General features: G+C 43.3%; 1 protein-coding gene across 9 annotated transcripts; it reads right to left on the bottom strand.

Moving 5' to 3' along the window:
- Positions 1-38689: 38689 nt before the first annotated feature.
- DMBT1 (deleted in malignant brain tumors 1) lies at positions 38690-62654 on the bottom strand. Of its 9 annotated transcripts, none has more exons than XM_030453053.1 (28): positions 62596-62654; positions 58739-59050; positions 57437-57682; positions 57046-57108; positions 55931-56242; positions 55637-55684; positions 54530-54841; positions 54222-54269; positions 53117-53428; positions 52808-52855; positions 51703-52014; positions 51395-51442; positions 50291-50602; positions 49981-50028; positions 48876-49187; positions 48566-48613; positions 47458-47769; positions 47150-47194; positions 46041-46352; positions 45731-45778; positions 44832-44876; positions 43771-44082; positions 43562-43591; positions 42721-42871; positions 42197-42408; positions 41765-41937; positions 40799-41187; positions 38690-39558 (listed from the first exon to the last, which is right to left on the bottom strand). In XM_030453053.1, the coding sequence occupies exons 1-28, from the start codon at positions 62648-62650 to the stop codon at positions 39273-39275; spliced, it is 5151 nt and encodes a 1716-aa protein (XP_030308913.1). In that variant the 5' UTR covers positions 62651-62654; the 3' UTR covers positions 38690-39272. The 9 variants fall into 9 exon arrangements, with proteins under 9 accessions (XP_030308913.1, XP_030308917.1, XP_030308918.1 ...); XM_030453057.1 differs by having other exon boundaries at positions 47150-47197; positions 48566-48610; XM_030453058.1 differs by having other exon boundaries at positions 47150-47197; positions 49981-50025.
- Positions 62655-72089: the final 9435 nt, after the last annotated feature.

Below are 72089 nucleotides of genomic sequence, written 5' to 3'. Positions count from 1 at the left end.
TCTTGACTGGCTCCCCATCTCCTAAATGGATATATCTTCATGGCTTTACCCATGAATTTCAGGGACCATTCCAGTCACCTGTCTCTTGGCTTTCATGCACAATAAAGTAGAAAAAGGGTCTTGGGTTTGGTGCAGGTGAAATTTTTGCACTGGGGCAGGCACACTACACGTGTGTGGATTCAGATTTGCTCTCCATCATCTCACTCCTAACAAGCCAGCCTCCCCGTAGCCTTCCCGGGTGCATCCCATCTTGAAGCTGAGTCAGTGGGGTTCGATTTGAAATTTTCTTACCTGTAACGTGTACCTCACACGTACCCTGTGCAGGGACAAGCACTAACCTGCAGCTTTGTTTTCTCTCCTGTCTCAACCAGCCCCTGCAGAAACCACAACCACGACGACAACGACGACTACAACAGAAGGTATGTGTGACCCTGGGGTGATCTGCTGGTTCCCTCCAAGAATTAATGGCTGAAATCTGGAAGAGGGAAGATTTAGATGAGAGATTAGGAAGGAAGCCTTTGCTCTGAGGGTGGTGGGACCCTGTCCCTCCTTGCCAGGGAAGCTCTCTCTTACCTATACCTAGAAATGTTGAAGCCCACATTGGCTGTGACTTGGGAGAACCTGGTCTGCTAGAAGGTGTCCCTGCCCATGGACCTGAATTATTTTAAACTCTTGTTTTCTCTCCTGTCTCATCCAGCCCCTGCAGAAACCACAACAACGACAACTACAACAGCAGGTGTGTGTGACACTGAGGTGATCTGCTGGTTACCTCCATGAATTAATGGCTGCAATCAGAGAGAGGGGAGATTTAGATGGGAGCTTAGGAAAGGATTCTCTTCTTTGAGGCTGCTGAGACCCTGAGGCCCATCTTTTCCAAAGATATTTCTTCCCTAGAGCTAGAAGTATTCATGCCTCAGTTGGAAGGGTCTTTGATCAGCCTGGTCACATGGATGTTACGATTGCTCATGGAACTAAATTATAGCTAAGTCCAACCAAACCCAATCCATTGCATGATACTAATAGGGATGTTACTGATAAGTCTTTGAACAATATTGCATGCAGCAGAGGATGCCTCGAAGGGACAGAGTGTAAAATCTCTTTTTAAAGAGAAGAAAACCTTTCATGTTATTTCAAGTTTTTCTCGCTATAGCGTCTACTACTTCTTAAGCAGAAGACACCACCACCTGTAATTAACACAGAGTGTCTCTGGCTTGCATGCTCAGGTGTCTGCCCAAGCAATGACCAGGTCTTGACTGGCTCCCCATCACACTGGGTATAACTTCATGGATTTAACCATGAGTTTCAGGGAGCATCCCAGTCATCTCTCGCTCGGCTTCCATGCTTAATCAAGCAGGAAAAGGGTCTTGGGGTTGACGCAGGAGAAATACTTGCACTGAAAAAAGCACAGGGACAGGCACTCTACACGTGCATTGATTCAAATTTGGTCTCCATCATTTCCCTCTGACCAAGTCAGGTTCCTGGTACCCTTCCTGAGGTTCATCCCAGTTCAAAGCTGACTCTGTGAGGGTTGGTTTGAAATTTTCCTATCTGTAATGGGTACCTCACATGTACCCTGTGCAGGGACCAGCACTAACCTGCAGGTTTGTTTTCTCTCCTGTCTCACCCAGCTCCTGCAGAAACCACAACGACGACAACGACGACTACAACAGAAGGTATGTGTGACCCTGGGGTTGATCTGCTGGATCCCTCCATGAATTAATGGCTGAAATCTGAGAGAGAGGAGATTTAGATGAGATATTAAGAGAGGTTTCTTTGCTCTGCGGGTGGTGAGACGCTGTCCCATGCTGACCAGGGAAGCTCTTTCTGACCTCTACCTAGAGATGTTCAAGGACAAGTTAGATGTGATTTGGGAGAACGTGATCTGCTAGAAGTTCTCCCTGTCCATGGACCTGAATTATTTTAAACTCTTGTTTTCTCTCCTGTCTCATCCAGCCCCTGCAGAAACCACAACAACAACGGCATCAACAACTACAACAGCAGGTGTGTGTGACCCTGGGGTGAACTGCTGGTTCCCTTGAAATGAAAACAGATTAAATCAGGGAGAGGGGAGATTTAGATGACAAATTAGGAAAAAATTCTTTGCTGTGATGGTCCTGGCCTGTTTCTCAGAGGCTGTGTCTGCCCCATCACGAGAATTGTTCCAGGGCTTGTTGGATGGGGTTTGGAGAAAGCTGGTCTGGTAGAAGATGTCCCTTCCCATGGACCTAGATTATATTTCTGCTTTCTTTCTAACTCACACCATTCCATAACAACGTTCTTTGATGTTGCTCAAAAATCTTCATGTACTATTGCAAGCAAGAAATGATTCTCCAAGAGTCTCAGATTAAAATCTCCGTTTAAATTAAAGAAAATATTTCATCTCTTCTATTTTTTCATAGCTTCAGAATCTACTACTACTAAAGCAGAAGACACTACCACCAGTAAGTAACACACAGTGTCTCTGGCTTGCATGCTCAGTTTTCTGCCCAAGCTCTGACCAGGTCTTGACTGGCTCCCCATCTCCTCACTGGGTATGGGTTGGGTTTCAACTTTTCTTATCTTCAATGGGTACCTCACACGTACCCTGTGCAGGGACCAGCACTAACCTGCAGGTTTGTTTTCTCTCCTGTCTCATCCAGCCCCTGCAGAAACGACGACAACAACAACTACAACAGCAGGTATGTGTGACCCTGGGGTGAACTGGTGGTTCCCTCCATAAATTAATGGCTGAAATCTGGAAGAGGGAAGATTTAGATGAGATATTAAGAGAGGATTCTTTGTTTTGATTGTGCTGAGACCCTGAGACCTTGGCCCAGCTTTTCCAAAGAAGATATTTACGCCCCATGCCTAAAGGAATTCTGGTCTCGGTTGGATTAGTATTGGATCATCCTGGTCATGTTGATCTTTTACTCTGGAATGAAATTCTATTTAAGGTCCAAGCAAACACAAAACATTCCACTGTACAGTTAGCTGGTCTTACAGAGAAGGCTTTGAGAAATATTGGAAGCAGCAGAGGATGCCCCTAGGGGTCAGGGTGTAAAATCTCCTTTTAAAGAGAAGAAAACCTTTTTCGGTTATCTTTTGTTTCTCTCAGCTATAGTGTCTACTACTTCTAAAGCAGAAGACACTGCCACCTGTAAGTAACACACAGTGTCTCTGGCTTGCATGCTCAGGTGTCTGGCCAAGCTCTGACCAGGTCTTGACTGACTCCCCATCTCCTCACTGGGTATAACTTCATGGATTTACCCATGAGTTTCAGGAAGCATGCCAGCCACCTCTCTCTTGGCTCCCATGCCAATTAAAGTATGAAAAGCATCCTTGGGTCGGTGCAGGAGAAATACTTGCACTGACAAAAGCACTGGGGCAGGCACACTACATTTGCATGGATTCGGATTTCCTCTTCGTTATCTCACACCTAACGAGCCAGGCTCCTTATCGCCTTCCCAGGGTGCATCCCAGCTGGGAGCTGACTCATTGGGGTTGGGTTTGAAATTTTCTTACCTGTAATGGGTACCTCACACGTACCCTGTGCAGGGACCAGCACTAACCTGCAGGTTTGTTTTCTCTCCTGTCTCATCCAGCCCCTGCAGAAACCACGACGACAACAACGACTACAACAGAAGGTATGTGTGACCCTGGGCTGATCTGCTGGTTCCTTCCATGAGGGAATGGCTGAAATCTGAGAGAGGATATTTAGATGAGATAGGAGGAAGGAAGTCATGCTTTGAGGGTGCTGAGACCTAGGACCCTGCCCAGCTTTTCCAAAGAAGATGCTTCTGTCCCATGCCTGGAAGTATTTAGGTCTCGGTTGGATGGGTATTTGATCAACCTGGTCATGTGGATGTTGTCTTTGCCCATGGAACTACACTATATTTATAGTCCAACCAAACCCAAAACATTCCACTGTAATATTAGTGGTATTACTGCTAAGGCTTTGAATAATATTGCAAGTAGCAGATGATGCACCTAAGGGTCAGAATGTAAAATCTCCTTTTAAAGAGACAAAAATATTTAATGTCATCTCTGCTGTCTCACAACTACATTCTTCTGCTCTCACAGTAGAAGACACTACCACCTATACTAAGACACAGTGTCTCCGGCTTCGATGCCAAGTTCTCAGCCCTAGCTGTGACCAGGTGTTGACTGGCTTCCCATCTCCTCACTGGGTATAACTTCATGGAAATATCCATGATCTTTAAGGCACATCCTAATACCCTCTTCCTTGGCATCCACGCATAATAAAGTAGAAAAAGGGTCTTGGGGTTGGTACAGGAGAAATACTTGCACTGACAGAAGCAGTGGGGCAGGCACACTACACGTGTGTAGATTCAGATTTGGTCTCCATCATCTCACTCCTAACAAGCCAGCCTTCTCATAGCCTTCCCAGGGTACATCCCAGCTGGAAGCTGACTCTGTGGGGATGGGTTTGAAATTTTCTTATTTGTAATGGGTACCTCACACGTACCCTGTGCAGGGACCAGCACTAACCTGCAGCTTTGTTTTCTCTCCTGTCTCATCCAGCCCCTGCAGAAACAACAACGACGACTACAACAGCAGGTATGTGTGACCCTGGGGTGAACTGCTGGTTCCCTCCAACAATTAATGGCTGAAATCTTTTAGAGGGAAGATTTAGATGAGAAAGGAGGAAGGAATTCTTTCCTTTGAGCATGCTGAGACCCTGAGACTCCAGCGCAGCTTTTCTAAAGAAGATGTTTCTGCCCCTGGTCTAAAAGTATTCATGTCTCAGTTGGAAGGGTCTTGGATCAGCTTGGTCATGTGGATGTTTTCTTTTCTTGTGGAACTAAAGAATATTTATGGCCAAGGAAACCCAAAACATTCCACAATACTATTAATGGGAGTTACTTAGAAGACTGTAGGAAAAGCGTCTTGGGGTTGGTGCAGGAGAAATACTCACACTGATAGAAGCACAGGGGCAGGCAATCTACACATGTGTGGATTCAGTTTTCCTGTCCATCATCACACTCCTAACAAGCCAAGCTCCCTGTAGCCTCCTTGGGTTGCATCCCAGCTGGAAGCTGACTTAGTAGGGTATGATTTGAACTTTCTTATATGTAAATCATACATCATATGTACTCTTTCTGGGACCAGAATTAACCTCCAGGTTTGTTCTCTATCCTGTCTCATCCAGCCCCTGCAGAAACCACAACGACAACGACGACAACAACAACTACTACAGCAGGTATGTGTGACCCTGGGGTGAAGTGCTGGTTCCCTCTCCATTAACAGTCTTTGCTTTGTGCATACCTGATGTAGGAAATACTCATGTGTGCCTTTTACTTTCTCTTTCACAGCCCCAACTGAATCCTCAATAGCAGAAAAGAAAGGTACTTTTCTTTTGTCCTCATTTCTTGACCAGTGTTAAGCAGTTGCGGTTTTTTTCATGTGAGTCACAAATGTATGTAAAACACAGACAATATCCAATTTCCTATTTTCTCTTCTCCCAGAAACAAGCTCAGCAGCTCCCACTTCTGCTGAAACAACCACTACCACTGGTAAGTTATGCTGTTGGGACTGACAGGGGAGAAATACCTACACTGATTGAAGTACTGGGGAAGGGGAAACCACTGGGGCAGACACCAGCAGCATTTCACATTTCTTGTCCCCATTAAGGCCAATAATGTCATCTTTAGTATTCAAGCCCCTACATTTTTCTTACTATGAGCTCTTTGTCCCTGTTCCTGAAATCTGTAGCTGCTAACATTTCCTAGTTTAAGTCATCCAGCTGATTGCAATATAGATATTAATTGATTCCATAAAAGCACACAGTTTCCTTATTCAATCTCACTTTTTCTGTTGTTGTTTGGCTTTTTCTTCTCCTCAGCAAAAGCCCGTTCCAAACCAAGCCCACGTCCTAGACCATCAGGTAACACATTTTAATGCTCAAATACTTCACAATTTGATAACAGTTATTAAATAGTAATTAACTGCTTGCATAACAGTCTTGATTACATACATTCTTTCTTAATGGACTGATTCCATAAGAGCACATAGTTTCCATTCTCAGTCTGACTTTTTGGATTTTTTGGGTTTTTCCCCCCAGTAAAACCCCGTCAGAAACCAAGTCCACGTCCGCGTCCTAAAAAGCCAGGTGAGGTGAACTGATTCTTAATTTATATTCAATTAATTACAAAAATAATTTATTGAATGACATTCTTGATTATCAAAGTCCTTAATTAAATATTCATTCCATACAAGCAGAAATTTTCCTTGTTCAGTCTCATGTTTACATTGTTGTTATTATTTGTTTCTGCTCAGTTAAACCCCGTCCAAAACCACGACCACGTCCAAAAAGGCCAGGTGAGGTGGTCTCATTCTTAATTTCTTTTTAATTACTAAATGATTAAAGAATCAGCAATTAAAAATTAAAAAACAGTAATTAATCAACTACATTTTATTCTTCATTACATATGTTCTTAATGAATTAATTAATGATATAAAAGCACAAATTTTCATTATTCAGGGTCAAATTTATTGTTGTTTGGATTTTTTTTCTATTTAGGAAAACCTCGTCGCAAAAAACAACCACGTCCTGTAACATCAGGTAATATATTCTGATCCTTAATTGCTTACTAATCTACAAAAAATTAATAAATATTACTAGATTTCATAACATTCTTGATTGCATACATTCAGAATTATTTATTTGAGAAATAGATCTGCATTAATTCAGATTGATCTCTAGCATCTCGATCCTAATAAGTCAGGTTCCCTGCAACCTTCCCGGGGTACACTCCAGCTGGAAGCTGACTCAGTGGGGTTGGGTTTGAAATTTTCTTATCTGTAATGGGTACCTCACACGTACCCTGTGCAGGGACCAGCACTAACCTGCAGCTTTGTTTTCTCTCCTGTCTCATCCAGCCCCTGCAGAAACAACAACGACGACAACGACAACGACGACTACACCAGCAGGTATGTGTGACCCTGGGGTGAAATGCTGGTTCCCTCCATGAATTAATGGCTGAAATCTGGAAGAGGGAAGATTTAGATGAGATATTAGGACAAAAATTTTTACTGTTGTGGGTACAAAGACCCTTGTCCAGGTTTCCCAAAGAAGATGTCTCTGTCCCATGCCCAGAACTATTCAGGCCTTGGCTGGATGGGTCTTGGATCAGCCTGGTCATGTAGATGTTGTCTTTGCCTGTGGAACTAACGGATATTTAAGGTCCAAACAAACAAAAAAATTCCACAATACTATTAATGGGGGTTACTTAGAAGGCTCTGAGTAATATTGCAAGCAGCAGAGGATGCCCCTAAACGTCAGGGTGTAAAATCTCCTTTTAAAGAAAAGAAAACTCTTGACGTTATCTCTTCTTTCTCACCACTACAGAGTCTACTACTTCTAAAGCAGAAGACACTACCACCTGTAAGTAACACACAGTGTCTCTGGCTTGCATGCTCAGGTGTCTGCCCAAGCTCTGACCAGGTCTCGACTGGCTCTCCATTTCCTCGCTGGGTAAAAATTCATGAATTTACCCATAATCTTTAAGGGACCATCCCAATAATCTATCCCTTGGCTTCCATGAACAATGAAGGGGGGAAAGAATCTCTGGGTTCTGTGCAATAGAAATACTTGCACTGACAAAAGCACTGGGGCAGGCACATTACACCTCCATGGATTCAGATTTGCTCTCCATCATCTCACTCCTAACAAGCCAGGCTCCCTGTAGCCATCCTGAGGTTCATCCCAGCTGGAAGCTGTATCAGTGGGGTTTGGTTTGAAATTTTCTTACCTGTAATGGGTACATCACATGAACCCTGCAGGGACCAGCACTAACCTGCAGTTTTCTTTTCTCTCCTGTCATCCAGCCCCTGCAGAGACAACAACGACGACAACGACAACAACGACTACAACAGAAGGTATGTGTGACCCTGGGGTGAACTGCTGATTCCCTCCAGGAATAATGGTTGAAATCTGGAAGATGGGAGATGTAGATGAGATATTAGGAAGGAACACTTTTTCTTTGAGCATGCTGAGTCCCAGGTTTCCCAAAGAAGATATTTCAGTCCCACACCTAGAAATATTCACGTCTCAGTGTGAAGGGTCTTCAATTAGGCTGGTCATGTGGATGTTGTGTTTGCCCATAGAAATAAATTATATTTAAGATCCAACCAAACCAGGAACATTCCCTTATAGCACTCTAGGATACCAATGAGAATGCTTTGAGTAATATTACAATGAGCAGAGGATGCCCTTAACAGACCCAATGTAAAATCTCCATTTAAATTGAATAAAATTTTTGATGTAATTTCTTCTTTCTCACAACTGCAGACTCAGCAGCCCTGGCAGAAAAAGAAGACACTACCACCTGTAAGTAACACACAGTGTCTCTGGCTTGCATATTCAGGTGTCTGCCCAAGCTTTGACCAGGTGTTCAATGGCTCCCCATCTCCTCTCTGTGTTGTTATCCACATAAATTTACCCATGAGCTTCAGGGACCATCCCAATCATATCTCCATTACCTTCTATGCAAAATAAAGGAGAGATAGAGTGTTGGGGTTGGTGCAGGAGAAATATTTGCACTGACAAAAGCACAGGGGCAGACACATTGCACCGGCATGGATTCAGATTTGCTCTCCATCATCTCACTTCTAACAATCCAGGCTCTCTGTAGCCTTCCCAGGGTTAATCCCATCTGGAAGCTGACTCAGTGGGCTTTGGTTTGAAATTTTCTTACCTATAATGGGTACCTCACACGTACCCTGTGCAGGGACCAGCACTAACCTGCAGGTTTGTTTTTCTCTCCTGTCTCATCCAGCCCCTGCAGAAACCACAACAACGGCAACGACAACGACGACTACAACAGCAGGTATGTGTGACCCTGGGGTGAAATGATGGTTTCCTGTCTTTCAATGGTCTTTGCTCTGCTCATACCTGATACAGGAGATACTGATGTGTACCTTTCAACTTCTCTTTCACAGCCCCAACTGAATCCTCAACAGCAGAAAAGAAAGGTACTTTTCTTTTGCCCTCATTTCTAGAACCGTTTTGTGCAATTCCCTTTTTTTCATGTGAGTCACAAATGTATGTAAAACACAGACAATATCCAATTTCCTATTTTCTCTTCTCCCAGAAACAAGCTCAGCAGCTCCCACTTCTGCTGAAACAACCACTACCACTGGTAAGTTATGCTGTTGGGATTGACAGGGGACAAATACCTAAACTGATTGAAGTACTGGGGAAGGGGAAACCACTGGGGCAGACACCAGCAGCATTTCACATTTGCCCTGGATCATCTCATTCCTATACACTCAGACTCCATGGAAATTTCCAAGGTGCATCCCAGATAGAAGTTGAGTCATTGGGTCTGCTTTGAACCTTAGTTTTTTACAGTGGGATTTATCTTCTGACAAATCTGAAATGCAAGTTCTGCTCATGCACTGAAAACATTCTGCCCTGGATGTTTGAGAGCAGACTAAAGGCTCCACATGGGCAATGGCACTCAGCTGCCTCAGTAAAACTTGGGTATTGTACTGACAGCTTACAGGAGACTCAACTTCAGAGCATGGGGCTGCCTGCTGAAACCATGGAGTAACCAGATTTCAGTCTTGTCCCCATTAAGGCCAATAATGTCATCTTTAGTATTCAAGCCCCTACATTTTTATTACAATGAGCTCTTTGTCCCTGTTCCTGAAATCTGTAGCTACTAACATTTCCTAGTTTACGTCATCCAGCTGATTGCAATATAGATATTAATTGATTCCATAAAAGCACACAGTTTCCTTATTCAATCTCACTTTTTCTGTTGTTGTTTGGCTTTTTCTTCCCCTCAGCAAAAGCCCGTTCCAAACCAAGCCCACGTCCTAGACCATCAGGTAACACATTTTAATGCTCAAATACTTCACAATTTGATAACAGTTATTAAATAGTAATTAACTGCTTGCATAACAGTCTTGATTACATACATTCTTTCTTAATGGACTGATTCCATAAGAGCACATAGTTTCCATTCTCAGTCTGACTTTTTGGATTTTTTGGGTTTTTCCCCCCAGTAAAACCCCGTCAGAAACCAAGTCCACGTCCACGTCCTAAAAAGCCAGGTGAGGTGAACTGATTCTTAATTTATATTCAATTAATTACAAAAATAATTTATTGAATGACATTCTTGATTATCTAAGCCCTTAATTAAATATTCATTCCATACAAGCAGAAATTTTCCTTGTTCAGTCTCATGTTTACATTGTTGTTATTATTTGTTTCTGCTCAGTTAAACCCCGTCCAAAACCACGACCACGTCCAGGAAAGAAAGGTAGGGTAATCTCGTTCTTAATTATTAAATTGATTAATTAATAACTCAGTAACAATAGAAGATAATTAATTGAATGCAGAACAGTCTTGACTACACACATACTGAATTAAATTTTTAATTCCATAAAAACACACTTTTTCTATGTTCAGTCTCACTTTTTATGTTGTCACTTTGGTTTTCCCCCTCAGTTAAACCCCGTCCAAAACCACGACCACGTCCGAAAAGGCCAGGTGAGGTGGTCTCATTCTTAATTTCTTTTTAATTACTAAATGATTAAGGAATTAGCAACTAAACATTGAAAAACAGTAGTTAATAAACCACATTATATTTTTTATTATATATATACTTAATTGTTTAATTGATGACATAAAAGCACAGGTTTTCATTATTCAGTGCCAAATTTATTGTTGTTTGAATTTTTTTCTATTTAGGAAAACCTCGTCGTAAAAAACACCCACGTCCTGTAACGTCAGGTAATATATTCTGATCCTTAATTGCTAACTAACTTATTAACAATTAATAAAAATAAATAAATATTGATTGCCTAACATTCTTGATTACATGCATTCAGAATCTTTAATTCGAGAAATAGATCTGCATTAATTCAGATTTGATCTCCAGCATCTCACTCCTATTAAGTCAGGTTCCCTGGTATCCTTCGTGGGGTGCATCCCAGCTGGAAGCTGGCCCAGTGGGGATGAGTTTGAAATTTTCTTACCTGTAATGGGTACCTCACATGTACCCTGTGCAGGGACCAGCACTAACCTGTAGCGGGAAGAGCCTTTCTTGCTCCTGAGGCTCAACGAGCTGCTGACCTCTCCATTGCCTTGCACCAGAGTGCGCTTCCCTCTGTGGGTGTGGGTCCCACCTTTATTGGACCCCTGGTCTTACTAATGCCCAATAGGGGGCCTGTCCTAACCAGGCACAGGTGGACTCACACCCACTCTTTGGCAACTCGAGGCACCTGGTTTGTCTTGTTTCCCTACACTAACCTGCAGGTTTGTTTTCTCTCCTGTCTCATCCAGCCCCTGCAGAAACCACAACGACGACGACGACGACGACGACAACAACGACTACAACAGAAGGTATGTGTGACCCTGGGGTGAACTGGTGGTTCCCTCCATGAATTAATAGCTGAAACCTGGAAAAGGGGAGATTTAGATGAGATATTAGGAAGGACGTTTTTGCTGTTGTGGGTGCAGAGACCTTTGTCCAGGTTTCCCAAAGAAGATGTTTCTGCGCCATGCCTAGAATATTCAGGTCTTGGTTGGATGAGTCTTAATTCAGCCTGGTCATGTGGATGTTTTCTTTCCCATGGCATTAAATTCTATTTAAGGTCTGTCCAACCAATCCCAAAACATTCACCATACTATTAGTGGTGTTACTGAGCAGGCTGTGGATAATATTGCAAGCAGTAGAGGATGCCCGTAAGGGTCACGGTGTAAAATCTCCAATTAAAGAAAGGAAAATATTTAATGTCATCTCTTCTTTCTTACAACTACAGACTCAGCGGCACTGGCAGAAAAAGAAGACACTACCACCTGTAAGTAACACACAGTGTCTCTGGCTTGCATGTTCAGTATTCTGCCCAAGCTTTGACCAGGTCTTGACGGGTTCCCCATCTCCTCACTGGGTCTAACTTCATGGCTTTACCCATGAATTTCAGGAACCATTCCAGTCACCTGTCTCTTGGCTTTCATGCACAATAAAGGAGGAAAAGGGTCTTGGGGTTGGTGCAGGAGAAATATTTTCACTAAAAAAAGCACTGGGGTAGGCACACTACACCAGATTTGCTCTCCATCATCTCACTTCTAACAAGTCTGATTCCCTGCAACTTTCCCGGGGCTCATCCCATCTGGAAGCTGACTCAGTGGGGTTGGGTTTCAACTTTTCTTATCTGTAATGGGTACCTCACATGTACCCTGTGCAAGGACCAGCACTAACCTGCAGGTTTGTTTTCTCTCCTGTCTCATCCAGCCCCTGCAGAAACCACAACAACTACGACAACAACAACTACAACAGCAGGTATGTGTGACCCTGGGGTGAAATGCTCGTTCCCTCTCCATTAACGGTCTTTGCTTTGTGCATACCTGATGTAGGAAATACTCATGTGTGCCTTTTACTTTCTCTTTCACAGCCCCAACTGAATCCTCAACAGCAGAAAAGAAAGGTACTTTTCTTTTGTCCTCATTTCTAGAACCGTTTTGTGCAATTCCCTTTTTTTCATGTGAGTCACAAATGTATGTAAAACACAATATCCAATTTCCTATTTTCTCTTCTCCCAGAAACAAGCTCAGCAGCTCCCACTTCTGCTGAAACAACCACTACCACTGGTAAGTAATGCTGTTGGGACTGACAGGGGAGAAATACCTACACTGATTGAAGTACTGGGGAAGGGGAAAACACTTATTCCTTATTCAATCTCACTTTTTCTGTTGTTGTTTGGCACTTTCTTCCCTTCAGTAAAAGCTCGTTCCAAACCAAGCCCGCGTCCTAGACCAGCAGGTAAGGTGTTCTCATTCTTAATGATTTCTTAATCAATAATTATTAATAACACTGGATATTAAGTAATAATTACACAGCATTGTTGATTACATTCATTCTTATTTAAAAATCGATTACATAAAAGTACAAATTTTCATTATTCAGTCTCAGTTTTTAAGCTGTTTGGGTTTTTGTCCCCTCAGGAAAATTCCGTCCCAAGCCACGTCCACGTCCTAGAAAGCCAGGTATGGTGTTCTCATTATCAATTTCTTTCAATTATTATTTATTATAACCAATGTATTAACAATTAAGGAATAGTTATTGTATAGTAATTAATCTATTGTATTATATTCTTGATTATATATGTTCTTAATTAACTAGTTCATGACATAAGAGCACACGTTTTCATTATTCAGTCTCACATTTCATGTTATTGGTTTCTCCCCTAAGGAAAACCCCGTCCCAGACCACGTCCTGGAAAGAAAGGTTAGGGGATGTCATTCTTAATTACTTTTTAACTAAAAAGTAGTAAATAGTAATTAGTTTATATTGTAACATTTTTTATTACATACTTTCATAAATAATTAATTGATTTAGTAAAATCACACATTTTCCTTACTCTGTCTCGTTTCTTATGTTATTGTGTTTTTTTTTCTCTTCTCAGTAAAACCTCGTCCCAGACCACGTCCTGGAAAGCCAGGTAAGGTCTTATCATTCTTAATTGATTAAATGGTTAATTAATATTTCTTAACCAAAATAAATGATAATAAATTATTAGATTATTTATGACATAGGATTCTTGGTTACATATATTCTTAATTAAATGACTGATTACATAAAAGCACACACTTATTCAGTCTCATTTCTTATGTTATATTTTTGGATTTTTCCCCTCTCAGGAAAACCCCGTCCCAGACCACGTCCATTTCCTAAGAAGCCAGGTATGGTATTCTCATTCCAATTATTAATCAATTAATTCCATAAAAACACATGTTTTCCTTATTTAGTCTAATTTCTTATATTATTCTTTGGTTTTTCTCCTCTCAGGAAAACCCCGTCCCAGACCACGTCCCGGAAAGCCAGGTAAGGTCTTATCATTCTTAACGGATTAATTGGTTCATTATTATTTCTTAACCAAAATAAATTATAAACTATTGGTTTATTTAATACATAGGATTCTTGATTACATATATTCTTAATCAAAAGATTGATTATGTAAAAGCACACATTTTCCTTCTTCAGTCTCATTTCTTATGTCATTTTTTGGATTTTTCTCCACAGCAAAACGCCGTCCCAGACCACGCCCACATCCTAAAAAACCAGGTATGGTATTCTCATTCCCAATTATCAACTAATTGATTACATAAAAGCACACATTTTCCTTATTCAGTCTCATTTCTTATGTTAATGGGTTTTTTTTCTCCCTTTAGGAAAACCCCGTCCCAGACCACGCCCACGTCCAGGAAAGCCAGGTATAGTGTTCTCATTCTTAATTGATTGATTGGTTAATTTAATATATAGGATTCTTGATTACATACATTCTTAATTAAATGACTGATTACATAAAAGCACACACTTATTCAGTCTGAATTTCTTATGTTATATTTTGGGATTTTTCCCCTCTCAGGAAAACCCCGTCCCAGACCACGTCCATTTCCTAAGAAGCCAGGTATGGTATTCTCATTCCCAATTATTAATCAACTGATTCCATAAAAACACATGTTTTCCTTATTTAGTCTAATTGCTTATATTATTCTTTGGTTTTTCTCCTCTCAGGAAAACCCCGTCCCAGACCACGTCCCCAAAAGCCAGGTAAGGTGTTCTCATTCTTAACTGATTAATTGGTTCATTATTATTTATTAACCAAAATAAATGATAATAAATTATTAGTTTATTTAGTACATAGGATTCTTGGTTACATATATTCTTAATTAAACGTCTGATTACGTAAAAACATGCATTTTCCTTATTCAGTCTCATTTCTTATGTTATATTTTGGGATTTTTTTCCCCTCAGTAAAACGCCATCCTAGACCATACCAGTTTCCTAAGAAGTCAGGTAAGGTGTTCTCATTCCTTCTGGGTTTTAATGACTTCTCTTCCTAAGGACAGGACATGGTGGGTAAGAGATGGGAGCTGGGAAAGCCTGGCAGTTCAGGGGCAGGGGGGATCTGGAGAGAGAAGAAAAGGGGAAGTGGGAGAGGTCAGGAGCAGGCAGAGAGCCTGGGGACCACACACTGCTGCTAACAGGGGCTGGCAGCCAAACCATCCTTGGGGTGAGGGTCAAGGGGATGAGCTGCCCTACATCTGCACCATTCCAGGGAAAAACCCATACATACAAAAGAGCTGCCTGTATCCTGCCAGGCTGCTGGCCAGCCCATGCCAGGGTGCTCTGGCAGGCAAAGAAACAGCTCGGGGCATCACAACAAGCTCACCCTGTTCCCAGGGGAGAAGGGACAGGCAGTGGTCACTTGTGTAACCTCGGGGTCAGTTGTAGGAAAGAGTAATGAGCTGCTAATGGGACACCATCACAACCAAAAAAATTCATTTTCTCTCCACTCAGCTGCTCGTTCCAGGTACAGCAGCCAGGGCCACATTTGCATTAGTCAAGCACAGCAGAATTCCATACAGGCTGTGTTTTACTCTCTTGCTCATACCTAGTTTCTTAACATGTGATTTCTTCTTCAGTCAAATTTGTTTTTCTGCCTAAATACACACGGCTGAGACTGCAGAAATACTTTACTGGCCTGTGTGGACCAAGGAGGCCTGGGATGCCAGCTGTAAAATTACAAGGGTAAATATTTACTTATGAGCATGAGGTGACCCAGCCACACTGTGGCACCCCTGGTGTGGGTTTTCCCTGGGCTCTTACCCCCTCCAAATGTCCAGGTACAACATGAGTGGACTAATGACTCACATCCACACCACTGATCACCAGCCCTAGTACAAGTTTGCAAAACAACTCCCTCCTGTAGTTGTCTTATCTGTCCAGGAGCATCCTTCATGGACATCTCTAAGCATCCATGAAGCCAAATCCCTCTTTCCAGGGTTGGGCTGTCCTTTAACTTGTTTTAATTAAGCACCAAGAATATCAGACTTTCAGTAACATTCCACCACCTCCTTACCTTACAGTTTATAATGTGAACCAACAGGTATTAATGAGGATAATACACTTTTATCCTCCCCAGACTGATGGATACAAGAGTGGGGAAAGGGATTTTCAGAACAGTGACCACCAGTAGACCCTAGAGCAATGCCAGAGGCTCCTTGGAAGGGGACACCTGAGCAACCCCCAGTGCAGACCTGGCATCATCTCCTGTGCCATGTTTCACACACCATACAAAGGCTGTGGCACAGGGGGCTATTTGGAATATATGGGTTTGAAATTAGCACATGCCAGGCTTGATCAAAATTATTTATGAAAAGAAAGTTCAGAAATATATTTTCAAGATTGTTACTTGATAATACCATGACCATGGCTTTGTGAATTTTTAAAAATCCTATCAGGTGCTTTATATTATGCATTTATATGCATGTGGGATATTTATATATTTGTTGTATTAGATATTATACCAACAGAAATATTTAAATTCCATACAGTTGCACCTCTGTTCAGGAGTTCTGCTCTGTGAATTGTGACTAACATCATGGTTAGAATCCTCTGCAGGAAAGTTTCCTCTAACCAACGAAACAAAAGGGCTTACTGACAATGTCTCATTTTTTCCTATGATAGTTATATCTAAGCTTTTCCATTTTTCATTTCTCAGGTGTGTAAAGGACCCAACCTGTGGGAAGTTCAACTTGCCACGCAGTAGACTTTACCCATTCAAGTTTGGTGCTCCCAAAAGCCCCAAAATCTGCCTACAGTGTGAAGTATCATCATGCATCACCTTCTCTTATTCCTCCCGCCACTACAAGGGCTATCGGAGGAGAGGCAAAAGAAGCTTAAGTGAAAGTGACAGCACAATTTTTACCATCATCCCCAAATGATAACAGCCCCAATCATGTTTCTTCTAACCCTAACACTATGTTGATCATTTCTACATGTGAGCGTGTTGCACGTCTGCTACTAATTTCTAAAAAATAAATTATAAGGGTGGGTGTCAATCAAAAGGTATTTTAATCTTAACTGTGCTTCTGTTCCTTAATTTCAGATCCTTTGGATCTATACTCCAGATCTGTAAAACCTTAAACTTCAATAAATACTCTCAGTGAAAAAAGTAGTTGTATCAGCTGAGTGATTATTCTCATCAAGACTTTGTTTCCCCTCTCACAGTTCTTCCCCCTTTGTCACGGTCTGTAACTATTAATATTTTATATTTTTTGTGTGAGGAAATATTAGCCACTACACATGCACAAACTACAAATGGCAAACAACCAGATTTATGTTTTGAATGAATTACAAGGATTTATTCAGGGGAAAATGACACCACTGTTTTGAAAGGGTCTTAAGAAGGAGTGACAGTGGGAGAGAAACAGGCAGAACAGGACTTTTTAAACAAATTATTCACCCCAGGCAAAGGGGCTATTAAAGAAAGAAAAAGAGCAATTAAGTTTTTTTACCCTCCAGAGAAAAGTTGCCTGTCTCTCTGTCTCTCTGAGATCACAGATACTCTGCAGCTCCTTGGTGCTGCTTTTCTTCCTCTCCTTGCTTCTCTCACCTCTGATCTTTTATATAGTAAAAAGTTCCTTCTTTTCATCAATTATTACCAGAGGCTGTGAATTTGGTAGCTGTGGGTCTTCCCTATGTATTCAGGTTTCCCCGGAATTCTAGCATTTGCTATCAAATTGCATTAGATGTCTGGTGGGTCTTAGCATTTTTTCTTTCTAGTCCTAACAAAGGAGGGGAGGGGCTGTTGATGAGATTTTGACAGTAGAAATAAATTTGCTACCTTTTTAAACAGTGTCATCTATGTCTGCAGAGCCAAGGTTCTGCTGATTGAGTAGTTGTGATGCATTTTAAAAGAGCAAACTAAGCTGAGGAGACAGAGGAATGCTGAATCAAGAGGCAATTTTTTTTTCTGTTCTCAATGTATCCACATTACACCATTGTACCAAGTATCTCAAACACTGAGCATTTAAGAAAGATTAAGCTACCTTACAGACAGATGTCCCAGTGCTGTTTCCTGAGCTCACAAGAGACATAAATCAAAGGACAAGCATCCCTTGTAACCATTGATATCTGAGCAATAACCTTAAATAGAAACTCAAAAATAATTGGAAAAATATATGCAGGTTTATTGCTGGAGATAAGGACTGTCAAAAATTCACTATAAGACTTAGCTTAATCCTTTTTCTTTCACTATCTTTTATAGTGATATCACTTTGAGTCAAGGAAGGGGTTTTTTATGACAATATTATTTTGTTCTATTCAGAACGACAGTGAGAAAAAAATACACTAGTGATTTTCACTTAATAATAGAGAAAAATATATTGCAGATTGCAGAACTGTAGAAGAGTGAAGCAGTCATCTCAGAGGAAGAGACTGATAAAATTTTGCTAGTCCGGAGGGTTTAGCCTGAATGTATCTAAACCAGTGCAGGGGTGTTTTGGAATTGAATTAGATTAAATTAACATTTTCCCATCCCAAGTTGAACCTGTCTGGTTTTTGCCTGTTACTGTCATTGGGGAATGCAAACCTCCCTGTCCTTGTCTCCATTAAGGAACCTTTAGGTGGGTTTTCTCCTCCCTGTCCCATGGTGGGCAGGAGGTGAGTGAGCAGAGCCCTGGTTGGTACCATCTGGGCCCAAACCCTGACAGCACATTGCTGTGCTCTCTCTCTGCCTCCCTGGGCTGTTCTGTAGCTCCCCAGGAGCAGCCCTGCAGTTGGGCTTCATTTTCCTACCCACTGTTAATCAGGGAAATTAATGTGGGTATGAGCACAGAATGGTGATCCCAAATCAAGGAACGGATGGCTGCATTGCTTCTGACTGAAAAGAAGGAAAAACGAGCAAATCTCTTACATATCAACCCTTTTCCAGATAAGTCACTTTACTCCTGTTACTCTGCATTCCCAGAGCCACATCCATCTTCCCATGTCTGTTCAGCTTGGGCAGAAGTGGGGCAGGGATAGGAATCAGGGGACCTTCCAGCAGCTTCTCCCAGGAGCCACTCCTGTTCCCCCCCTGCTTCCAAAGCACCCCTGCACTGACCCAAGACACAGACAGGCTATAACCACCAGAATACAAAATTTCATCCATTTCTTTCTCTGAGATGAATACTTTACAATCCACAAGATTGTTTCTCTAATCCAGAAGATATTTTTCTCTATTATGAAGTGGAAAAGGTTATTGCTCAGATATCACTGGTTACAAGTGGTGCTTGTCCTTTGATTTATGTCACTTGGTGAGCTCAGGAAGCAGCACTGGGATGTCTATCTGTAAGGCAGCTCAAACTTTCTTAAATGCTCAGTGTTTGAGATATTTGGTACAATGGGGAAGAACTGTGAGAGGGAAACAAAATCTTGATGAGAAAAATCACCCAGCTGATACAATTACTTTTTGTCACTGAGAGTATTTATTGAAGTTTGAGGTTTTACAGATCTGGAATATAGATCCAAAGGATCTGAAATTAATGAGTAAAAGCATAGTTAAGATGAGAATACCTCTTGATTGACACCCAGCCTTGTAATTTAATTTTTAGAACTTAGTAGCAGACGTGCAACACGCCCACATGTAGAAATGATCAACATAGTGTTAGGGTTAGAAGAAATGTGATTGGGGCTGCAAGATGGTAAGAAGTGTGCTGCTTCTTTCACTTGTGTTTCTTTTGCCTCAGAACCGACGGCTCCTGTTGCGGCGGGAACTGGAACCAGCAGCTGAGAAAGAACTGGAACGAGCAACTGAGAAAGATCTGGAACGAGCAACTGAGAAAGATCTGGAACGACCAGCTGAGTGGAGAGAAAATTAATTTTTTTTAGTTGTGATGGTGTCCCATTAGCAGCTCGTTACTCTCTCCTATAACTGACCCCGAGGTTACACAAGTGACCACTGCCTGTCCCTTCTCCCCTGGGAACAGGATGAGCTTGCTGTGGTGCCCCGAGCTGTTTCTTTGCCTGCCAGAGCACCCTGGCATGGGCTGGCCAGCAGCCTGGCAGGATACAGGCAGCTCTTTTGTATGTATGGGTTTTTCCCTGGAATGGTGCAGATGTAGAGCAGCTCATCCCCTTGACCCTCACCCCAAGGATGGTTTGGCTGCCAGCCCCTGTTAGCAGCAGTGTGTGGTCCCCAGGCTCTCTGCCTGCTCCTGACCTCTCCCACTTCCCCTTTTCTTCTCTCTCCAGATCCCCCCTGCCCCTGAACTGCCAGGCTTTCCCAGCTCCCATCTCTTACCCACCATGTCCTGTTCTTAGGAAGATTCTTAAAAACCAGAATCCTGGTTAAAAACCTTACCTGGCTTTCCAAGACGGGAGCGTGATTTGGAAAAGCGTTTTCCTTTGGGGGAAAAACACAAATAACAACATTAAAAGGTTGATTGAACAAGGAAGATATGTACTTCTATTCAATTAATTGATTAAATAAACTTTATATAATCAGGAATATTATGTATTGGAAATTATGCTGAAGTATTAAATAACTACTAGTTAAGAATGAGAGCACCTTACCTGGCTTTCTAAAACCTCCAAAACGGGGTGGTCCAGGACGGCGTTTTGGAAATGGGAAGAAACCTAAACAACAGCATAAAAAGTGAGACTGAACAGGAAAAAATTGTGCTTTTATGCATTCAATTAGTTAACTATGAACACATGTAATTAAGAAAGCTATATATTGTAACTTATGTTTAATATTTAATTAAAGAATAGTTAAGAATGAGAACACCTTACCTGGCTTTCTAGGACGTGGGCGTGGTTTGGGACGGGCTTTTGCTGAGGGAAAGAAAAAGCCAAATAATAGAAAAAGTAAGATTGAATAAGGAAACTGTGTGTTTTTATAGAATCAATTAATATATATATTGCAATCAGCTGGATGACAAACTAGGAAATGTTAACAGCTACAGATTTCAGGAACAGGGTTGTCATAGACAAATAGCTCCTACTAAGAAAAATGTAGTGGCTTGAACACTAAAGATGACATTATTGGCATTAATGGGGACAAGATTGAAATCTGGTTACTCCATGGTTTCAGCAGGCAGCCCCATGCTCTGAAGTTGAGTCTCCTGTAAGCTGTCAGCACAATACCCAAGTTCTACTGAGGCAGCTGAGTGCCATTGCCCATGTGGAGCCTTTAGTCTGCTCTCTAAGCATCCAGGGCAGAAAGTTTTCAGTGAATGAGCAGAACTTGCATTTCAGATTTGTCAGAAGATACATTGTAGAAAAATAAGGTTCAAACCAAACGCTTCTGAGTCATCTTCCATCTGGGATGCACCCTGGGAAGGTTGCATGGAGCCTGGCTTGTTAGGAGTGAGATGATAGAGACCAAATCTGAATCCATGCAGGTGTAGTGAGTCTGCCCCAGTGCTTTTGTCAGTGCAAGTATTTCTCCTGCACAAGCCCCAGACCCCTTTCCCTCCTTTATTATTCATGGAAGCCAAGGGAGAGGTGACTGGGATGGTCCCCAAAGCTCATGGGTAAATCCATGAAATTATACCCAGTGGGGAAATGATGAGCCAGTCAAGACCTGGTCAGAGCTTGGGCAGAGAACTGAGCATGCAAACCAGAGACACTGTGTGTTACTTACGGTCTGCACTGTTTCCTTCTTTAGGAGGAGGTCTTTCATCTGTGAAGAAGAGATGAAATTAAATATTTTCCTCATTTTTATCTGAGATTTAATTTCATGAGCTGCTAACCCTAATCTTTTCCCATGTTTTTTGTTCCATGTATTGTTCTTAGCTGATGGTTCCAGACAAATAATTACAATAAATTTTTGATAAGTCACATACTATTTGTACAATCAGGAGACCCTAAACCTCTCTGAGCATTGTGTGCCAGTGGTCCATCACCCTCAAATTAAAGAAGTTTCTGCTTATGTTGAGGTTTAACTTCCCCCATTGGAGCTTAAACCCCTTTTTCCTTGTTCTATTACTCGGCACCACCGAAAAGACCTTGGCTCCTTCCTCTTGACACCCACCCCTCAGGTACTGGTAAGATTTAATTGCCTTCAGATTTTGTGGAACAAGGGTGTCTGTCCACATCTACTGATGTTGATAAGAAGTGAATCTTCATTTTGGTGCTTTGCGTTTCAACACTGAAATTATTTGGTTTGATCTCCTTGCCCTATGGAGCATCACTGTTAGCAGATGGGAACTGTGCTCAGGAGGGCAGAGAGACACCAAGGTCTCTCCTCCCTAGCTTGCATCCTGGGCCACAAGCATTAGCTGCAGCATTTCTTGACATCTCCACTGATGTTCCCTTCTAAACAATATTTAACCAGGTTTCTCTAACACCCTCCATGTCGTGCTCATATCCTTTACCTGGTTTCAGCTCGGCTGGCATGTCCGCTGACCCCTGTTCCTCTGGGATGCCCTTGGGACCGGAGGGCCCATCTGCATTAGGAGAGGAGGAGAAATGGAGTATTTGAAAGTTGCAATTAAAAACACAAGTGTGAACTGAGGAGCTTGTGACTTGCACTAAGTGAAGAAAAGATGCAGGTAAGAGTGCCTCAGATGAGCCAATTGTAAAGATCTCACCATACATACATGCAGTCTTGATATCAGCAGGTAGACCTAATCACATGCCTGTTCCCCTCCCACCACATTTTCCTATGAAAATGAAGATGATCCTATCCTGGCTATTGTCTTTTCCAAGGCTAATAACAAGAAGAGTTATTCAGTATTTTTACTAAATTCCCAGTGTTCCTCCTGTGTGCTCTAACAAAATATTCATATATTACTCAAAATTTCCACAGATGAGTTTTGTAATTTGAATTTTCTCCTTGCCTTCACCAGCAGGAGGCGCGGGTTTTGCAGGATCTGCCACAATGATGTCGTCGCCGGGAGGTATTGGTGAAGGCTCATCTGAGGGCTTCTCTGGATCAGCTGGAGGCTTCTCTGGATCAGCTGAAACTTAGAGCAAATAAATTATTAGAGAACTTTAAGAATGGTCATGAGAACTGAGGCAATGGTGAAATCACACAAAGCAGTTTAGATACAAAAGGCATCCACATGCAGAGTTCATGTCTAGTCTGATTTAATGGATTTATAGAATACTTCAGGTTGGAATGGACCTTCAAGATCATCCAGTTCCAACCCCCCTTCCATTGGCAGGGACACCTCCCAATTGACCAGGTTGCTGCAAACCCCATCCAACCTGGCCTTGAAGCCGCAACTTCTCTGGGTAACCTGAGCCAATGCCTCACCACTCTCACAGTAAAGAATTTCTTCCTAATATCCAGTGTAAATCTCCCATCTTCCATCTTAAAACCATGTCCACTTGCCTTATCACTCCATGCCCTTGTCAAAGTCTCTATTCAGTTTTCCTATAGCCCCTTCAGGTACTGTAAGGTGCTCTAAGGTGTCCATGGAACCTTCTCTTCTCCCAGTGGAACAACCCCAACTCTCTCAGCCTGTCACCGTAGCAGAGGTGCTCCAGCCCTCTGAGCATCCCTGCAGGGATGGATGAGCTTCCTGGTGTTTCTGTGTCCCCAGTACCTGGGGTTTACTCTCTCACTGTCTTACCTTTTGGTTTAAATGGTTGTAGTACCCAGTCCAAAATTTTGTTCCACCCACTTTCTGGGTTTCCCTGTGGTTTCCACCATTTTGCATTTACTATGACAGATAAGAAAACATGTCTTACATTGATGTAAGATGTCACAGTTCTAGGTATAATTTGTGTTTACATCCTTCACCTCTGGAGAAGGGGTTGCTGGGAGCTGAGCTCTGCTAGGGTTCCCTTGGGCAGTAGAAAGAGGAACTTTTTATGCTCTGTGTGGTTACCACAAAAGCCAGGGAGGCTGTGAACCATTTTTCTGTGCAGACGGTGACAGTTTTGGCTGAGAGCCCAGCATGACAGCTTAAATCTTTGCAAATTCCTGCTCAGGTCTGCACAAAGTCTGCCTCACTTTGTCTAACCCTGCAATGAAGAACATACTTTACACTCCTTAAAGTATTTAAAAATGCACGTGTGATTAAATCAGCCCATGGCATCATGGTTCAGATACCAGGGGATGAAATGGTCTGGCAGAACAGGATAGAAACCAGGGGGCTGATCATGTAGTTTTGACAACCTGTAGTTTTAGTCTCATAAATAGCCTTGGAAAATTTAATTATATTAACTAAAAGGAAAAAGGATTTAGGCTACCTGGGGTCAAAGCAGGTTTTTCAAATAGCAGCTTTTAAAAATTACATCGATGCCTCTGAAGAGCTGTATCTGATTCAGTAACTAAAATAAGGAGAAATTCTATTTATATATTTATCTTCAAATACTAATTTTCCCAGATTTTAGTGATACTAAAGTTTTGGGTTTTCAAGAAAGGATCCCAAGTCCTTCTTTCAGCCTACACTGGGTCAAATCAAGTACAAAAGTGAACCTATGGAATAAAGACCAAGATTGTAAGGTTGCTGAAGTGCTGGGATTTGACCACTTAGTTGAAATGCAGCTTGGTCCTCTTTGATGCTGAACTGCCCTCTGGGTTGCCTTTGTTTTAGAAATAATGAATTATTGCAAATCCCTAAATCTAATCTGCATGAAATTTCCTCTTTCTGTAAGGGATTGATAAGATTTTATTTGTGGTGTCCATGCGGATAATTAAAGAACAAAAGTATCTAATCCAAACCAGAAAGGCTATAAGGCAGCTTTGCTTGAAGTTTGAGGGAACATGATGTAGATGTAAAGTGTATTTCCACCTGGGCTTCTTTTTCTCTATACATCTACATTTTTCAATTATAAGAATAGCAGTATTTAAACACCAAAAATAGAGTATTGCAAGATGACTTGTTAGAGAACCACCGCTCCACACTTTTACCCTTGTAGAAGAGAAACAAAGGAAATATTCTCCAGCCTTCTTCATCCTACAACCTTCCTAGGCTATAATTTGAAATATAAATAAGATATATTTTGAGATATAACCTATGGATTTGATCTGCATCTTTGAATCATGAGACAAATTAAGCCATCCATCTTACAACCCAAAGCTTGTCAGTGATACTGCAGGAGACGCTTTGCCACCCCTTCCCTCCAAGGCTCTCTGTATTACCTATTCATTCTGTCTGTAATATTTCCCTGCAAACATAAAAAAAAAATTTCAGAGGCAGTACCTGGTTCAGCAAGGAGAGCAGCACTTAGCAGCAGCAGCAGCCAGGTGAGACGAGCTCGTTGGTCCATTGTGGTTGTAGCTGTCTGTTCAGCTGATGGCACCTTCAGAATTTATACTACATGGGTTCTGGTTTCCACCAAAGGTGTGTGCTGTGCAATTTGATCTTCCTTCCTGAATCTCTTCCAGCCCATTGCCAAGGCAATGATTTACTGAATATTTTCATTTCACAGGGTACATCCCGACATCCGGATAAGTAAATCCAGATCGCAGCAGCGCTGGTTCTGGATTGGCTACTGAGATCTTCCCAAACATTGCCCAAGACACCTTTGTGGCCTTGCTTTGCTGATGTTGTTATTCCAGGAACCAGTGATTTACTTGTGGAGGTTGGGCTGTTTGGTAAGGATTCTCTTAAATCACTCTGAGAATTATGCCAAAAGAAGAATAGCATCCTGGAAATGTCAGGAAAGTCTCAGCTAAATTCTCTGTTCTTATTCCTGCAAGGAGCAGTTTCTGTGCTTTTCCATATTCCTCTGACTCCTCTTTAACCTGGGACTGGATACCTCCATCATGGTTCAGCTCCGCAGTTCTCTCTCTCTCTCTTTCAGCCTGCAGAGCAATACAAGAGCTGTAAGAGAGATTGGCCAAGGTTTGGTTGGGTGAACATAATTTTTGGGGTGTAACCAAGGAAACGAGGGAGAATGAGGAAGGGAGGGACAGAGGGTGCTAAGTTAGCTAAAACTGTGCAGGTGAAGGAGTGTGCAGGTAACACCTGTGGGGCAGGAGCAGCTGCCAGGCCCTGTTCTGAGGAAGAGAGGAGAGACTGAAGTCAGGGGGCCCTATGGAGTGATCTACACTGCTGTGCTGTGACCCCCAAGAACATGGTGAGCACAGATGGAGCACAGTGGAGAAATCCAAGTCAGATTGCCAAAGGGAATCAGTCACCTTCCTTACTTTACAGTAACCTGTAAAAATGATAAATCCTGGAGAAGAAGAGTCCACTGTCCTGCTCTCTACCCACCTGTTTCACAGCTAGGTTGTTTTGGATCAAACAAGACAGAGATTTCTTTCTTGTCTTCAAGGGGCAAGCACACATGGTTCCTCTCAGTCCTGTGTGTTACATTCCCCTAAACACAGACTGCATGGAGCCTGAGGATGTGGAGCTTTTGCCTGGCAGAACTTAGGAGATGAGCTTCTGGATATGTGAAATATTACACAAAAAAATCCAGACACAACATATTTATCAGGTGAAGAGGAGAAACTAGCAACAGGTTTTTAATCCACTGGCCTGTAGGATGAGCAGGAGAAGATATTGCAGTGCCCATTTAAGTACAAGTAAAGACTAGAAAAAAGCAAATTGTTCTGAGCTGATTTAAAAATTAGCATAAATTTCCCTTCCCCTTTCCCTTCTTTTCCTTCTCCTTTCCTTTCCCCATCAAGTGAGGTTTTGCTGAATGGGCAAAACCATCCCTCCCTGAAAATAGATTTTTTTTTTATCATCTGTTTGTAACTATACAAGGATTTTGGAATGTATTTTGGGATGTATGGTTGCATAGTTGTATATGTGACACTATAGGACACCTAATAAGGGGCAAGTTCTCCATGCTGCTTCCCATCTCTGACTGAGAAAGTTCTCCAGCATTTGCAAACAAAATTAACAAAATTAATCCCAGCAAGGGCATCTGAGCATTGAACTTCCATGGAGAAGTAGTGTTATGATTCCTGTAAGGATCTGGAGCTAGTACAGTTTAAAGGACTAAAATCAGTAGGAAAATGCAAAGGTGTCCTGGAGGCTCCCACCACTGGAGGGCATCCAGGCACGGTCCAAAGATCTCTGGATAAGAGGATCCAACACCACGGTGCTTCTGTAGGGGCCATGAAGAGGCCTCCACTTCAGCAAACAGCTCTGAGTAAGCACTAAAAGAGCAGATATGTACAAGAGGCAGTTACAAAGAGCAAGACAGTGGTTTCCATTCCTCACCTGTCTCCTGCCAAGGTCCAAGGATATGTCTCTGCCCAAGTGGAGGTCAGGAAGAGCCCTGGGCCACCACAGGCACTCCTCTCTTTGATCTTCCCATGCAGCTCATCACCCATTATCACTAAAAGAGGATTCAGACCATGACACCTGGGAGCTCAATGGAGCAGCCTGCTGAAACCTGGGTCCTCACACAGCTGAACTCACCTGACACATCAGGGCTGACCTGGAGAGACATGGGAAACACTCCTCTCAGGTCATGAAACACGTTTAGCAAGGACCTGCTTAGCTGTTTAAGAAATACATTATTATTATTATTATCATCATCATCATCATCATTATCATTATCATTTTATTATTATAAAATACATTTTTACAAAAAGTTGTTTATTCAAGTGTAATAATTACAAACCAAAATATTGATTTTGGAAGAAATGTCATGTTCTGATTCATCAGTTCTACATTTTGTTTCTAAAATCAGGGAAGATCTTTCAAAGGAACTTTTGAGGCCTTCAAGATGTGCATGTAAGGAAAGCTTCCTTATTTTTTTCTACTTTGAAAAAAGAAACAAGCAAACAAACAAATTGGGAATGAACATGGAAATAAAATAATGTGTTGTAACAAGTTGGAAAAGATATAACAGTAAAAGTGAGCAGAGGAGCCCAAAACTGCCTTTTTTCTGCTTTTCCCAGCCCCAGTCCCTGCCTCCTCAGGAACAGAACTATTACCTGATAACAGAAACTCTTGTCCTGTAGATATAAATATCTCTGCACACCTGAGCTCAGTGCAGCATATGTGCAAGACAGGCTGATAAACAGCTTCTGCACAGCTTTGAGGAGTAATTTGCATTTGGAAATGCAACTCTGTTGAGGTTTGGTTGTCTGCTCCTCTTACAGCCCAAGACATTGGATATTCACCATTTTTCCCATGCCATCACTAAGGAGATGTGTAGTGCCCTGACACTGATTGCTTAACTGCCCCAGTATATTGTCAATTATAATAAATCCATATTGTTGCAAGGATTCTTTTTCCATGTTTCTTCTCTGCCACCCATTCCAGTAAATTCCAGTAAACCTGGTAGGTTCTGAATTGGAAGATATTCATGCACAATATAGGGAGAAAAAGGTGAAGCCTGGGTGGAGTAAATCACAACCTCATTAACAGAACTTTCAAACAAAGCTTGGATTTCCAAGAATTTAAACTGAATTTACAAGAACTCACTTTGAATTCTCACTTACAGTGAGTTTATTGGCAAAGCAAAGTGAAAATTTTACTTTTGAAGCCATCTCCTGTGGACAAAAACAAACTACTGATTGCTGGGTTTGGCTTCCTGGTCCCAGAGGGGAATTGCCTTGGGATAAGGATGTCACCATCCAGCCTTGGGAAGCCCCAGGCCACCCAGGGAGGGAAAATCATTGTCAGAGGTGGAGGCCATGCCAATGTAAATGGGTATCAGTGCTCTTGGCTCTGCACACAGTAGGAGAGATCACTTCATCCTGTTACCCAGCTAAGGCTTCTGTCAACACAGCTTGCTTACCTTGGCATGTGCAGCTTTCCTGCAGCTTTTTCTGCTTTTTACGTTCACGTGGACAATGGTACAATCTTCATTGAAAGGGTTTCTCAGTTTCTAGCAAATTCCTGAGGTCTCAGCAGGTCCCATGAGCAGGGGTCTCAAACAGAGTACAGCCAAAGCCTGTGGTTGCCTCCAGGACCCTTTAAGCATTTGTTATTACAAAACATGGAAAGGCCTTCAAGTGCATCAGGGATCCCAAGGCATGAGGTGTGCCCAATACTACCTTTCAATTTCTTTTAAGTATATTTTGATACTAAAATTAACACCATAAGAAACGGGGATTGAGGTGCACAGTCTAACCAAATGCTCTGCTAAATCCTTCAAGAACAAAGAGCCATTTTATGAAAGATACATTTCTATTTAGACATTTATCTCCTGAGAGTTTGGGGAGACCATAGCAATTTATCAGGATTTTGATTCAGAAACATCCCTACATAAGAATAATCAACACTTTACCAGTTAAATAGTGCACAGAAACAACACAAAACTTGGCACACAAATGGCCAAATCAAAACCCCACCAACTCCCAAATTAAAGTCATCAGAGCTCAAACCACTGAAAAGGAGAAGGGAGTAATCTGAGCTAATGTTTCTACTGGTTTTGATTAATTGACTCCTTCTGATATTCCTTCTCATGAGTAGTGTTCAATTAAGGGAAAAAAAATGGATTAGTAACACTCACAGAAAATACTGGGAGTTGTTCCTGAGTGAAACTCAAAGATTTTTTAATGCAATATTAGAGCCCTAATAGAGGACTTTAGTGGGGCCCTCGAATGGTTCCTGCCCTCCCACAACCTCAGCTAATGCAGTTAGAGACTTGGTATGGAAAAAAGAAGGAAGAGTTATCAGCAACATTATGCTATGGAAGGATTATTAGTTATTTGTGATATCTTACAACCACATCAGTCAGTACTACATCAGTGAGTCACCTCCAGAACTACTCCAGAGTTTTAAATTTTCTTTTTCTAAGACTTTGGGCTTTTGATAGTGTTTTCTGGTGAAGAATTACTTCGTGTGTAAGAAGTTCCATCCTTACAGTACTCTGTAAATCTGCATATAAAATGATTCTTAATTCTCCTTAAAGATTAAAAATCCTGGACACTATGTAAATCAGTATTACTGCTTCCATCATGATAAAAATATATTTCAAGAAGTTCTTCTCATAAATAAACAACAGAAGGAACTAAATCAGATGTAAATTTGTAATTATATAAACAGGATGTTGCTTATGCTAGGGAAAATTATTTTAAGTTAGAAACAAAAGAGACAAAATGTACAGTTTAGCAATCACTTTTTGCAAAATTAACTGTAATTTTAGAATGGGTTCTTCACTAAGAATACTGTTGGTGACTGGAATAGGGTCCCCAGGGAAGTGGTCATGGCACACAGCCTGCCAGAGTCTGAGGAGCATCCTCATGATGCTCTTAGTCATATGGTTTAGTTTTGGGTAGTTCTGCAAGCAGCATGGAGTTGGACTTGATGATCCTTATGGATCCCTTCCAACTTGAGACATTCTATGATAACACTTCACCTATCTTTGCAAAACCTCTTTTTGTTTCAGAAAGTGTTCAGCAACTGACTAATGAAGGTCTTTGTTATGCATGTGTTCTGAAGGTGAAAAACATGCTGAGGCATGAGATTATGAGCTGACTTCCCTCAGGTCCTTAGCAACTTGAAAATCAATGGAGAATAGGATGAGATTTTGCAATTTTTTCACCATCTGGTACTAACCAAAGTTGCCAAGGTTAAATTTGGGAAAGGACGTGGAATTCCCAGAAGTCTGAGTGAGGCACTTCCTTCTTCAGATGGGTCTGACACAAACCTGGTTCCTTCACATCACTCTCTGCCCCTGGGCTGTCAAGGAGTCGTGACTCTAAACCTTTGGATTTGATTTATGCTGATTATCTCACTCAAATAAATCATCTGCAGACACTCAATAGAAGCTTTGTTAAGGTGAAGCATGTGGGATTAGGACCTTAACTTCATGAAAAATGTCCTGTGGGAAAGCTTGTTGGTTCTATAAGGACAGAACATGCCTCAGGATTGCCTTTTGGTGTTCTTCCTTAGTCTTGGGAGTAAGGAATATAATTGGTTAATACAGATTGCAGGTTATAAAAATAATGGGATGGTGGTATAAAAGTTTTGGGTGGGCTCTGAGTGACATCGATTAAAATGAACTAAAAAGTTTGGAACCTTAGCTGGATGGAAGTTTGCAATGTCAAATGTTGAGTTAAAAAATTAGGGAGGGAAATTATCTGTGTAGGAGAGAACTTTGATACTGGTAAAGAAGCCATAGCACTGTTGAGAAAAGAATTTTCCAGTTCAGGGGAGCACTTTTGGCTCTGCCAAAAATTAAAAATTAATTGTGACTTTTCTTGATAAAACAAAGTCATATCCACAAGTAAATGACAGTGGAACCCTGGTGGCTGTCATGTTTCCCTTCATACCACCCCCTGAGAGAACTTCCCCATAGGTTGTTCTCATTCCCTCTGTACTGCACATCATTCATGGCAAAATTCCTTGAGCTGTGAGAAAAAATGAAGTCTCCTGAAGATGATACAGCTTGTCCACAAACCTGCTGGTTAAAGGCAACTTCTACATCACTTCTATCCCAGAAATTATCACAAATGTTTCCCAAGGTTCCCTTATGAGATATTTTAACATGCCCTTCACTCTGGTTCCATCCATTCACCAACTTCATTGACATGAAAGGAAGAAAATTTTTCTGAATTTGGGTGCTTCATGGAAAGACAGAATCAGAGACCAATGCAGGCTGGAAGGACCTCCAGAGAGCTCTGTTCCAGCCTCTGGTTGAGGTAGGTCCAGAGCTGGTTGGTCCTGGACATGTCTATGAAACCTTTGAATGCTTCTAAGGATGGAGATCACACCACTTCTCTGGGTTTCTGTTCCAGTGTTTGACCACCTCATTAAAAAAAAAAAAAAAAATCCTTTATATCTAGGTGGAATTTTCCAAGTTCTGACTTGTGCCTCCTGTGGACCTCTGTGGAGAGACTGGCTCCATCTTCTCTGGTCCCTCTCAGTAGCTGACTGTAGATGGCAATAAAGTTTTCCTTTCTCATTCTTAAGGCTGACCAGGCTCAAGTCCACCAGCATCTCCTTATACATCTTTTAGTCCAGTCCCCTGAAGATCTTGATGACCTTTTGCTCTGGGGTGCCCTTGCCTCTGGTGCTGGAGGCAATTGTACAAATCAGTGCCCAGGGGAAGGATCACTTCTTGTGACCCTCTGGCAATGCTCAAAGGGCACGATGTTGGCTCATGGTCAACTTGTTGTCCATCAGGAACTCCAGATACTTTCCTGGAGTCTCTCCAGCTGGCTCTCTGCCTGTGCTGCTGCCCTTCAAAGTCTCATCTGGCTCTCAAAGATAGGAAGATGAAATGAGGCAGCACAAAGCAGGTCAGATGAGACCTCTGTGCTATTCTCACTTCACTGGTTATGGATGAACACACACAATTAACCTGCTTCAGTGCTTCTGCTTTTCAGGATCCTTGGGGCAAGGAGATACTCTTGAAGCCTGTACTTCCAAAACATTCATATTCCTGAATAATTCCCTCTCTGCAGCACAGGACCCACAGTAGCTCTGCTCTGAGCAAACATCAGATGTCGACATTCAGGTGGCTCTGTATATCCAGTCAAGCCTCATTTATCCCAACTTAACATTTAGATGGGTGTAATCTGAAGAAGTTCTTGACCTTATTCTCTGGTAAACACTAACAGGACAGAAAAGCTGCTCACCTGTCTGCCTCTGGGCTGTTCCTAACCTGTACACACCTGCAGCTCACCATGATTTTACCAAATACCTGCTCTCTGGGGTCTCCTTTCAGTGTATCATATTTTTGTCTAAGCTCTTCCAGTACATGAAAGAAAATTAATTTCTCATAATTATGGTTTTTTTCCTACAATGCATCGAAAGTCAATACAATACATGTGTATTCTACATCACATTAAAAGAAACATAGGGGGGGTTGAACTAGATGAACTTTAAGGTCCCTTCCAACCCAAGCCAGCTGGGGATTCTATGAAATAATTAAAATCTTTGGTGGCACCTTCAGACCTCAAACCCAATAAACCCCCATGATGTCTACTGGTTCCAGTGGGCACTCATTTCAGAGGAAACCACAAGATAGCACTGAAGAGCATAAGGTGCAGTCCCTGGCCCCTGCAGACATCCTGGGTGCAGCAGTAGCATCCCAGCAGGGCTCAAAGTGGGACCCAGGGTAGCCAGGTTCCTTTTAATGCTGCTAAAACCTCTGTCAAAATTTATAACTGAATATTTCAAGGGCTGGGCTCTGCATTTTGACAAGCCTGATTGTTTTTTTTCCCAATGAGTAATTTAATACAGATCCTTTTACCTTTAAAAACATTTCTGTTATTATTTTTTGCAAGGGCTTGTTTATAATACTTTGTTTTTTGGTTACCTTAATTATCATTCAAAACCCTTCTATGAGACCATTGGTTAAATCCTTACCTTGAAATATCCAAGAGGAACTTTGGATCTTTGGCCAGCCCCAGAGGAACCAGCTGAATGCAACCAGGGAGAAAATCACCCATGCCATGGGAAAAATGATGGCAGACTTTTCCCCACCTCTCAGCTTCTCCACTCTCCTAAAGCAGAGCTGGGGGGGGGTGGTTGTGTTTCCCCATCCCCTTGCAGGTTGAATTCCCCAGGCCATGGCCACCGTGGAGTTTCTGCCCAAGGTCCTTCAAAGGAGGCTGAGAGGGTTGCAGGGATTTGCAGCATCTCCCACCTTGGATTCCTCATGCTGTGCAGGAGCCAGCAAAGAAAACCCCAGCCAGGGAACCTCTGGTGCAGGGGACCACCAGCTGGTTGAGGTCCTAGCCCCATGCTCCTGTGGCTTGCACACCATGGCCATTTGCTCTCCTGCAGCTGCAAGCTGGGGCAATGTGTTCCTTATCTGCTAGGAAACAAGATGGGTTTTGTTTGTTTGTTTGGTTTTTTCCCAAAAAAGCAATATCAGCAACCCCTAAAGCAGCAGCCCCTAAAGACTGCAAGACCTCCAATCTGCATTTTAAACAGTTAATTTTCAGCTTGATCTTTAAGTGTCATCCCAGCTGTCATCCTTCACAGCCTTTGGGAAGCATCTCATGTGATGCCTGAATAAATCCTTGCAGTGTTGGCAGAGAGTAGGCCACTTGTCTTCCTCAACAATGCATTCCTTAGAGAAATCCAGTGGACTTTCATGAAACAAAGAAGGTTTGTGTCACACTGGCAAGGTTCAGCTCAAGTGTTTACATGCACAGTGTGCAGCTTTTGGATTCCAGGAGCTCCAAAAGAAGCTGAAGCAATAGATCTTGGCCACTGCCCTCCAACTGGGGCTTTGTGGTTGGTTTTCTGAGCCTGCAACTTGGGATGGCAGGATCTAACACTTTGGAAAGAAGGCCTTGATTTGCAACATTAAACTATGTTCCCTGCCACCTCTTTGCATGGGAGAACAGTGCTCTTATATCAGGATAACTTAATTTTCATCAGATCTCATGTGAGAAAGAGCTCTGCTCTAATCCATGCTTAGCAAAAGAAGATTGTGGTGATTTAGGCCAAAAGTTTCAGAAACACTTCAACATCGCCAGCTGAACCTGTGTATAAACTTCTTATAACCAGGTAACTTCAGCAAACAAGGATCCCCCAAATCAGTGTCCTGCTGTGCTAGCAACTGGTCAGGCACAGAAGGAAATTTATTCTTTGTACCAAGTCCCAGAGCCTAAATTAAAAAGCAGGGAGCAGAAGGGATGAAGGAGACGAGGCAAAGAGTTACAAGATCCTGACGTGCACTGGGAAGCTGGAAGCATGATCAGAGCAGGGAGGAGAGAAGAGGAAAAAGCAGCAAGAAAGACATATGAATAAAATATAAAAGACAATTCCCATCACCAGGAGATGGATTTTAGCCTAACACTGATCTGGCTGCAGCTGTTCAAACCTCACATTTTCTCTGTTCTATTTAATCACTCACACCCACAAAAACCTTCCTGAGCCTCAGCAGGGTTGTATGGCCATGTCTGAGGACAAAATACAGCCCTCACAGTCTTCCTACAGAAAGAGAAGGAAAGAGAGAAGCCATCTCTCTGAAACTATTGTTTCTGACAACTTAAAAAAGAAAATCCCCCCAAAAAAGAAGAGGTGGGTCATTCAAGCTTGGCATGCTACTTAGAACAGCATCAGCCCAATTCATTTCTACATCACAGTCTGTGGCTAATTCATTTATCTCAGAAAGAACAAAGAAAAATCTTATTGGATGAGTACCAGGGCTTTTGGGGCAAAAGAGGTGATCCGAGCATTATTCTAGGAAACAAAACCAAATCTCACTCCCAGTTTCCTCAGCATATTAAAATATGCTCTTCACATCACAGTTCTTGAGCCTGAGATAGAAAATCTCATGAAACACAGAAGCTGCTCTGAGAGTTTGAATATCTCCTTAGGTTTTTTTCCCCAGCTAGATGTAAACTGCCCAAACAAATAAAAATTATCTTAAAAAAATCCAAGCAAACACGAAAAGAGAACAACCAAAACAAAGAAAAACAAATAAATATTGAAAAATTCTCCTCCTTGTAGCATAAAGCAGTTAACAGAAAATGTGCAAAAAAGTTGGGTTTGGGTTCAGGGATACAGGAGAGCAAAGGGCTGTGGGTCTGTTTATCTTGGACATGTCACAGATGGAGGGCAGGGGCAGGACAGCCTCAAGAAAAATCTTTGCTTTTTTCCTCTGAGTTTTTTAAAGCATGGTAGACAACTCAGCAACCCTGATTTCCCATTCAAGCTGTTAAAAAGTTAAAAAAACTTTCTTAACTTTAAAAAAAGTCCTATTAAAAAAAGCTTACCTGTGGTTGGTGAGGTTGGTGGAGTTAACTGAAAAAAAAAAAAAAGATAAAATGATCAGTCAAGTGAAAATGATCACCAGAGTATATATTAATTTAGCTACTTAATTAGAACTTGGGGCACACTCAGGCATTAAAAGGCATTAAAGCTAAGCACAATGTTGTGCTTAGATGCTGAATTCAGCCTGATATCCATGAGTATCTGTGGACTTCTATGGCAAGGCTTGGAAAGAAAGGAATGAAAACAAGAAAAAAATGTTTCTCTCACCCATACCCTGCAGACCCAAATTAGCTATTTTTTAATGTCAGTCTACAAAACACTGGGACCTTTTATTAACAGCTGAAAAATGGATCTGCATATTGGCTATGGGATCCAGAAACAACACAATATTTATACCAAATTATAAATATTTTTATTGTATGTTCCTGAGAAGGAGGACTACAGAAGTTTGCAGTATCTGCTTCAGATTCCAGAATTAGAATAGAAACATAAACAGGACACCAAAGCACAGGAAATTCAACATACAAACAAGCAAACAAGAGTTTTGCTTTAACCCCAGTGCTGGCCAAACAGTTTGCATGATAACGCTGGGAACAGCCCCTGGCAGGAACCTCTATTGAGTCCATACATTTATTTATTTTTTTTCCAAAAAAAAGTGTGGGATTTGAAACCAAGTTGCTATGGATCCCTTCTCTTTCTGTGAAAAAAACAAACCTTCCCAGGTGTCACTTTGGGGGAGTTGTTCAGGGATGTGCACTTTCTTTGGAGTCAGGATACCTGCAGCTCAGTGGTGTGGATACATGGTGTAATTCAGTCATTGTTATCTCCCAACATAGCTCACACTACATAGGTCAAAATTTGCAAGTGATTTTAGCATGATGCTACAAACAACATGTAGTTGGTGCTGAGACTGTTGGTTGAGTATATACTACTGAGTGAACAATACTACATGACTGAGGGGAGTTGGAGCCAGATGATCTTCAGGGTCTCTTCCAACCCAAACCATTCTATGATGATAAGGATGAAGGGTAGTGAGAGAAACACTAGGAAGAAATTAAATAATCTAATTCCAAAGTTGGACAGGGACAGTTACTCAATGCTAAAACTTACTTAGTGATGGTTGGTTTCCCAGAGAAGCTGTGGCTGCCCCATCTCTGGCAGTGACTCAGCCCAGGCTGGATGGGGCTTGGAGCATCCTGGTCAAGTGGAAGGTGACCCTGCCCAAGGAAATGGGGTTGGAACCAGGTGATCTGTAAAGTCCCTTCCAACCCAAACCATTCTGTGATTCACTCTATTATTCTCTGAGGTGGAGGGGGTGACAACAAGAAGCCTCCAGAAAGTTCATTTAAAAAGAAGAGAGGCAGTGGTCTCCACATGCTCCTGGTGCTTGACATCCTTCTGTTAGCAGGCACCAGGCTGCACTCTGTGGTTGGCAGAACACTGATCCCACACCAAATGAATAAACAAGAAAAAAACCCAAAGGCCAACTAAACAATTTGTGTTTACATTTTGGCTTTCATTTTGACTAGGACATGAAAGACAAAAATCCCAGAGCGTGCCTTTCGTGTTGTCACACACCAGTGGTAAATCTTTATGTAGGATTTGGTTGTTTGTATTTCCAGCATATTGCAGCCTGACGAATGAGTGTGCTCAACACATTCTGAAAGGCTGGGTGAGTCCTGAGAGGGAAACTCCTTACAGTCACAAAATATACAACCATGGAAAAATAAAGAAATAATTTTATCACGATCAGCAACTAAAAATATTAAAAATTGAACAAAACATTGCCTACTGGGAAGGAGATATGAAATTCCCAACATTTAAATGACATTTTGATGAGATCTGAAAAGTCTTCTGACTGAGATTCAAAGTGCTGGGTGAGATTTATGGGTCTGCTGAGTGTAGGGTTTGTGTCACTAGTTTCCAATTATTTTGGCAATCCTTTAGATCAGGTTGTGTGGTTCAGCCTTGAATATTGCAAACAAAACACTTTTAACAGCTCGGTTTCTTTTGATTTTGGATTTATTTAAGCTAGAGAAGTGAAAAACAACAGAAAAAACCATCAGTCTCCAAATAAGTAAAACAGACCTCAAAAGAAAGAGAGAAAATTACTCCCCATGGTCAGGAGGAACAGGGCAAGAGCTAAGGGCTGTTGTTGAACAGCAACAATGAAAACTAAGGGTAGACATGAAAAGCCTTTTCAACAGTGATGGTAATTTCCTTAGCATGAGAAGAGATTGTCCAGGCAAGTTGAGGAAACCTCTGACAGAAAGATGTTGGGCTGGGGTGGTGGTCCTGAGGGTGCAGAGGGAAGCTGCAGCTGAAATGCTTTTGATGGTCTGGGCAAGCAGTGGTGCTGTAACTCAGGAGGAGGTGGCATTGGGGTGGCTGTCAGGGAGGATGGAGGCAGTGGCAGGGACCTGGTGGCTCTGTGGTGGTCATGGGGTCAGGTGCCATGATGTGGAGTGAAGGCACAAGTCTGTGCCAGGGATCTCAGGAGCAGGAGTTGGGAGTTGTGAGGAGATAACAGAAATGGCAGGAGAGAAAAGAGCAACAATATCTGCACTAAAATGGATGAGGAAGTTTTTCCCAGAGCTCTCAGGACATGATGATTTCTGTGCTCAGCTCTACAGATACATCCTACTGTCAATGAGGAACCAAGGAGTCTTCCCCTCTGAGGTCTGGACACATCTTCTGACTTTGCTACCACCAGATGATATTTTATTTTTTACCCACCCTTTACAGTTTAACTCCATTAAAGTGCCATGCTTCAGCCACACAGAGCTGTGCCAACATCCATCCAACACTGAGGTACCCCACACCCCTTCACAGCATCATGTAGAAGTGTTCCCAAACACAAGCAACAGGCAGAAAGTCAAACATTGGAGGGAACACCTTCTCACACAGAGAAACATCCTGTAGAGGACAGTTATTCCTCACTGGTGTGTAAAATAGTTTCTGCCACCCTTCCTCTCTCCTCACCTTTGGAGATGCTCCAACAGCAGTGGTTGCAGGGCCTGCTTGGGTGGGGGAGGATGCCCAGGGACTAAAGAAGCACCTGCTCTTGGGAGGAAACATGGGGTGGGGAAAATGCAGAGACAGGTCCTTAAAAGTGCCCTAAACAACGTGGGTCACTTTGTCTGTGACACACAGGAGAAAGTGGTGGAAAACAAAAGGAAAGGTATTTCTGAGTAGTCAGCAATCTGCCTTCTAGGCAGATGTTTTTTGGGGGAATTTGCATATGCAGAAAGAAAAAGATTAACCTACACTGACATCTTTAGACATCTCCTATGTAATGTTTCAGAAGCAGGGGCTTGGTGAATCTTTAATCCAACAAACCAAACTCTTCAACACAGTAAAATAGTTCTTTGTATTTTAATCACAGAGTCTTTGAAAGACAAAATAGAATTATTGCTTTCGAAATATTCCCTCCTTTGATTTGGAATTGCACTGCTCATGTAACAGATTAGCTTGGAAATCTCTGCATTTTATAAATAAGCACAGATCTATCATTATATCAATGAGTAATTTAGCATTAAGAGTAAAATAATTAGAACACTGCATAGCCACAATTTCAGATATCCTGGTAAGATAATTTTTTACATTTCCTTTCCAGACATGGCTTACTACTTTTATCCAGATTAAATCTCCTTTCCATTTAAAAAACCTTGAAACACTTATTGATGCCTCATTCATTTTTTTTTCTCCAGCTCACAAAATGGTGAAGCTTGAGATAAATGGTCCTAGAAGGGTGAGAGAAGAGAAACAAAGAGGAGAAAAATGATGCAATGATTGTACCAAGCAGCTTGTGACACGAATGTGGAAAATATTTCTTAATCACTTAAGAAGTGCTGGGATTACAAAAGTGTTCTCAAGCACTGTAATGGTGCATTGTAGATAAAGACCTAAGTGGTCTGAGAGGAAATACAAGGGATATTTATTTGGCTTTACCAGTACTGCTACTCTGAGCACTCCCTTCACGAAGCTGAAGGGGTCCCACAACCACACTGACTTTTTCCTCAGCAGAACTTGTATCTCTCTTGAACCTCCTGGCACAGCCCCGGTAGCAGTGGGAGGAATGGTCCTGGAGCCTGCAGACCACCAGCTCACACCTCAGGTAAACCAAACTGTGGTGGTTCATGAACTCAAAGGCATTGAACTTGAAGCGAGCAAAGTGGCTGCTGGGGGAGTTGTATGTGGTGTAGGAAGAGTCTTGAACACAGCTAGAAAGAAAGGAGAGTCAGTTTTGGTGGATTAAAAAAACACGTACATTCCTCTAAAAACACAGTAGGTAATATCACAGCCAGGCACTGAGAACACAGTAAGATAGAATTGCAACTCTTATAGCATAATATAGATTAAAAAAAACCAAAAAACAAAACACAACAAAAAAACAAACAAACCCAAAACCAGATTTAAGTCCTATGAATCACAGAACCATAGAATGGCTTAGGTTGGGAGGGAGCTCAGAGCTCATTCCTCCAACCTCCCAGCCATGGGCAGGGACACCTCTCATCCAGACAAGGATGCTCAAGGCTCATCCAACCTGGGCTTGGACACCTCCACAGAGGGGACAGCCACAGCTTCCCTGGACAATCTGTTCCAGAGTCTCACCACCCTGGTACTAAAGAACTTCTTCCTAATATCCAGTCTAAACCTATTCTCCTTCAGTTTAAATCCATTTCTCCTTGTCCTGTCAATAAACTTGCCTATCAAGAAGTCCCTCTCCAACCTTCCTGTAGGTTCCCTTCAGGGACTGGAAGGCAGCTCTAAGGTCCACCCCCCCAAAGTCTTCTCTTCAGACTGAACAATCCCAGCTCCTTCAACCTTTCCTGGGAGCAGAGGTGCTCCAGCCCCTGGATCATCTTTGTGTCCCTCCTCTGGACTCATTCTGACAGATCTGTGTCCTTCTTCTGGTGGGGACACCAGAACTGGGTGCAGTACTCCAGGTAAGGCAGTTAGAGCTTTGGCAACTTTTTTTTTTTCTTTTCTTTTCTTTTGTTCCCAAGAGAAGGACACTATGATAGGTGTGTAGAAGGGAGAATAGACTTTTACTAACATCTGTGCTAAAATGCACCTGGTTTTACTGAAATGGTTAACCCCTGGAATGATAGATTCCTGCTGCCACCTTTCAAAATCTCATCCACCTCACTCCCATTACTTTGAATTTTGCATATAGGACAAGGATGAAGAAGATGGAACAAAATGTTAGTAAGGTCCAAATGCCATTTCTTATTTTCAGGCTCATACTTTAAAAATTAAAAAAAAAAAAAACACCAAAACAACACAACAAAACCCAAAACAAAACAAAACAAAACAAAAAAAACCCAAAACAAACAAACAAAAAGCCTTTTAACAGTGTTGATAATGAGAGCTAAACCAATTTAGACTGGCTCTGTTCTTTTAAATACATGCAGAAAGGGTGTTACAGCTATGTTTCTAATGACTGGAAAAAGCTCTTACCCATCCTTGATGATATTGTAGACCAGAGTGTTAAAATCTTGAGGATCAGGAGATGCCACACATGTGTCCACAAACACAGACAGATTTGGGTCAGAGCTGTGAAGATAAGCTTGAAGGTACAAATTTTGGTTCAAGTCAACGTAGTATGGAGAGCTGTGCACTTGCTGCAAGAATGATGAGGAATCATAAAAGGTGATGTTCAAGTCATATCTTCCAAACTGATTTTCTTGCAGGTCTATAGTATCCTCAGCAGCATACATCACTTTCATCCATGTGTTGTGTAGCATCTTGCAACTGATATGTAAATGAATGTTCTTTTTCCTCTTGATTATGTTTCCAGAAGATGTAATTATGATCATGTTGGAATAGTTGATTGTGTCATCGTTCTCCTGGTTAACATGTAATTTAAAATTAGGAATTGCTTTTTTTGTCAGGTTTCATGTTCTAAGCTTTGATAGAGCAATATGAATTATTATATGAACTATATATGAATTATAATATTTACTTAAAATTGTAGATTCATCTTAAATTCTTTCAACCCAGAAGCTTAGTGTTTGTCTTTTCTGCCTACACATTGTAAATAAACTTCCTGAAGTATAAACGAAATGAACTTGCTGAAACTAAACAGAAATCAGAGAAAAACTGTTAAATCCAAGACAGAGCCAGCTCATTGAACACCAAACTGCATTGGCTGTTGACACCAATGTTATTATTGGGTTGACCACAGTCATCCCAAACCTGAACTTAAAACTCTCCATTTACTTTAAATAATGGAAAGCTCATGTAACTTTCTCCCATGCTTTCCACCTGAGAAGCTCATTTCTATGAAGCATGGGGAGGACACAGAAAGCTAAAACCCTCTGGGTCCTGTTGGTTCACTTCTTTGCAGTGGGGACCACAACAGCCGTTCCATGCAGTCTGTTCTAAGTGGATCCTGCAATGCAGGGCAAGCTGCAGTGACTGTACCTCTTGTGTTGTCCCACAGCCATTGTAGGGGATGTTGAATATCACCTCCTGTGAGGTGATTGTTGGCCTACAGCTGCTGTTGTTCAGGGTGACCATCTGAGCCGAGTAGCCTTGAGACTCCAGGTAGTCCCTGCTAACCACTGCGTGCATGTAGTCTGGCAAGCACAGAAGAGCTGGTGGAAGAAGAGAGAATCTATGTTAGAGACTCCTCCAGCAATGTGTTAATGATCGAAGGTTGTAATTGAACCCTAATGCCTTATTTTTATTTTTTTTTGTCTTAATTTGGAAGGTAGACAGTACACACACCAAACCCATCATGTTTCACATACATCATTTGATTTCCCTGACATCTTAAACACATACAAATATTTTCCAGGCAAACAAAACCAGTAAACAACCTTCTCCCTTGAGAAACCCCAACAGGGAACTTACTAGTGTTCTGATCTGCTGGAATGGAGGAGTAGTGAGCTAGAAACCCTCCAAAGGTGTAGTTAGAATCACTGTGGAAGCGAACGGTCATCATGTTTGAAGAAGAGATGAACGTGGGAAAGGAACCAGAACAAAGTCTCCCAAGAAGAGGGGAAGAGTGTGGAGGCCCATCGTAGACTTCAATGTAGTCATACTGACACCTGCTGCTTTGCATCCTGGTGAAGAAATGTCAGCACCTTGTCAAATGTATTCAAATGTATCTGATTCAGCTGCCTAGCACCTAATAAAATTTTGCAGCACCTAAAGTTTTCATGGCAGAAGTTTTGTTTGTTTTGTATGCAACTGTAGCAAATATACTGGAAAAAAAAGATACTGCACTAATCCAGATTTTGTTCTAGTTTCCCAACTGCTGGATGTTATTGAATGTATCTTTAAAATTGGGAAAGTTGACTGTTTCAAAGATGTTTTCAAGCTTCTTCAGTAAGTTTTGACTTTGAGATTTGCCCAGGAATCAATGTTTTACTTACAAAATATCTCTAAACATGAGCATAACACGGAAATTGTTTTCCACTTGTATTTCCCACACGCAGTCAGCGTTGTTTGGATAACTTCCAGGGTAGAAGGGACTTTGCAGTATCCCAGAGGAACCTGAGACTGAGCCACCACAAAAATAAGGTGCTGCAGAAAGAAATGGAAGAGAATTTACTTACAGGATGTTCTACAACATTGCACTTGAGCTGTACACATCTTATCCACAGGTCTCCTGCTGGCTGCAAGTGATATTCTGTATGACTCAAATCAAAGCAAATATTTGGGTTTGCTCTAGGTTTACTTTCGTGTTGCATTTGGGATTTCCTGTCACATCCCTGGTGTCAGACCACCCTCTTCAGGCTGGGCTGGTAACACCTTGATGCTTTCTATTCTGCTCTCTCCTTTCTGCAGCCAAGGTCTAATTCTGGGAGGGGCCATGACAGTAAAAATGGAAGTACCTTCTTAAGAGACAGCACCCCCTCAGTTACTCTGCTGCTTCTCTTTATTCCCCTAAGGACTCTAGGGGATAAATAAGCTGCAATTCTTCTGGGAAACTCTGCGATTTTATGGTCACAGACTGAAATAAGCACTCCAGGCTGCTGGGCCAAGTTTTAAATATATCTCGTTTCTCCTATGAGCATAGCTTCAAAATAAGCTTTCACTTTCCTGCCAGCATGAATGACACAAAATTCTTATGATAAACACAAAAACTATGAAAAGTTCCTTTACAGGAAGATAAGTGCAAGCTCTACACTTGAAAGAAAGAAAGAAAGAAAGGCCGAACAGAGAGACATTAAACAAATTTAAAAAGTGGGAAGTGACTTAGAAGAGCTTTACCTGATGGATGCGTTGGGGTCTCTGGAGCAGCTGTAAATGTGAAGAAAGAAGAGTAAGACATGTTGGCGAGGAGAAAAGTGTTGAGGCACAGCCATGGCCCCACCTTGGTGCATAGAGTACAACGATGGGGCTGTGTTCATGGAGTGGATGGGAACACGGGGGCCAGGCACAGGGGATGGGGGAGCTGGTGGTCCCTGCATCCCACCCACCTGCACAGACAACGCTGGCATCCTCGCTGTGCGTGCAGTCGTGCACACCCCATCCCCTGTGCTGGCACACCTGGAGAGAGGGCTCGTCCCCGCGGCATTCCACATCATCCAGGAAGATGGGGCCAGAACCCTGGCCGAAACGGGCGTTTCCTGGGGCTGCCATGGGTCGGCCACATCCCAGCTGCCTGCAGACAACCTCGGCATCCCGCAGGTCCCACAGATCATCACACACTGTCCCCCAGATGCTGCCCCGCTCCAGCTCCACACGGCCCTCACAGCCATTAAGACCGCCCGACAGCCGCAGGTGGATGCCTGGGACAAGGCAAAAGGTTTGGGTCAGGGGCAGCCCAGCCCGAACCACCTGCCTCTCACCTCCTGGATGCTTTGGAGAGGTTGTGACAGAGCTGCATCAGACCCAGAGGGACCGGAGGAGGGCAGTGACAGAGCCAAAAGCTCTGTGGAGAAGGTGGCTTCACCCTGACGGGCTGGGGGAGCTGCCTTGAAAATTATTGCTGTCAGCAATAAATGATGCTTAATATTCAGGTCCAAAAAAAAAAATTAAAAGTTATAAATTAAAAAAAGAGAAATCCAGAAGCCCAGAGTACACTTAGCACTGAATGGAGACCGAGCTATTCATTCTTATAAAGAAGGAAGTAATGAGGAGGCACTGAAAAAGTCATTATTGTGAGATTGGCTTCTATTAGCCTTTATAAAATCCCTCATTCCTAATTCTTCTCAAGCCCGTAAGTGGGAAGAATCATCACTTCCACTTACAGCTAATGCCTGTGCTTTTGTTATTACTTATTGTTTCCACTACAGATAGGCCAGAGTGGTGCTCCATTGTCTGACTGATTATAAAAATTGGGGGCTGCTTGGGGCACTGGAGCATTTAGAAGAAAACCCTTTGAACTCCTTGAGTGTGGCCAAAACTCTGAGGGGGATCACCCATAAACCCTGAAGATGTCACAGCCAGAGGAGCAGCAGCAACCCTGTGTGTGTCCCCTTCTGCCCTCCTGTGCTGGGCTGGCTGCAAAGCTGGGAATGAGCTGGGTGGGAATTACCTGTTGTGCTTGGCCATTCAGCAGGAGAAGTTGGATCCAGAGATGCTGGGGAAGAAGAGGGAGTGAATGAAAGAGAAGCAAATGCAGGAGGCTCGTGGCAGTGGGCACGACAATGAAACTAACAATGGACATGGTGATGGCCATGGAAAAGCAAGTCTGGAGCACTACTGGGTGCAGAGTGTGGGGCTCTATCCTGCCTTGGCTTCAGGGCACCCACCTGCACCCTAAGCTGTCCCACCAAGCATACAGGAGAGAGCAAGGGGGTTATTCCCATCCATTTGGCGCAGGAACACTGGGATGGCTTCAGAGCAAGGATTGGACCTATCATGACTGCAGCCACCTTTCTGCAGCATCTCACCTCCTCCAAGGCAGCATCCCAAACCACCATGGACCTTTGTCATGGGCAAAATGAAGAGGGAGACCTGTGCAGGGCAGGCTCAGGCCAGCATGTCCCAACTCTTCACCTCTTGTGCCCAGCAGTGTCCTGCTGATAGGCAGGGAATGAGCTGGATGGCCAGGACTTACCAGCTATGTCTGGCCATTCACAAAGAAAGGGAAAGGGCAGAGAATGCAGCAGGCTTGAGGCAGCTGGTGGGCACATGGCCATCAACAAGCAATGGCCATGAAAACAACAATGGCCATGGAAAAACAACACTGGAGCAGTAAATCAAGAGTGCCTGGGGCTCTCTCCCGTCATTTTACTAACGGACAGAAACCTCCTTCCCCAAGTCCTGACCCATCCTCCACACAAAAAAAATCCCACAAGCCTGCTCTTTGCTACCAAATCCAACACCTATATCAGAAAGTGAGGAGATGCTGCTGGGACAACCATGACCCAAAATGAGGCATTGGGGAGAATCATGCATCCAGCACCGAAGAGGAAACACCCCAAAACTCACCTGGGATAGAGGCTATTGAAGCAGTAGTTGTTGTGGGGTTTGAAGCTGCTGTGGAGGAAGAGAAAGGAACAAGTGAGGACAGTTTTGGAAGAAAGACCATGGCCACATTATCTCCAGAAATTTGGAGAATGGTGTCAACATATCATATGCGTATGTTGGAAAGCTCTGGTGCTTAGGGAATACGATCTTCCACAGAGTGAGGCAGTGAAAAACCACAATATTTGACCGTGGCCCCATGATAGACCTAAATGGGGACAACAAGGGCCTCTTTTTCAAGTGTTCAGTCTTTAGAAAACAAAAGCAATGGTACCTGAGCACACAACTCCAGCATCTTCACTGTGGCGACAGTTGTGGACACCCCAGCCACGGTGCTGGCACACCTGGAGGGAGGACTCATTGCCAGCGCAGCGCACGTCGTCCAGGTAGATCTGGCCAGAGCCTTGTCCAAAGAAGGCATTTGATGTTGCAGAAAGAGCAAAGCCACATCCCAGCTGCCTGCACACCACCTCAGCATCCTGCAGGTCCCAATCGTCATCACAGACGGTGCCCCAGGCCCCGGAGTGGAAAATCTCTACACGGCCCTCACACCGGTTACTGCCGTTCACCAGGCTCAGGGAGGCACCTTGGAGACAAGGAGACATGGAAACCATGGCAAAACCCTCCTGCACACAGGCACCTTCTCTTCCCCAAGACATTGACAATGCTCCAGAACTTTCAGGCCAGCGGGGCTGTCACCCTCTGCTTCTTTAGGCTCTGCTTCTCCTTGCTCTCCTCTGCCATGGACAACACCAAACCCCACCCTGTGAGCCACTCCCTGGTACCACCAAAGGAAGAATCCAGACAAAGAATGACAAATTCAGACCCAACTGAAGCTACAGTTCCTCTGAAGATCTGTGTGGAATGAGGGGATCTTGTCTCCCAACCTTCTAGATTTGGGAATGAAAGAAGCAAGTGAGAACCTTGCAGATTCAGTAGCACAACCAGGTTACCTCCCAGCAGTGAGGAGGCTGATACCAACTCATCAGGTGGGAGATGGAGAGCTTGGGGTAATCAGGAGGGTGATCTTCAATGGTGGGAGCATAAGAATCAGAGTCTTTGAATCTGTCCTCAAGACACACATTAATGTGGCCAACGAGGGCCCTTCCTGAAAGGCTCCCTAGACCTGGGAGGAAAAGGAACAGCACCCAAGCACCCAACACCAGCATCTTCACTGCCACCATGACATCAGCACAGCTAGAACTCCATCCCCAGCAGCACGCCCAAAAACACAGAGGAACAGTATTTATGATATCAACAGTTAGCACCAATAAGGACTTCTCTCCACAAGTATGGTAGTGTGCAAATAACAAACTTTCACCTAGGAACTGGGAATTGCAACACCTCAAAGGAACTCTTGGAGAGATGAAAAAGGAGACTCACCTGGAGTAGGTGTTGTTGGAGCAGTAGTGGCTGTGTGGTTTGAAGCTGCTGTGGAGGAAGAGAAAGGAACAAGTGAGGACAGTTTTGGAAGAAAGACCATGGCCACATTATCTCCAGAAATTTGGAGACTGGTGTCAACATATCATGTGTATGATGCAGAACTCTGGGGCTTCGGGAATATGATCTTCCTCAGAGTGAGGCAGTGAAAAACCACAATATTTGACCGTGGCCCCATGATAGACCTAAATGGGGACAACAAGGGCCTCTTTTTCAAGTGTTCAGTCTTTAGAAAACAAAAGCAATGGTACCTGAGCACACAACTCCAGCATCTTCACTGTGGCGACAGTTGTGGACACCCCAGCCACGGTGCTGGCACACCTGGAGGGAGGACTCATTGCCAGCGCAGCGCACGTCGTCCAGGTAGATCTGGCCAGAGCCTTGTCCAAAGTAGGCATTTGATGTTGCAGAAAGAGCAAAGCCACATCCCAGCTGCCTGCACACCACCTCAGCATCCTGCAGGTCCCAATCGTCATCACAGACGGTGCCCCAGGCCCCGGAGTGGAAAATCTCTACACGGCCCTCACACCGGTTACTGCCGTTCACCAGGCTCAGGGAGGCACCTTGGAGACAAGGAGACATGGAAACCATGGCAAAACCCTCCTGCACACAGGCACCTTCCCTTCCCCAAGACATTGACAATGCTCCAGAACTTTCAGGCCAGCAGGGCTGTCACCCTCTGCTTCTTTAGGCTCTGCTTCTCCTTGCTCTCCTCTGCCATGGACAACACCAAACCCCACCCTGTGAGCCACTCCCTGGTACCACCAAAGGAAGCATCCAGACAAAGAATGATAATTTCAGACTCAACTGAAGGAACAGTTATGCTGTTGCTCTGTGTGCTATAGAGTTCTGTTGTGGTATCTACTGAAGGAGGAAGAGAAAGAAGCAAGTGAGAAACTTGTAAGTGCAGTAGCACGACCAGGTTACCTCCCAGCAATGGGGAGGCTGATGCCAACCCGTCAGGTGGGAGATGGAGAGCTTGGGCTCATCAGGGCTGATCTTCAGTGGTGGGTACAGTAAAAACCCCAGTCTTTGAATATGTCTCCAAGATACCAATTAATGGGGACAATGAGGACCCCTTCCTGCAAGACCCCCAAATACTTAGGAGGAAAAGGAACAGCACCCAAGCACCCAACACCAGCATCTTCACATCCAACCATGAAATCAGCACTGCTTGAACTCCATCCCCAGCAGCACGACCAAAAACACAGAGGAACTGTATTTATGATATCAACAGTTTGCTCCAATAAGGACTTCTCTCCACAAGTATGGTAGTGTGCAAATGACAAACTTTCACCTAGGAACTGGGAATTGCAACACCTCAAAGGAACTCTTGGAGAGATGAAAAAGGAGACTCACCTGGAGTAGGTGTTGTTGGAGCAGTAGTGGCTGTGTGGTTTGAAGCTGCTGTGGAGGAAGAGAAAGGAACAAGTGAGGACATTCTTGGATGAAAGAGCAAGGCCACATTTTCTCCAGCAATTTGGAGATTGGTGTCAACATATCATATGCGTTTTTTGGAAAGCTCCGGGGCATCAGGAACTAGATTTTCTGTTGTGTGAGGCAATGAAAAACAACAATATTTGACTGTGGTCCCATGATAGACCTAAATGGGGACAACAAGGGCCTCTTTTTCAAGTGTTCAGTCTTTAGAAAACAAAAGCAATGGTACCTGAGCACACAACTCCAGCATCTTCACTGTGGCGACAGTTGTGGACACCCCAGCCACGGTGCTGGCACACCTGGAGGGAGGACTCATTGCCAGCGCAGCGCACGTCGTCCAGGTAGATCTGGCCAGAGCCTTGTCCAAAGTAGGCATTTGATGTTGCAGAAAGAGCAAAGCCACATCCCAGCTGCCTGCACACCACCTCAGCATCCTGCAGGTCCCAATCGTCATCACAGACGGTGCCCCAGGCCCCGGAGTGGAAAATCTCTACACGGCCCTCACACCGGTTACTGCCGTTCACCAGGCTCAGGGAGGCACCTTGGAGACAAGGAGACATGGAAACCATGGCAAAACCCTCCTGCACACAGGCACCTTCTCTTCCCCAAGACATTGACAATGCTCCAGAACTTTCAGGCCAGCGGGGCTGTCACCCTCTGCTTCTTTAGGCTCTGCTTCTCCTTGCTCTCCTCTGCCATGGACAACACCAAACCCCACCCTGTGAGCCACTCCCTGGTACCACCAAAGGAAGAATCCAGACAAAGAATGACAAATTCAGACCCAACTGAAGCTACAGTTCCTCTGAAGATCTGTGTGGAATGAGGGGATCTTGTCTCCCAACCTTCTAGATTTGGGAATGAAAGAAGCAAGTGAGAACCTTGCAGATTCAGTAGCACAACCAGGTTACCTCCCAGCAGTGAGGAGGCTGATAGCAACTCATCAGGTGGGAGATGGAGAGCTTGGGGTAATCAGGAGGGTGATCTTCAGTGGTGGGAGCATAAGAATCAGAGTCTTTGAATCTGTCCTCAAGACACACATTAATGTGGCCAACGAGGGCCCTTCCTGAAAGGCTCCCTAGACCTGGGAGGAAAAGGAACAGCACCCAAGCACTCAACACCAGCATCTTCACTGCCACCATGAAATCAGCACCGCTTGAACTCCATCCCCAGCAGCACGATCAGAAACACAGAAGATCAGCGTGTAGGATTGAAACAGCACCAATAAGGACTTCTCTCCACAAGTATGGTAGTGTGCAAATGACAAACTTTCACCTAGGAACTGGGAATTGCAACACCTCAAAGGAACTCTTGGAGAGATGAAAAAGGAGACTCACCTGGAGTAGGTGTTGTTGGAGCAGTAGTGGCTGTGTGGTTTGAAGCTGCTGTGGAGGAAGAGAAAGGAACAAGTGAGGACATTCTTGGATGAAAGAGCAAGGCCACATTTTCTCCAGCAATTTGGAGATTGGTGTCAACATATCATATGCGTTTTTTGGAAAGCTCCGGGGCATCAGGAACTAGATTTTCTGTTGTGTGAGGCAATGAAAAACAACAATATTTGACTGTGGTCCCATGATAGACCTAAGCGTGGACAAAAAGGGCCTCTTTTTCAAGTGTTCAGTCTTTAGAAAACAAAAGCAATGGTACCTGAGCACACAACTCCAGCATCTTCACTGTGGGCACAGTTGTGGACACCCCAGCCACGGTGCTGGCACACCTGGAGGGAAGACTCACTGCCAGTGCAGCGCACGTCGTCCAGGTAGATCTGGCCAGAGCCTTGTCCAAAGAAGGCATTTGATGTTGCAGAAAGAGCAAAGCCACATCCCAGCTGCCTGCACACCACCTCAGCATCCTGCAGGTCCCAATCGTCATCACAGACGGTGCCCCAGGCCCCGGAGTGGAAAATCTCTACACGGCCCTCACACCGGTTACTGCCGTTCACCAGGCTCAGGGAGGCACCTTGGAGACAAGGAGACATGGAAACCATGGCAAAACCCTCCTGCACACAGGCACCTTCTCTTCCCCAAGACATTGACAATGCTCCAGAACTTTCAGGCCAGCGGGGCTGTCACCCTCTGCTTCTTTAGGCTCTGCTTCTCCTTGCTCTCCTCTGCCATGGACAACACCAAACCCCACCCTGTGAGCCACTCCCTGGTACCACCAAAGGAAGCATCCAGACAAAGAATGACAAATTCAGACCCAACTGAAGCTACAGTTCCTCTGAAGATCTGTGTGGAATGAGGGGATCTTGTCTCCCAACCTTCTAGATTTGGGAATGAAAGAAGCAAGTGAGAACCTTGCAGATTCAGTAGCACAACCAGGTTACCTCCCGGCAGTGAGGAGGCTGATAGCAACTCATCAGGTGGGAGATGGAGAGCTTGGGGTAATCAGGAGGGTGATCATCAGTGGTGGGAGCATAAGAATCAGAGTCTTTGAATCTGTCCTCAAGACACACATTAATGTGGCCAACGAGGGCCCTTCCTGAAAGGCTCCCTAGACCTGGGAGGAAAAGGAACAGCACCCAAGCACTCAACACCAGCATCTTCACTGCCACCATGAAATCAGCACCGCTTGAACTCCATCCCCAGCAGCACGATCAGAAACACAGAAGATCAGCGTGTAGGATTGAAACAGCACCAATAAGGACTTCTCTCCACAAGTATGGTAGTGTGCAAATGACAAACTTTCACTAGGAACTGGGAATTGCAACACCTCAAAGGAACTCTTGGAGAGACGAAAAAGGAGACTCACCTGGAGTAGGTGTTGTTGGAGCAGTAGTGGCTGTGTGGTTTGAAGCTGCTGTGGAGGAAGAGAAAGGAACAAGTGAGGACAGTTTTGGAAGAAAGACCATGGCCACATTATCTCCAGAAATTTGGAGACTGGTGTCAACATATCATGTGTATGATGCAGAACTCTGGGGCTTCGGGAATATGATCTTCCTCAGAGTGAGGCAGTGAAAAACCACAATATTTGACCGTGGCCCCATGATAGACCTAAATGGGGACAACAAGGGCCTCTTTTTCAAGTGTTCAGTCTTTAGAAAGCAAAAGCAATGGTACCTGAGCACACAACTCCAGCATCTTCACTGTGGCGACAGTTGTGGACACCCCAGCCACGGTGCTGGCACACCTGGAGGGAGGACTCATTGCCAGCGCAGCGCACGTCGTCCAGGTAGATCTGGCCAGAGCCTTGTCCAAAGTGGGCATTTGATGTTGCAGAAAGAGCAAAGCCACATCCCAGCTGCCTGCACACCACCTCAGCATCCTGCAGGTCCCAATCGTCATCACAGACGGTGCCCCAGGCCCCGGAGTGGAAAATCTCTACACGGCCCTCACACCGGTTACTGCCGTTCACCAGGCTCAGGGAGGCACCTTGGAGACAAGGAGACATGGAAACCATGGCAAAACCCTCCTGCACACAGGCACCTTCTCTACCCCAAGACATTGACAATGCTCCAGAACTTTCAGGCCAGCAGGGCTGTCACCCTCTGCTTCTTTAGGCTCTGCTTCTCCTTGCTCTCCTCTGCCATGGACAACACCAAACCCCACCCTGTGAGCCACTCCCTGGTACCACCAAAGGAAGCATCCAGACAAAGAATGACAAATTCAGACCCAATTGAAGGAGCAGTTCCTCTGAAGATCTGTGTGGAATGAGGGGATCTTGTCTCCCAACCTTCTAGATTTGGGAGTGAAAGAAGCAAGTGAGAACCTTGCAGATTCAGTAGCACAACAAGGTTACCTCCCAGCAGTGAGGAGGCTGATACCAACTCATCAGGTGGGAGATGGAGAGCTTGGGGTTATCAGGAGGGTGATCTTCAATGGTGGGAGCATAAGAATCAGAGTCTTTGAATCTATCCTCAAGACACACATTAATGTGGCCAATGAGGGCCCTTCCTGAAAGGCTCCCTAGACCTGGGAGGAAAAGGAACAGCACCCAAGCACTCAACACCAGCATCTTCACTGCCACCATGAAAACAGCACAGCTTGAACTCCATCCCCAGCAGCACGATCAGGAACACAGAAGATCAGCGTGTAGGATTGAAACAGCACCAATAAGGACTTCTCTCCACAAGTATGGTAGTGTGCAAATGACAAACTTTCACCTAGGAACTGGGAATTGCAACACCTCAAAGGAACTCTTGGAGAGATGAAAAAGGAGACTCACCTGGAGTAGGTGTTGTTGGAGCAGTAGTGGCTGTGTGGTTTGAAGCTGCTGTGGAGGAAGAGAAAGGAACAAGTGAGGACAGTTTTGGAAGAAAGACCATGGCCACATTATCTCCAGAAATTTGGAGATTGGTGTCAACATATCATGTGTATGATGCAAAGCTCTGGGGCTTAGGGAATATGATCTTCCTCAGAGTGAGGCAGTGAAAAACAACAATATTTGACCTGTGGCCCCATGATAGACCTAAATGGGGACAACAAGGGCCTCTTTTTCAAGTGTTCAGTCTTTAGAAAGCAAAAGCAATGGTACCTGAGCACACAACTCCAGCATCTTCACTGTGGCGACAGTTGTGGACACCCCAGCCACGGTGCTGGCACACCTGGAGGGAGGACTCATTGCCAGCGCAGCGCACGTCGTCCAGGTAGATCTGGCCAGAGCCTTGTCCAAAGTGGGCATTTGATGTTGCAGAAAGAGCAAAGCCACATCCCAGCTGCCTGCACACCACCTCAGCATCCTGCAGGTCCCAATCGTCATCACAGACGGTGCCCCAGGCCCCGGAGTGGAAAATCTCTACACGGCCCTCACACCGGTTACTGCCGTTCACCAGGCTCAGGGAGGCACCTTGGAGAGAAGGAGACATGGAAACCATGGCAAAACCCTCCTGCACACAGGCACCTTCTCTTGCCCAAGACATTGACAATGCTCCAGAACTTTCAGGCCAGCGGGGCTGTCACCCTCTGCTTCTTTAGGCTCTGCTTCTCCTTCCTCTCCTCTGCCATGGACAACACCAAACCCCACCCTGTGAGCCACTCCCTGGTACCACCAAAGGAAGCATCCAGACAAAGAATGACAAATTCAGACCCAATTGAAGGAGCAGTTCCTCTGAAGATCTGTGTGGAATGAGGGGATCTTGTCTCCCAACCTTCTAGATTTGGGAGTGAAAGAAGCAAGTGAGAACCTTGCAGATTCAGTAGCACAACAAGGTTACCTCCCGGCAGTGAGGAGGCTGATACCAACTCATCAGGTGGGAGATGGAGAGCTTGGGGTTATCAGGAGGGTGATCTTCAATGGTGGGAGCATAAGAATCAGAGTCTTTGAATCTATCCTCAAGACACACATTAATGTGGCCAACGAGGGCCCTTCCTGAAAGGCTCCCTAGACCTGGGAGGAAAAGGAACAGCACCCAAGCACTCAACACCAGCATCTTCACTGCCACCATGAAAACAGCACAGCTTGAACTCCATCCCCAGCAGCACGATCAGGAACACAGAAGATCAGCGTGTAGGATTGAAACAGCACCAATAAGGACTTCTCTCCACAAGTATGGTAGTGTGCAAATGACAAACTTTCACCTAGGAACTGGGAATTGCAACACCTCAAAGGAACTCTTGGAGAGATGAAAAAGGAGACTCACCTGGAGTAGGTGTTGTTGGAGCAGTAGTGGCTGTGTGGTTTGAAGCTGCTGTGGAGGAAGAGAAAGGAACAAGTGAGGACAGTTTTGGATGAAAGACCATGGCCACATTATCTCCAGAAATTTGGAGACTGGTGTCAACATATCATGTGTATGATGCAGAACTCTGGGGCTTAGGGAATATGATCTTCCTCAGAGTGAGGCAGTGAAAAACCACAATATTTGACCGTGGCCCCATGATAGACCTAAATGGGGACAACAAGGGCCTCTTTTTCAAGTGTTCAGTCTTTAGAAAGCAAAAGCAATGGTACCTGAGCACACAACTCCAGCATCTTCACTGTGGCGACAGTTGTGGACACCCCAGCCACGGTGCTGGCACACCTGGAGGGAGGACTCATTGCCAGCGCAGCGCACGTCGTCCAGGTAGATCTGGCCAGAGCCTTGTCCAAAGAGGGCATTTGATGTTGCAGAAAGAGCAAAGCCACATCCCAGCTGCCTGCACACCACCTCAGCATCCTGCAGGTCCCAATCGTCATCACAGACGGTGCCCCAGGCCCCGGAGTGGAAAATCTCTACACGGCCCTCACACCGGTTACTGCCGTTCACCAGGCTCAGGGAGGCACCTTGGAGACAAGGAGACATGGAAACCATGGCAAAACCCTCCTGCACACAGGCACCTTCCCTTCCCCAAGACATTGACAATGCTCCAGAACTTTCAGGCCAGCAGGGCTGTCACCCTCTGCTTCTTTAGGCTCTGCTTCTCCTTGCTCTCCTCTGCCATGGACAACACCAAACCCCACCCTGTGAGCCACTCCCTGGTACCACCAAAGGAAGCATCCAGACAAAGAATGACAAATTCAGACCCAACTGAAGGAACAGTTATGCTGTTGCTCTGTGTGCTATAGAGTTCTGTTGTGGTATCTACTGAAGGAGGAAGAGAAAGAAGCAAGTGAGAAACTTGTAGGTGCAGTAGCACGACCAGGTTACCTCCCAGCAGTGGGGAGGCTGATGCCAACCCGTCAGGTGGGAGATGGAGAGCTTGGGCTCATCAGGGCTGATCTTCAGTGGTGGGTACAGTAAAAACCCCAGTCTTTGAACATGTCCCCAAGATACCAATTAATGGGGACAATGAGGACCCCTTCCTGCAAGACCCCCAAATACTTAGGAGGAAAAGGAACAGCACCCAAGCACCCAACACCAGCATCTTCACTGCCACCATGAAATCAGCACCGCTTGAACTCCATCCCCAGCAGCATGATCAGAAACACAGAAGATCAGAGTGTAGGATTGAAACAGTTAGCACCAATAAGGACTTCTCTCCACAAGTGTGCTAGTGTGCAAATGGTAAAATTTTACCTAGGAACTGGGAATTGCAACACCTCAAAGGAACTCTTGGAGAGATGAAAAAGGAGACTCACCTGGAGTAGGTGTTGTTGGAGCAGTAGTGGCTGTGTGGTTTGAAGCTGCTGTGGAGGAAGAGAAAGAAACAAGTGAGGACAGTTTTGGATGAAAGAGCATGGCCACCTTATCTCCAGCAATTTGGAAGTTGTAGACACCATATCAGGTGTTCCATGGAGAGCTTGGGGGCATCAGGAATTTGATCTTCCTCCGTGTGTGAAAAACAGTGAAAAACCACAATATTTGCTGTGGCTCCATGATAGACATAAGTGTGGTCAAAGCGTTCAGTCTTTAGAAAGCAAAAGCAATGGTACCTGAGCAAACAACTCCAGCATCTTCACTGTGGGCACAGTTGTGGACACCCCAGCCACGGTGCTGGCACACCTGGAGGGAAGACTCACTGCCAGCGCAGCGCACGTTGTCCAGGTAGATGTTGCCTGAGCCTTGTCCAAAGTGGGCATTTGAGGGAGCAGACAAAGCAAAGCCACATCCCAGCTGCCTGCACACCACCTCAGCATCCTGCAGGTCCCAATCGTCATCACAGACGGTGCCCCAGGCCCCAGAGTAGAAAATCTCTACACGGCCCTCACACCGGTTACTGCCGTTCACCAGGCTCAGGGAGGCACCTTGGAGACAAGGAGACATGGAAACCATGGCAAAACCCTCCTGCACACAGGCACCTTCACTTCGCCAAGACATTGACAATGCTCCAGAACTTTCAGGCCCACAGGGCTGTCACCCTCTGCTTCTTTAGGCTCTGCTTCTCCTTGCTCTCCTCTGCCATGGACAACACCAAACCCCACCCTGTGAGCCACTCCCTGGTACCACCAAAGGAAGCATCCAGACAAAGAATGATAATTTCAGACTCAACTGAAGGAACAGTTATGCTGTTGCTCTGTGTGCTATAGAGTTCTGTTGTGGTATCTACTGAAGGAGGAAGAGAAAGAAGCAAGTGAGAAACTTGTAGGTGCAGTAGCACGACCAGGTTACCTCCCAGCAGTGGGGAGGCTGATGCCAACTCGTCAGGTGGGAGATGGAGAGCTTGGGCTCATCAGGGCTGATCTTCAGTGGTGGGTACAGTAAAAACCCCAGTCTTTGAATATGTCTCCAAGATACCAATTAATGGGGACAATGAGGACCCCTTCCTGCAAGACCCCCAAATACTTAGGAGGAAAAGGAACAGCACCCAAGCACTCAACACCAGCATCTTCACTGCCACCATGAAATCAGCACCGCTTGAACTCCATCCCCAGCAGCACGATCAGAAACAGAGAAGATCAGGCCAGCGGGGCTGTCACCCTCTGCTTCTTTAGGCTCTGCTTCTCCTTGCTCTTCTCTGCCATGGACAACACCAAACCCCACCCTGTGAGCCACTCCCTGGTACCACCAAAGGAAGCATCCAGACCAAGAATGACAAATTCAGACCCACCTGAACGAACAGTTCCGCTGAGTATCTGCTTGCTATAGGCTGCTGTTGTTGTCTCTTGTAGAGCTGGGAGGGAAAGAAGCAAGTGAGAACCTTGTAGATCCAGCAGCAGGATCATAAAGATATAGGGGCAGTGTTTAGGATTTGAAGCAATAAGGACTTCTCTCCCAAATATTGTAGTGTCCAAGTGATACAGCTCGAACATATTAAGAACTAGGAACTGCCACACCTCAAAGGAGCACTTGGAAAGATGAAGAAACAGACTTACCCGAGGAAGACATTGTAGGAACTGTTGTGGTTTTGGGGTTTGAAGAGGAAGGCTGTTTAGGAGGAAGAGAAGAGGGCCCTCATTGATGTTACAAAGCCAGGGATGGGTGTGGTTGACTTGAATTACCTGTTGTTTCCAGCCAATTTGTGGTCTGCAAAGGGGATGTTGATGTTGCAGCAGTTTTGAACTCTAAGGATGTTGTCTCCATTTCAGGACTCGTTGATGCTATTGTGGTCTCCTCTGATGTGGAGGTTGTCTCCAGGGGGGTTGATGCTGTGATGCTCACCACTGGTATAAAGTCATCGTTGCTGTAGTCATTGCTGTCTGTATGGAAGTCATATTGTTCTGCATATGGCCACTCTGTTGTAGGCTCTGGAGGGACAAATGCAAGGAAGAAATAAATGGCATTTAAAGAGCCACTGAACACAGCATGGATATAATAGGGATGTTGGAGCAAGTTTTGTTGCTTTCTTTAAAATACAAAGCACTGATGTTTCTCATATTTTCCTCTAGTGTGAACTCACCTTTCCAAGTTCTTCCTCTTCCAGAAAATGTAGAAATTTGCAATACGTATAAAACACCTGAACAGGGCTGTTTTCATCAGCCATGTCTCAGTTGATAATGATGTGTTGTTAATACAGGAGAAAATAAAACATAAACAAACTAGTTGTTCTCAAAAAAGAGGGAGAAAGTAAAATCAGGAAACATCAAGGTGAGAGAGCACTCAAAATGGATAGTTATTTGCAAAGGAAAAGAATATTAATGACCCTAAACTTGAAGAAAAACTTGAAAAGTACAGAAATAAGGCAAAGACAGTTGGGGTCGTTGCTGTGAATTTTTTTTTTTTTGCCCATAAAGAATGCATTAAGGTTTGTGATGAGTTTCACCTAACCCCATTCCACCCTGATGAACATTGCTTATAGCTTTGTCTCTAGTTTTAACTTGTGCCCGTATTCCCTTTGTTACTTCTGGGTGATTAGATGGAATAAATTTCTGCCTACTGCAGCGAATATTTGATATTTGGGGTTTTTAACTGCTTTGCATGGAGTGAGCAAGCACAGTTTGATTACTACCCTAGTGAAAAAACATGAGTATAGACTGAAAACATGAGTATAGGTGGCTCTGAAGGGTGAGTGGAGTGAAAAGACTGGGGTTGTTGGAATATCAGACTCTGTTTCTAGAGAAAAGGCCTTCTCAGAGGGAATGTGCCTTTTCATTGAGAAAAAAATCTTCCTAATAAAGTAGTAAGAAAGTTTAGATATTTATCTGGTATATCTTGTATAACTTTCCACCATATGTCTTGAATAAATGAAATAACATGGGAGGAGGAAGTCTTCAACCCTTCCCTCCCCCCTCCCCATGCTGCCACATGTATGTTGAGTGCAATTTATAGCAAAAGTGTTTAAAAAAAAAAAAACTTGACAGCACCTGAACAGACAACACCAGCGTCTTCATAGTGGGCACAGTTGTGCCTACGCCACCCGTTGTGGTTGCAATGAAACAAGGAGACCTCATTTCCTCTGCACATCAGGTTGTCCAGCAAGATGTCACCTGAGCCTTGCCCGAAGTAAGCACTTCCAAGTGCTGCAATGGCCTCACCACATCCCAGCTGCCTGCACACAACCTGGGCATCAGCAAGGTCCCAGAAATCATCACAAACTGTCCCCAGCCGTCCTCTGTAATAGACCTCTACACGACCCTGACATCGGTTCCTTCCGTTCACCAGCTGCAGATGGGGCACTTTGGGAGAGAGAGAACTGATCACAAAAACAGTCAGGCAAATAAGCTGGGAATAACCATTAAGAAGACATCATTCCCAGTAGGTGCTTGCCTAACCTGATATTTAATGCCTGTGAGGACAGAGGTGATACACACCTTTCTTTTTCTCTTCCAGATCTCAAGATCAGCTGCATGCATTTTATGCAAGATCTCTACAGAAAATGTAGGCAGCAGGCTAAGCACAAACTATTTTGGCAGGAAACAAAGACTCTTTAATAATCAGAAAAGCAGAACAGGAAAGCAAAGGAGAAAAAAATAATTTCAGCATCCAAACAAAATCTAAATAAAATGGTATTAAGGAAATAGCACTACATTTTTCTTTCTCCACTTTGATAACTGGAAGAAAATGACATGTTTCGAGAACAGATTTCATGTTTATGTATTTCTTTAATTCACTGTTCTATAAATGCCTTGTGCTAAAAAACAAGGAGATGTCACAAGTTGTATTGAATCCTACTGGAATTCAGGATGTACAGCACAGATTTCCTGCCCTCAACCCATCTCTTACCAAAAGCACTTCTACAGGATACTTCTACAAAGCCTCTCTGGACCTGGGTGCTGGGGAGAAAGCAGAGCTGTGACTCTAGAAGATCGCTGAGGCTTGAAGGACACATTGGGTGCAGACTGGACAGCTGAGACTATGGCTTTTTCCTAACCTAATGCTCATGGGGCTGCTACAATGCTGCCACATAAAAATTACCAGGCAAACAAATTCCAGTTCATGAGATATGCGCTACTGAAGGATGACAAGAAGTGCATTACTCTGTTTAAAATTATGTCAGAATTAGACCAAATCAATCCTACATAAAGGTTTCAGAGTTTTAGAGAAAACAATGGCCATGTTTTGTTTTTCATCCCTGCTTTATGAAATGTAACTAGCAAGAATTTCTCTTCCTCCTCTAAAATTTTTAGGATAATTTTAAGGACCTTGAGTCCACACATCACAACCAAATCCTCTGCTTTTAAAGAGTAATTTCAGTGGTGGAATTCTACTGTATTCAACAGAATGGACAATGGTCTCAGCAGGATTATAAACATTTCAATAGGAATCTTATTGCTTTATTTCTTATATGCCAGTAAAATGCCATTAGAAGTACAAATAAAGAGCTGTTTAATAATCTATCACATATACATCTGATTACTGTCCTCATTTGGATAAAGCTCACCTGCTTTCCCACCAAGTCGACTTATTTAGACATTCTGCAGTGAACAGTAAGAAAATCCTTACTTTAGAGATCATTTTTTTGTGAAGAAGTTTATTAAAGACTTTACGACCAAGTCTAAGCAAGCAAGAAAGTGTTGTAATTTAAGGTTTGCAGCAGTTACACCTTGCAAATCAAAACATCCAGGCTGCACTTGTTGTACTTTGCATCCCTGCCAAATACACGTTTAGCTTGTTATGAAATGCTGAGTAAATTTAGAGCTCCAGGATTTCTTCACTGCATTTAATTCTTTGTTATTTTATTAGAACAGTAAAGAGAGTGTCCAAACTAAAGATATCCTTTTTTGGATGCATATAACTGGCAATTCAAAGGGAGAAGTTACAAAAGTGCCCCTTGACTTATATGTGATCTGTTTCTTCAAATATCTACTTGGACATGCATTTTTCTGAATTACAGCCACAGGATTTTTGAGAAGTGAAATAACAAACCCAGCAAAAAAAAAAAAAAAAAAAAGCATGAGTTGGGATTAGGAGGTCAAAGCTGACCTAATCCAGTTTTATTTGTCAGGTAGTGATAGTGCAAGGGGAAATGGATTCAAATTAGAGGATGGGAGATTTAGATTGGATTTTAGGAAGAAGTTCTTCAATGTGAGAGTGGTGAGACCCTGGCACAGGCTGCCCAGAGAGATGATGGAAGCCACATCCCTGGGAGTTTTTAACGTCAGGCTGGAGAGGGCTCTGAGCAACCTGAGCTGGTGGGAGGTGTCCCTGCCCATAGCAGGGGGGTGGAATTGGGTGATCTTAAAAGTCCCTTCCAACACTGACAATTCTATGATTCTATGAAATTCTATGATTTTCTGCTTTCATTCAGGGTCTGTCATCAGTACAAGAGCATAACCATCGGCTGGGCATGTAATTAGATTGGCTGCATCCTGCCTCCCACTTTAATGGTGTCAAAAAGGGAAAAGCTTGTGGTTGTACAAATACAGCACTTCCAGCCAAGAGCAGAGAGAGGAACTGCAGCATCAGGAATGCAGCAGCTTATACCCTGCAAGCAGAGGGAAGATGAAGAAAACAGGACAAGGTGGAACTATTGAGCCCAAAGTCGCTAAGTCACTTAGGAGAGAGAAACTGATCACATAAGAAAAAAGTCAATGAAAATAGAAAAGTATTTGTCTTGGGTCAGCACAGGGGTGCTTTGGAAGCAGGGGGGACACACGGGTGGCTCCTGGGAGAAGCTGATGGAAGGTCCCCTGATTCCTATCCCTGCCCCATCTCTGCCCCAGCTGAACAGAGATGGGAAGATGGATGTGGCTCTGGGAATGCAGAGTAACAGGAGTAAAGTGACTTATCTGGGAAACGGTTGGTATTTAAAAGAGATTTGCTCGTTTTTCCTTCTTGTCAGTCAGAAGCAACCCAGTCAGGCTACCCCTGTAGCATTTCCAAGAAAGGGGAAGCAAAACTGCCAAAGTATTTTAAAAAGGGATCTGAAGAGCTAAGGAGAAGATGAAGTGAGAGAGCAATGACAAAGACCCCAAGGTCAGTGCAGAAGGAGGGGGAAAGGTTCCTGAGCAGAGATGTCCCCACAGCCTGTGGTGAGATGGCAGCTGTGTCCCTGCAGCCCATGAAGGAGCAGGGGGCAGCAGTCCCTGAAAGACTTCAGGGGGGTCAATGTGGATCTGTAGCCACTGAAGTGTCCCAGGTGGGCAGAGGTGAAGCTGCAGCCTGTTCAGGATCCCAGAGAGGGTCAGATGTGGATCTGCAGCCCTGGAAGAGCCCGTGGCAGAGGAAGTGACTGTTCCCACAGTGACTCATCCATAATTTTAGAGGTCCCTCATTTATCCACAGTGCTAGATTATCAAAACCAGCTTCTTGTTATAACATTTTGTTAAATTGCACATGAGATCAAGAAGAATCAAATAATAGAAGCAATACTGAACATATAGCAAAGATATGCACACATATGATCTGGAATAAATATACCTTTTAAAATAAATATATAAATTCTTCCATAATTCTCAGATCAAATTTCTGGAACTGGAAGAATGACTCATTCACAACCTGCTCAAACACACAAATATTACAGTGACACACGGTACTAAGACAAGTACTGTGGCAGCAAAATGAACCCCCCTAAATGGTCAAAATCATTCTTACTATTCACTATGACAATTAACCCATAATTTTTAGTAGAATAAGACTTTGCTATCTCTTTCATCCAGATAACCCCTTTAATCTTTTACCCAAAACCAATATCAGCATGAATATGCTTTCTATTCATGGAATCAACATAGAACCCCAAACTTTTTTTTTATGCTCTCTGGAACAAGTGTAGATGCTTTACCTGATTTAGCCTCCAGAGCTGCTGGGCCTAACAAGAGCAGCCATGTCAAAATCATCAGGGCACCCATCTCCTCAAATGCTGCTGATGGGTAGGACCACCAGAATATATAGTTTCTACTTCTGAAGGGGTGTGGCTCTATGGGTTTCTCTTTCTACAGGAGACCAATAAAACAGTCACAGTCCTTTGATCTGAAACAAAAATACGTTTGATTTGTTAATCAAGATATTGTAGCTTCCTGGGTTATACAGAAAGATAATATCTCCAGAGCAACATTGTCCACTGCCTGGAAGGAAATATTTATACTACTCTAGGTTTCACAATCATCTCATTGTACAAAGAAAATAAGCTCTTATCCAAAGGTACCTTTCCATTCTGTCTGGTGAATCCCAGTGTTTTTCTCTTATGGGAAGATTCCTTGGCAAGTGGAATCTTGAAACATAAATGGGTTTCCTCCAGTAAAATGATAAAAAAGGTTCATAACTTGGCTCCAACTAGTGAGGCAAGTCTCCCTGAGGAGCCATTAATTTCTTACAGCTTTGGCATATTCAAATAAAATAAGATAGGCCCCCGTGGCCCTATTCATGTATGACTGGGAGAGTGTCTGAACATAACCCACCAGAATTGTGGTTGCTGCTGAATGCATCATGAAGATAGCTAATAATCAAGAGAGTTGGTTTATATCAAAATTGACAGCACCATCAGTAACTCTGCCATTATCAGCAGAGGCAAAAATAAGAAGGTTAAGGAAAAGGGTGGCTGCAACCTCTTACTAGATGTGGAAGCCACTGGAGAGGCAATGTGATGGAGATGTGAGGAAAGGCCTCACATCAGTGATCCTGGGCTAAGCTACCAGTCCAGGACCTGGGAAAAGAGAGCTGGAGGGGCAGCAAGAGAAGTTGACTTGAGAGATGTATGAAATATTGTTTGCTAGATACCTTGGGCCACAGCCATAAGTGGAGAGGAGCTCATGCCATGATGTGTAAGGGTTAACTCTGCCTCAACACCAGGGTTTTTTGCACCAGACAGTGAAGGAGAGAGACTGAGCCAGGCTTTATAAGCCAATCACTATGGGACACCTAAAGAACCTTGGAACTGAAGTCAACACCTCCAGCCCTAATATGAACCCTTTCTTTTTTGGCATTTTAAAGTTCAAGTCAAAACTCTTTTTACTGAGAGACTGTTGGATGGCAAAAAAGCATCAGGACAAGCAGGGTCTGCTGATAGCTTTTTGTGAGAACTGTGCAGAAAACTCTGTGGATTTTATGCATAATTAAGGAAATTACAGAGGCTGCAACTTCATTCTAAATTTTCCTTTGACCCATCAAATGGGGGAAAAAAAGGTTCAGAAATCGGTTAAGAATATTTCTTAATGTATTTCTTGTATTCCTTCAAATTTACTGCTCCCAGGGGCAGTCATTAGGATGAAGACTAAAGTCCAAGAGCCCAATGTGAGAAGTGACTTGCACGGCCTTTCCAGTAAGGCCAGCATTATTGGAATGGAAGAAGGAAGTGCAAAGCACAGGGGGTCAAGAATGATGTTGGAAGCCTTGAAGGTGAACATTGAGAAGAGTAAATATGTTTCTTCTTTATGCAAACAACCATATTCGCACACGAATGAGGAAATGGATGCAACACCTGTTATTCATTATTCATTTTCTTCTGGTTTTGACATCTTGGCAAGAAGCAGAAAAAGCCAATCTATTTGGCTGACCAATCAAACACTGTGATCAATGAGGCAAGGGTAAGTGATAGACAACACTTCTTCTCCAAACTCTTGTAATAACTAAAAAGGGTGAGGAGGTAGGGCAAAGTGAAAAAACAACCATGCCAAACTGTCCAGGTAAATGAACACCATTGATTAATTCTTAACTACATTCTTGACAACGAAGATCTTGATTATTAGACAATAACTACAGAATAGCACTAGATAAATATTATTATCTGGTTAATTTGAATTAATTAATGTCAATACCATGCAGGACATGTTTTCATCCTTCCTATTACGTACATTTTTGTTCTCCTTTTGGAATCTTTAAGAGTTTTTAAGTGTATTACTTAGTGAGTAAAGCCCCGCTGAGTTTCAAGACACTTTCTCTTCTACTGACTATTGTTAGGAGTCTTTTGCAGAAATATTGGCTTTTGTGAGGTCCAAATGAAAAACACTGAAAGGATAAAGAGCATTAATCAGCTTTCATCCATGACTAAAATGGTATCTCTGCTGGAACAAGGATATCCACAGACTTCTGGTCTGCGGAAACAAAGGCAGAATCCATGAATTAAGATGCAATGAGGCAGCTTAGTCTCATATAGGGTTCCTTGATGATCTCTTGAGCTCTGTTGCATGTGCCATGTGAAGGATATATTTGCAAATCAATCTGCATTTGTTCAACGGTGAGAATGCAAGTGGATCAGAACTGTCTAGGGATTTACCATTAGAAGCTTTCCTGAATTTGGTGGGGCAGTGGGTAGGAAGAAATGTTCTTGGCAGTGCCACTGTTTAGCAGGCACATACACATTAGAACATGACTTTTCCTCAGCACCAAATCTGGTTTTCCTGAATCCTGCATTTCTATATTTGCTGGCCAAGGAAAGCAGCAGGAACTAAGGAGGATGATTCTGAGACACTGACTGCTTGAACATTTTAGAGCTGTTTTCTACAGCAACATTGAATATGGAAGCCACTCAACTTGATACTTCTACCTTGAATTCTGATACAACCTTGATGTATCTCCCTCTAGAACCCTTGTCACAGACATAATATGGAGAGACTCAGCTCTGAACAGTGCAGGCAGCAGCACCCTATGTCTAGGATCTTTCTGCACATCTGATCATAATAATATTCAGAGAAGAGTGCCATCAAGTCATGCCCTGAAAAATGGTGGGGCAGCAACAGTGCAGTAGCAAGGCCACAGCAGGAAAAGGGGCAGGAGAGAAAAAAACAGGTCTGGGAAGAGCAATGGTAAGGTCCTCATCTAGAGAGTTAGGAAAGCCCAGGTCCAGAAAGGTTTTCAACTGTGCTGGGCAGGTTGCTGGATTCCTCTAAGCCTGGACCACACAGATGAAAGTCAGGTCAGCCTCCTGGATTGCTCTGACCTTCAAAGGTGGCTGTGGGCAGAGAGGAAGGAAGGAAGAACCCTTCTCAATATCTTTTCCTTCTGTGTGGACAACAAAACTGACTTCCACTTTTTGTGGGCAATGCCAGGCCCTGCTTTTGTGTTCCCTTCTCTGCAGCCTGCCTGGGGTCACCAGGAAAAGGGAGTTTGAAGGAAGAAACGGTAGAGGCTGTAATGATGATTCCCATGAGAGCTGCCTGCATCCTCTTTGTCGGGTCAGAATGTCACCCTAGAGAACAGCTCACCCTCCTTACACGTCACTGCTTTGGCTCTGGCTCACCTCACACGTATTACATTTCATCATTCCCACCCCACTTTCCTCTTTCACAGCTGGCTAGAACACAAGAAACTCCGAACAGGAACATTTCCCAACCTAATATCAGTGACCTTTCCACCTGCAGTGAGTGGCTGCTTCCAAACAGATTATTCCTTTATTAAAGCTTTTATTCTGTTTTCACACAGAGACAGGAGGCAGGTCCCACTTCCTTATGGCCACAGATGGACTTTCACTCTTCCCACCCCCATTAGAAGTTTAGAAATGCTTAAGAACAAGAGCAATGATTTCTTGGCAAAGTCACTTTGGGAGAAGTCACGTTTTCCAACCTAATAATGCATTAGTTGGAAGTTCAGACACCAAGGTGATAGGTTTGCAAGTACATAAAAAGAAGTATTGCTCAAAAATATTTTCTTTCCTGTATTTTTTTTTTTATTACACATTTACATAACAGATTTGGATATATTTGTCCTCTATTCAAAACCTTATGCATGTATATTTTCTGTGAGAATTGTATGCCAATACCCCCAAGCATAAAGAACTCTCTGCAGGAGCAATTCCTTACTTGTATTTTCACTTATGGCTCAGTTTTGAGATGTTAGAAGATGGTAGAAGAAATCAGTTCTTTCTCAAGTCACCTAAACCAGTCTTCTCAGACAGACACTCAAACAGGGGCTCAAGTAAGATGCTGTGAAATGTCCAGCTCTGAAGGTGGCAGCTTATTTGGATGCTGAGATAGAAGAATCAGCCTCTCCTTAGATCTTAGGTTTTTTTAGACTTGAGGACTTTGAAGCCAGGTCCCTTTATAAGTTCAGTTCATGGTAACACCAGGTGTTATGTTGATACAAGATATTTCTCAGACAAGATCTGGATGGTGGAACAGTCAAGTAAGAGTCACCCACTACACAGATTGCGAAACAGAGTCGTGAAGAAGACATTTGTTGAAAATATCCTTCCATCTGTAAATCTTGGGGTTCTTTCTCACATTACCTGGTATGGGACAGGTTCCTTCAGTTTATGCTTCAAAAGAAATCCTCCCACAGCAAGAACAACAGCCACCAGCACCACTGCTGTCACAGCCAAAGGAAGGTGGGAGCTGGCAGCAGGTGCTGAACTCTCAGGATCCCCTCTTGCCTGGGTGGCAGAGCCCAGCTCTGTGCACAAAAAAGAAAGAGAGAGGCTTATGTTTGTTTGCCTGAGCTGGTAAATCTCAAAGGTAATTAGGCAAAGGGGAGTTGAATTATAACCCTGCAATCTAGATTTCATCAGAAACCAAATTGCTTTATTGTTTCACAAATGACCTTGTGGCCATGCCAAACAAGGTTAGGGTAAAAAACTGAAGAACAACTAAGAATTTGCAATGATTAAGGTCATAAGATGCTGGAGGACACTGGGAAGCAACATTTCCAAGAGGACCTACAGATTGGTTGTTAATAAATCAGAGACATGGCACAAACACTTTTGAAAAATTAACAGAAATCCTGCAGGGCATCTCATCTCTCTTCCTACAGAACTGTCCCTTGACATGTGAAGAACAAATAATGGATCTAAACTCGTATAAGAAAGGAAATAGCTAGTAAACATAAAATAATGTTATAAAAAAAGACTTTTAAAAATCCTTGCAAGAATTATAGCAGAGTTAGGAATGAGCCAGCACAGATGCATTTTAGAGCTGGATTTCACATCTGAGCTGAGAGGCAAACCTACAGTAATTCACAAAAACTGGTGACGTTTAAGTTATTTAAACTTACCAACATTCCTGTTCTCAGCCTGAGCTTCCCGGAGTTGAACAGGTCCAATAACAACATTTACTTTTTCCTCAGAAGAACTTACAGTCCTCTTGTACCTACTAGCACAGCCTTGATAGCAACGGGAGGAGTAGTCCCTCTCTTTGCAAACCACCAGCTCACACTTCAGGTACACTGAGGGGTGTTGATTAATAAATGAAAAAGCACTAAATGAGAAGCGGGCAGCACTGCTGTGTGGTGAGTAGTAAGAAGAGTAGGTAGAATCCTTAACACACCTGAAAGATAAAAAAGTGAACAGATTAGCTGTTGTGAATGGAAACACTGTTACCCTATCTCTTTGCAATGTGTTTTGAGTTTAAATATAAAATCAGAAGGTAAGAGAACTCAAAAGGTTGGAAAAAAAAAGTGTGTTTGTGGCAAGGAGAGAAAACAAGACAAAACTAAGTAGCAATGGCAGTGATTTGCACCACAATAATGTACAGAGCAGAGAAACTTCATAACAATGTGAATAGCTGAAAAATAACAAGTGGTTCTGCTGGCTTCTGTGTCTCAGGGACAGGTGAGGACCTTTTTCTGCACTTCTAAATAGGATTACCTGATTGCAAAGAGACTCTGCAGGTTACTACAGAAAGAAAAAGGGCCTCTTTCTGTTCTGCAAGATAAAGCTAGTTCTAATACACATCTTTTGGGGGGCAATGAACATTCTCTGTAGTCCTTTGATGTTTGTAGAGTACCTTACTTGAGGAGTCTCAACGCCTGACAAAGATCTCCAGATGTTTCACATAGTGAGTCTCTAGAACCTTTCCACTGAGGTTCACTTTCTGACAATCAGTAACCTTAAAAGTTAGGTGACTCAGATCCTACTCATTCTGACTTCATTTAACCACCAGGAAAAAGATCACATTACTTCACCCACAATTGTTACCTGAGACTATTTTGGAGTTTTCAGTAATTATCTTTGTGTCAAAAAAACACCAAAACACCAAAAAAACAAAAAAACCCCAAGTCAAACCAAACAAACAAAAAAACCCCAAAAACATTGTGTTCATTTCCCCACTGAAGCCCCAAGGATTTGAGGTCATCTGATTTTAGTTTATTTTATACTGCAGTGATATCCCAACATACCTGATATTTATAGATGGACATTACTGATTTTAGATTCAGTAAATACATGAATGGAAATTACCTGGAACATGATCAGAATCTATTTGCCCCCTCCCCTTCATGGTTGTTCTGCTGGCAAAACTAGGCAGCCCTTCTGTGTCCCACTTAATGCACAAGTATTTTTATAGATAAAATACAATGAAACCCCAATGAGAGGAAGATTCACTTAACATGTAAAAGGGAGGACATTCAGCCAGCAGGCAGGAGGCCCCATGTCACAAGCCTGATTTCCAACTTAGCAGTAGGTTAGTACACCCCTAAAGCTACTGAGATTTACATACTTCTAGGAGGAAAAGAAATTCAAATCCCTCCAAGCACAGAAGAGAAATAAATTAGCATGAGCCTTTCATTCCTGGAACAAAATGGGACAGTTTTCTGCTTCTATGTTGCTCTCAGTTTTGCATTCCTTAAGAGCCCACAACTTTGCCATTTCAAATCAAGATGCGTATTTTGTAGGAAATCAAGCAAAGTGTTCTAGGTTTTCAGAACTGCAAGAAGAGACTAAGGAATTTCCTTTCTTTTTGAACAGACAGTTCTATATTCTGGTTATGGTGCTGCACAAGACTGTTTGCAAAACTTTAATTCTGATGCATGGAAAGACAGAACCATTAACATCCCTACATTTCATGCATCTGTTTCAGAACCAAATTCAGATCCCAGTTTTTACATTGCCTCTCTGAATGGAATCTCAGTGCTTCACAGCAACTTCTGAATGATCCTTTCTTGGTCATATTATATTTTATAAAGGTTTTGCCAACAAGTCTTTCTTGTAAGTATATTTGTATTGACAATTGCAGGTATGCTGGCCCCAAATCACCTCTTTCATAAGTGAAGCTCTTTCAGAACTATGCATAGAGTTAGTTTTTAAACAATTCTTTTGAAGTTTCTTACCCATGTCTGATCAAGTCGTAGGTCTGTATTTCAAAATTGTGAGGATCAGGTGATGCCACACACGTGTCCACAAACACCACCAGATTGGAGTCAGAGCTATGAAGGGAAGCTTCAAGGAACAAATTCTGCTTCAGGTCAACGTAGTATGGAAAGTCAAGCACTGGCACCAGGAAAGATGAGGAGCTGTAGAATGTCAGGTTCACGTTGTATCTGCCATACTGGGTTTCACTGACATTAATGCTGTCATCAGCAACATACATTGTTTGCACCCATGTGTTCTGGAGCATTTTGCAGTTGATGTGCAATAGAAGATCCTTCTGCCTCTTGATAGTGTGACCCGAACCAGGCACTTTGATCACATTGGAGTAGGTGATGGTTTCATTGTTGCTCTGTTTAACACATGAGTACAAAATTATCACATGTAGTCATGTTCACAACCTGTACTAGAAACTTCTGTATGGGCCAGCTCCTGGTAGAAGTCAGAAGGAACATGTCATACTCCAGAGTCCCAGGCATCCAGGATGGGATTGGTCACTTAACTCTCTCCTATACTATATTCTTGAGAAAATCACTTTGAAATAGGATTACCTAAGGCCTGGAAGGATAAGTAGGAATATTTAACAGACCTTAAGAAACTCTGGCCCTCTAGAAACACGTTTCTTTTCCTGTGTTTTGACCAACTGTTGGCTACAACATGAGATTCACAACAAATTTCCAAATAACTATGAAGTTTCCATGCCTAGACTTGGAGAGCTCTCCAAGATATGTTGACACCAACCTGTCTACTTGTGCCGCAGGCATTGTATGGAATGTTGAATATGACCTCATCTGATGTAATTGTTGGTTTACAATAGGAGTCAGACAAGCTGATGTTCCACACTGAGAAGCCCTGGAGCTGGAGATAGTGTCTGTCTACAACTGCTCGCATGTAGTTTGGCAGACACATGAGGGCTAAGGAAGAGAATATGAATTATTAGTGATTTCAGGTACTTGATTATTTTTGCATGTTACAATTTCAACAAATGTAATAGCCACTACTATTCAGGGCAGGGAATTCATAAGCCAAACCACTTATTTTTCCTCTTAGACTTAGATATGAGTAAGCAATAGTCTCTGAGAACCATCAGCTGATCATCAGCTACTCTCCTGACAGAAACATTTATCTTAAAATAGATTTTTGCTGAGACATTGAGTCTGTGTCACCAACCACAGGATAATGCTGAGATTTTCCCGAACGAAAATCCACAGACTATTGTGGAAGCTGTAGAGCTAAATCTGAAGATGGGCTTGCAGAAGTACTACTTGGGTGGGAGGGGATCCTGAAATGATCTTCATGATGGTTCTCAGCCCATGATGTGAAAAGCGATGATTCCAGGGGGAGTTGGGTCTTTGGTGAAAGGAGATATCTGATAAAATGGACTTATTGGCACTACACAATCTCTGAAAATCAGCTACAGAAACAAATGTGTTGGCCACTGTGCCTGGGGAAGCTTTGAGTTCTCATCCAATTAATCTTCCCACTGGGACTGCAGGACAGTCCTGGAACAGTTCACCCAGAGAAGTGGCTTTGAAGATTTCATCCTCTGAATGTTTCTAGAGACTCAGCTTGACTAATTCGTAATGGACCCCATCTCATGTTGGCTCTCTGCTTTGAACAGTGGGACTAGAAAGCCTCCAAAGGTCCTTCCTAACCAATACTTCTATGATTCTGTGAAATATTACCCACATAGGTAGAAAAATACATATGAATAATGACGTGATATGAAGATACATGAATTTAGACTTGCCATCATAGAAAATATGGAAAGGTAGTTGATTTGATACTTGAAGATTTTTTTAAATGAAAAAAATATTGTCTGAAAGTGATTGATCAATACCCAATACTAAAATTCAAGAAGGAATGTCATCTATGTGGGATTTCTTAAATAATTATTAATAAATTACTTACATAGTAATGAACAAATATTAAATGAATAAAAGCAGAGGATAAAATTTTCTGAGCAAACAAAAAATTACAAACAGAATGGAAACTCACTGGTTTTCTGGTCTGCTGGGAAGGATAGATATTCAGCATGAAATCCTTGACTGGAGTATCTGGAGTCACTGTGAAACCTGACAGCCATAAAGTTTGAGGATGATGTGTATGTGAGATGAGAACCAGAACAAACTCTTCCAAGGAGAGGAGAAGTATTGGGTGGCCCATCATAGATATCAATATAATCAGTCTGGCATCCACCTTGCAGCCTGAGAAAGGTACAAGAATATATAACAGAAGGCATTTTGTAAAATTGGTTTCCAAGATTT

The sequence above is a fragment of the Calypte anna genome, chromosome 6 (assembly GCF_003957555.1).
Source record: "Calypte anna isolate BGI_N300 chromosome 6, bCalAnn1_v1.p, whole genome shotgun sequence".
Taxonomy (NCBI): domain Eukaryota; kingdom Metazoa; phylum Chordata; class Aves; order Apodiformes; family Trochilidae; genus Calypte; species Calypte anna.
Note: the sequence above shows the minus strand (reverse complement) of the source record. Positions and strands in the feature narration are given on the sequence as shown.

What these genes read in the sequence shown, in the direction of transcription:
- DMBT1 (XM_030453051.1), bottom strand. Translation starts at nt 62,650, where the DNA reads ATGATTTTGACATGGCTGCTCTTGTTAGGCCCAGCAGCTCTGGAGGCT. An exon ending in TGCTGGAGTTGTGTGCTCAG is followed by an intron (nt 47,198 to 47,457) that starts GTACCATTGCTT and finishes CTTCCTCCACAG; the next exon opens with CAGCTTCAAACCACACAGCC. An exon ending in TCCAGCAGATCAGAACACTA is followed by an intron (nt 41,938 to 42,196) that starts GTAAGTTCCCTG and finishes TTCTTCCACCAG; the next exon opens with CTCTTCTGTGCTTGCCAGAC.